At 41.1% G+C, this 72,089-nt stretch overlaps 1 non-coding gene across 1 annotated transcript; it reads left to right on the forward strand.

The window, feature by feature from the left end:
• Positions 1-39,566: 39,566 nt before the first annotated feature.
• LOC116531417 lies at positions 39,567-39,627 on the forward strand. Its single transcript, XR_004260416.1, has one exon. It is a non-coding gene; the product is annotated as a U7 small nuclear RNA (small nuclear RNA).
• The last annotated feature ends 32,462 nt before the right edge of the window (positions 39,628-72,089 follow it).

Genomic DNA, 72,089 nt, shown 5'->3' on the forward strand with positions numbered 1-72,089 from the left:
AGACACGCTTCCTGCCAGCTCCCCTGAGCCAATGACTGCTTTCAGATGCCTGCGTTTCCCTGGCAGATGCTAGAGGAAAGCAGAAAGAGTTGAGGTGTGCTAGAATGGTTATATTATGTGAAACTTGGACACTAAGCAGAGGAGTATGTTCCATAGGAAGGCCCATTCACTGAAACATCAGGCCTCACCTATGTTCAGTGGTTGCTGTCACAGAGCTGGGTAATTATTATTCATGAGGATAGTAAGGCCTCAAAATGAGAGACCAAATGGCCAAACTTAACCAGTGGAAACCCAGAGTCCACAATTACTATAACGACTGAGAAAGGAAGATCAGAGGCATCAAAGGGGGCTTGACCTTGAAGGAGTTGGAGGGATAGATACTAGAGCATAGCATTCCCACAGGTGACACAGGGAAGGGGCCAACAAGGCTGATGCTTAACATCTACAACCAGAAAAGGCAAGAAAGAAGGAACAGGAGGCTGGCAGCAATTGCCCCAGTAAAAAGTCATGATGCTTTGCTCAATTCTAGGAACTGAGCCAATTTTCAGGTCCAAATTCCATTGACTAAAGAGGCAGCCAGGTCCCTAAGAATAAGTAACCTGCAACACTGCAACAATTTTATATCGAGATGACTTATTCCATCCTTCCCCAAAGGGACCCACGACCATTTGCTTCAGTGGCTGTATGCCAGGGAAAGGGAAGGTCTAGACTATTGCACACGAGTTCCAAGTTGACCTTGACACCTGGATCCCTTGTTGAAGTTGGGGGGGGCTCGCTTATAGAAGTCAAGTAATGAATGGAGTCCTAACTGGGTCTGGCACAGAGTGGGCCCACAGAATCTGTGGACTCACCCAGGGATCATTTCTCCATTTCCAAGTATCACTGGAATGAATGTACTTGGCAGTTGGAGTAAACTCTACATTTGTTCCTTGGTCAGTGAGGAAGTGCTATCATACTGGGAAAGGCCAAATGGAAACTCTGAAATTGTCCCCCAGGCAAGAGGGTAAATACAAAATAGGGATTGGTCATCTCTATCATCTCTCTTTTTAATGGCTAGTTTCTTCCCCCAGGAAGTATATGGACTCTGAAGAATGACAACAGATGACTACAAGTTCAACCGCATGGTGGTCAATTGCGGCTGCTGTGTCAGAGATGGATCATAGCTACAGCACATTAATCAGGCTGCAGGTCCAAGGTATGTGGTTGTTCATTTGGTGAATATGCCTCTTCTACCCATATTAGAAAAAAGATCAGGAACAGTTCACATTCATGTGGGACAGACTCCAGTATTCATTTACTGTTTTGCCTCAGGGCTAGGGCTAGCTTAACTCAGCTGCCCTTTGCCATAATCGTCTGAAATAATCTAGATCACCTGAACCCACCGAATATCAAACTCATCCATTGCATCAATGACATCATGTTCATTGGCCAGAAGAAGCAAGAGGTGGCTAGTACTCTGGAGGTCTTGGTAAAACACTCATGCTCCAGAGAGGAAAAGATGAACCCTATGAAGGAGAGTTTAAGGAATCTACTGGTTAGGTTCATGATGGAATATCCCCTCCAAAGCAAGATAAATCTCTGCATCTTATATCTCATACCTCAAAGAAGGAGCATCTGGTTGGCCTCCTTGGGTTCTGAAGGCAACTCATACCACACCGAAGACTGCAGTTCCAGCCCACAAATTGGGCAACATGATTATTCGCAGCTTTGAGTTATGCCTGAAGCGCAAAAGGCTAGAGGTGCAGGCTGTGATGTAGGTCCGTCACCCGTGAAAGGGGGATTCAGAAGGAAGGTCAGTTAGGAAGAGTCTCAAACTGCAGTGCTGCCCTGCACAAGTCTCAGCCAGCCCAATAGGGAGCTCCAGAACAAAGGCTGCCTGTTGGAGAAGTTCCATGATGAACAGAAAGGGCCAGGCCCTGACACCTCCACAGTGCTCATTAGCTGTTAAAGGTCTGCCTAGGAAAATCATAGCCTCAGCTCAACTGCTGTGGTTAAGCAACCAGAGGCACTGCAAACAAGGCTATCACCCTCACAGCTAATCTGCAAGTTCTTTCTTGAAGGGAGATCCTAATAGCTCCATACCCACCCTTTGGAGAGAATTCTCTGCCTGCCAAGGAGCTGGTGTGTGTGTGTGTGTGTGTGTGTGTGTGCGCGCGTGTGTACGTGCACATGCGTGCACATGTGACAAAGGTTTATTTAACTCATCAATGAGGGAATCAGCAAGATGAAGAAGGATAAGAAAAAACTATAGTCAATGAACAAAAAGAATGCTGGAATAAGATAGCAAGTTAGACTGAAACCGGTAAATTAAGAAACAACAAAACTATAATCTGTAGGATTTATATTTTCTACTGGCTAGAAATAAATTGCAACATAATGATCTTCCACAAGTTAACATTAACTTTACAGAGTCTCACCTTAATCAACAGCAAATAATCAGTGTAACTTTCTTCCCCTAAAACTTCCCAACTGGGGGAACATTTGCCCTCTCACGCCCCCAGAGGTATTTGACAATGTCTGGAGACAATTGTGATTATCACAACTAAAGGGATGAAGGTGTGCTACTGGTATCTGGTGGGCAGGGGCGCCAGGGATGCTGCTAAATGCCCCATCATGCCCAGCCACAGCAAAGAATTACCAAGCCCCAAATTTCAATAGTGCAAGACTGAAAATCACATACAGATGATGCTTTTGATGGCTTATCAGTCAATGCCTAGTATAACATTGAAAGGGCATGAGAAGGAGATCTTTAATGATTCCTTCTGCTTTCACTTAAATGTAAAATTGGGATAATGATAGCACCAACTTCATTTAGGGTGAAGGATAATTAAATAAAACAATTGTGGTTGATTGTATTTGTACAAAGATGATGCCCAAATATATATCCCATCCCTCGTACTGTTCTTCTGATGCGAACCTGACATTCCTGTATTGATGAGTGGAGGCCATGTTCCCTCCCCTTGAAGCTGGGGAGACCTCTGCAACTGCCTCCATCAACAGAGCACAGCAGAAGTGACACTTCCTGACCTCTGCGGCTGGGTCATAAAAAGCAATACAGCTTCCCCCTGGCTCTCTTTCTGGGGACACCACCTTGGATGTCTGAGCCAACATGAAACAAGTCTGGCTAGGCTAGAGAAATCCTAGAAAGGGACTGCATAAAGACAGAGAGAGGCTCTCATCCCAGCCTGTCCAGTCTTACCAGCTCAGACACCAGACATGGGAGCAAATGAAGCTTTACAATAACCCCAACTACTGTCTGATTGCAATCTCACGTGAAAGAAATCTCCAGCCACAACCATCCAATAGAGCTGCTCCTGAATTCCTGGCCCACAGACACCGTGGGAGATAATAAATGATTTTGTTGTCTTAAGCTCCTATATTTTAAGATGATTTGTTCCACAGCAATAGACACTAAAACAACAATAAAAACATAGTCCTTAGCACACTGCTAAGGAAAGTGAGTTAACTGGCCAATCTTTTGGGGTAGTTTTAGTATTTTTAAGTAGTATTAAGGTAGTAATTTTACTGTTTCCATGCGCTAGAGGGCACACGGTCCGTTTTCAGCCCTCATACATGAAAGTTAGTTTCCTCATTAAACCACCAGGTGGAGCCAGCCCCTAATTTTTCACTGTCCCTTTCAGGGGTGAACTTGACAAAATGGAAAAATGGCTTCAGAATCAAAATGCTAGCATATTTAGGGAGATGTGTTAGAGAATGCTCAGTAAACAAATTCTAAAACACAAGAAAGCTTATTTTGATGAATAACTCATCCCTAGGCAGGGTGTGCGCACAAAAAACAAGAAAATCCTTTTTTTCCCTTTTTTAAATGCAACAGAGAAGGTTATGTTTTCTTTAAGCCCTAAAAAGGAGAAGAGATATGTAAGCCTGTGATTTCTAAACAGTACTGTACTTAATTTTTGCCATTATCTAGAAACATAGCTAATGCAAATCTCTGCAGTTTGCTTCTGACAGTAAGACAATATTTCTAAATACCAATTTATAGGGCTCAGATGACATCTGTACCACCATTTTAGCTGAAACATTTTTGAGTTTCCATGTTTCCTAGTCCTTTGTTTTGTATACGCAGAATTTAATGGTTTAGTGGCAGTGAAAATGGGCTGTGATTCCGATTGCAAGAAATCTGGGAACCAAATCCCTTAAAATGAATCGGGTGAACCAAATACATTATATCTCCCTCTTTTCTGAGAAATTGAGAGCAGACTTTGCCCATCATCATTCACTGTAACCTGAGCAGGCTGGCAACCCATGCTTATTATGGTGATCTGCCAGTGCCTATGTAACTCCTGAAGCCTGATGTCTCTACCCTGAGATGGCTCAAGGATGGTTGGGGCAATAGAGCAGTGGTCTTGGGAATAAAGATGGTTTTGTGATCCGCTTATATGATTAGAGGGTTCTACTATAAGATCAAGGCTTTGTAGCCTGGTAGGGGAAAAATCCAATGGTGGAAAGGATGGAGGCATCCCCTGAGGCTGTCCTACAACTTTGACTCCACCCAAACCCTAGCTGACCTATTATCTTGCTGATTGACCACAAGAGCTGAGGGAGAAGTAAGGTTTGATCAGCTCAAACTCTATCTATCTTAAGCTGGGATTAAAACCAAACAAAGACAAACACAATTGTATGGTAAGTCGGTAGAATCATGTTCCTACGGAATGCTTTGTCTGTCAAGGATGAGGCTGATTCCCACGCTTAACTTATGGTCCTGTCTTACCACTTTGTGCTCACAGAATGTCTATGTGACATATTTTTCTCTGATACACTAGTACTGGCAAAGGCTGTCTTCTTTGGCTTAACCACCAATTGTGGACCATGAGAGCCTCAGAACATCTCCAATCTCTCCCAGCTGGTTTTGGAAATTCCCAGGGAGAATTGTCCACATGCTCTCAAGAAGTTTCCCTGGATTCCTAAAACAGTCCTGTGGGTTCACAATAGCAATGGTGACAAGCTTGCTGCAACTCTTTAGAGGGTACTTGCCTGGGTCCTCCTGACAAATACTGACAGCAGAATTTCCAGGTCACTACTAAGCACTTCCCACAAATGGCCATGACTTCATTCCATGCCCTCGGTAGCCTGTCAATGCAGTGGCTGGACCATGCTGAGGTAGAGGAGGCAGCCTGTGGCCCTATGACTATTATCCTCCATTGCTAGGCTGTCTTCTCGGGGCTCATCTCCTTAGGGTCCCTTATTAAGTCTATGAGGGGGCTGGTCAGGCATACAGCAGTATAAGCAGCGATTCATCCCACCTAACCGCTCCAAAAATGATGAAAAGCCATGTTCTGTGGCCCAGATCTGTACACTCTACCTGGGGATGACTTCTTCTTTATAAGTCATTCACTCCTCAGGCAAACACACCATGGGAAGCCCACCCTAGCTGGCTCACCCCATGCCAGTTCCCAAACCAACCTTGGATCACTTAAGCAACTTTAAACCCAAACCTACAAACCTGGTGTGTAGCTCACAAGTTGATGCCTATGCAATGACCCTGTTTCCTGGGTGCTATGTTACATCCTGAAATGCCTCTACTAAAAATGTGACTGGACACATCTGAATTTGCAGTAGGGACATGGCATTTTGGCATCTTGGTTTTATAGGTGAAAGACTCTGAATAAGTACCTTTTTTTGGTAATAATTTGAAGTGGATTAAGGCAAGATTTAGAATCTTGAAGCAGGGTAGTATTTTTTTCAAATGGGCGTGTTTCCAAAAGATGGCATCACTGAGTGGAGTTTTCCAGCATGGCAGCCCTTCTCGGGTGGAGGCAGCTTGCTGAGATCAGGAGGGATGTTCAGAGCAGAAACATGGCTCCAAGCTTCCGCTCCTTTATAGAACAAATTAGCATAGTTCACACCCTCCCCCTCTACATGCCAATGTTAGAATGATCTCATAGGCAGGGCAACTCCATCCCTTTCTGTACCTCTAAACTTCCATTCAACTCCTTCAGCTATGCCCTTTTCCTGTACTTTTGCCAAACATGCCCTTGCACAATTATTGCATCTCACGGGTGGTAATGAACTGGATCAGAAATTGACTGCCTGGATACAGAGTTTACTTAAGGATACTGCAGTCATCTTTTCCTTGCCTGGCCCCTTTTCTCACATTCTTCCTCTCTTTTCTTTAAAACGGTAACCAAACTTGGCTTCACTGTGGTTTGGTAAAGCAGAGCATGTGTCTATCACTTTTACATGCAACCTGCCCAAATGGCCCTTTCAAACTCGAATGGTGTGAGAAGCTCTGCTCTGGTAGGGAAGTATACATTTGGCGTCTCTCCCCTGCTGCTTACAAGTTCAAATGCGCTGATGGCAGCAGGAGGAGGAAAAGCTAAACATGGTGGTGATTACTAGAGGAATCTGTCCTCTGTAGTGGTAATTAAGAGGAGACACCAGGGAGGGTTGCTAGACCATATGGGACTGCTGACCAAGTACTAAAGCGGCTACGTCAAACATAGCACCAGTGGTTTCCTTTACAGCCAGGAAATCAGCGTGTTTCATGTGCTATCCCAACAGGGGCCATCTCCACATCTTTAAAGAACAATGTGCCAGTGGAAGAAGTAGAACGAAGGATTGCACCCTCCCCAGCACCCCTGAATCTCTCGGCCTCCTGGTGACAGATGCATTTTAATCGTCACCATCTGGAGAAAATGTTCTTTTCCTGGTTGCCTAGCCTGGAGATCTAGCAGTTGGAATTCCAGACAGGAATTCTACCATGTGGGATGGAGTATTTGGAGATGACGTGGTTGCAGTATTTCTCAGGTTATTCTGAAGAGGCCATTTTCACGCTTCCTATACTTTGTGTGACCCTGTTTCCAGTTTTACTTCACAGTGTTTTGAGACATGTCTAGGAGGCACCAATCCTACACCCACATAGTCTCTCCCTGTACTGCCTTTCCCTCCCTAAACCTGGAGCCATGGTTCCCCATGCCAGTAGGCTCAGCCCGCACTAGTTCCCAAACCAACCTTAGATTGCGTAAGCAACTTTAAACCCAAACCACCTACAAATCTAGTGTGAAACTCACAGTTTGATGACTGTGCAGTGACCCCAGTTCCTGGCTGCCATGTTATGTCCCTAAATACCTTTTCTACAGATTTGACTGCGATGGGATATCTCCAAGGTATCCATTGAGATCCTGCATCTGTAATAATAGTTACTCTCCCCGGGACATTTCTGATATGAGCAACCCTTTAATCCTGACAACAGGGACTTTCACTATCTTTGTCTTAAAGATGAGGATGCAGGGGCCTGAGAGAGGGTATGTAACCTCCCCAAGTCAGTGTCAAGCTGGGACTGGAAGATGAGTATTCTAAAAATTATACACTGTGGGCTGTGATTCAGCCTCAGGGACTATGCTTGGGACCACTGTCTGGTCCTCCAGTTTGAGGCTTGCTCTGAGCTTCCGCCTTTACCTGAGCCTCCAACCAGGTTCCTCCTTGGAAACTGAATTAGCTTAGTGACCAGGACCGTGTACCCCAGGTTGATCTTACCTGGCTTCTTATTATTCACCAGAATTTCTTACTGCAATTTTCCCCCTCTCTTGGGACACAAGACTGCTTAGTATAGGCTTTTAATGTGTGGCTCCTTGTCTGTGAGAGTTGGCAGCAAAGTACGCCACGGGCATGAGGAAAGTTATATGGTAGCAGCCTTGCTATTGGGGTCAACATGGTGCGGGCAGGCAGCCCGTCCTCTGCAGTCCTGGGGGACGGCAATGCGTGCCCTTAATGGCTCTCAGCACACACATGCGTGCACACGCCACACACACAACCCTATACGCATCACATAACACACTCCACATACACTACACACATATTTATCATACACATCACACACACGTCACTCCCCACACACAACCCTACACATATCACACACACAGCCTATATATGCACCACACTCACACATACATACCACACACACATCACCTGCACACATACAACCCTATACACATCACATACACACATCACATACACAAACCACATATACATCACACCCACACATACATACCACACACACATCACCCACATACACACAACCCTATACCCATCACATACACACATTCCATGTATACCACACACACCACACACACATTACCCCCCACACACAACTCCCTACACAACACCTACACACACACATACATATCACATATACACCACACACAACCTTACACACACCACACACACTCCATACACACACAACCCTATACACATTGCATACACACACACACTGCATCGCATATACACCATACTCACACATACCACACATCATCTGCACACACACCACCCTATATACATCACACACACATACATATACTCATCACATATATACCACATACAACCACATACACACTACATACAAGCCATACACACACAACCCTAACACACATCACACACATATACACACCACATACACACCACAAACATATATACACCATACACACAGAACCCTACACACATCACACAAATATACATATACACGTCACACAAACAGCCGTACACACATCACACACATATGCATATGTACACATATCATGTATACCCCACACACAACCACATACACAGAACACACATGATACACACCATACAAACACATACACATACATGACCCTACATACATCACACACAAATGCACATATCCATATACACCACACACACCATACATATACATATCACACACACATGACCCTATACATATCACACTCACAAATATACATACACACACCACATATGTACCACACAAACCACATACATAGCGCACAGCATATGCACCATACAAACACATATATACACATACCACATACATACCATATACACTACACACATATACACACATGCTATGCACACACACACACACACACACTTTCTTCTTAGATTCCCAAGTGTTACACTGCACCCTCACCTCTCCTGACAGGCACAGAGGACTGATTGTATCAAGGCCTTGCTGAAATGAAAAAACCTGCTTCCTTTGGTGACTGTGACAACAGCATCATCAGCATCTAACCAAAGCAAGTGCTGCAGTAGATGTTCCTGAGTTTTCCTCTCTAGATATAATCTCTTTTGCTTCTGAAGCAATCTCCAAGCTCCCGTCCAGTGGGCATCCACACTTGTACAATGTTTAGTCCATACGTACTGAACGCCAAAGCCAACAGAAAACCCTAAGCACGGGTCTACTCAGAGATGATCTACACTGATAGCAAGCGACTTGACCCATCCAAACCACTGAGATCCAAGACAAAGTCTTCTCTAGTACCTAGTATCTTTGGGATGATGCGTTCATTCACTAACAACTCTTTGCTGATTGCTGCATTAGGTCACTGAGGGAGACATGCATCTATGATTCATATGACCTCAACCCTCCAGGACCTACTTTCCAGTTTGCTGGGTGCCAGAGCAGATGCAGTAGGCAGCCTTCTCAGACCACCTCAGCATCCATCCTCTGTTCACAAGAAGGGCTTCCTGCTGTATCTCCAATTCTCTGCTGGAGGGATTTTCCTTACTGGGCAAATGTGCCTGGCCTGAATGCAGGACCAAATGGAAATGCCCAAGAATGATTTTTCCCTGGAAGCGCTCGAATAAATAATGGGCAAGGCATTGGTGAATAAATATTTTAGCCTCCCTGGCCTTGGTTGGGATAACTGTGTTCAACATTGTCCTCCAGTGGGATTGAGGTCTAGTCCTCCGCATCAGTAACTGAACTGATAAAGCATCCCTAATTGATTTTCTTCCCCTCCCACTTTTGCTAACCCCCTCCATTATTGATGATTCCTGGAATCACCTCTCAGCTAAACTGCTCAGATCTGAATCCTTGTCTCAGAATCAGCTTCCAGAGGAAACCCTACTAATAAAAGACCTAAAATATGTGTATAGATAGTTATAATTCTAGAAGAAATATGGTAGATGACATTAGAGTGCTTCGTTTAAAATCCTGTAAGAGTTCCCAGGAAGAGTAAATTACTTTGAGTTGGGAAATTAGAAAGAACTTCATGAATGGCAGTCCTTGAACGGGGAATAGGATTTGGGTGTTCAGTGATGGAGCAAAAGACACTCTAAGTGGGGCTGGGTAAGTGGAGGGATGACGGCAGGAAGTGAGTATGGTAGTGAGTATGGTTTGAAAACAATTCAGTCTTATGGAAGCATTATATAAAGGAAAACAGCAGCAGAGGGGCCAGGTAAGGATAGATTTCAAATCCTAATGCCAAGGTCAGGAAGGTTTATGAAGTTATCTATCACAGCCCTGTCCAATAGAAAGTGTCAGAATGATGGAAATGTTCTAACTGTGAGCCGTTCAATATGGCAACCACCAGATACAGGTGGCTATTAAGCATTTGAAATATGGCTAGTGCCACTAAGAAACTGAAGTTTTAATTGAATTTAATTTTAACGAATTTAAGTAGTCACATGGCCAAGGGCTACCATTTTGGACAGTGACTTTCCAGGCAATGCAGTATGACAGGATCAGAAATATGCTTCAGGATAAGTAATCTGAGAACTGACTCTAGGAGATGGTATGGGAGGTGATCTGATGGTAGAGACCACTGATGAGGCAGAATCAATATCTGGATCAGTGCCGTTTCTTATTAAAGTAAAAAATGAAAAATTGTTTTCAAATAAGAAAACCACATAAATAAAACAGAGAAAAGTGGAGCTAACCTGGTTAAAATGAAGAGGAATCTTCCTGGAAATGCCAAAAGTTGCTCAGAACTCAGTTCATTAACAACTAGGCCAAGTCAAAGGTGGTGAAGAGTTCTACCAAGGCAGTAAAAATGAAGAGGAGGGACGAAGCTGGGAGACATGATAGAAGTGAGGTCAATCTTAGCATCTAATTAGGTATAAGAAGTAAGCCCTGAACATCTACACATTTATTCTCTTATTCACCTAAGCCCAAACCCTGGTGTTATCTGAAACTCTTCCCTAGAAGGAAATTCTTTCTCAGTCATCACAAATATACTAGGTGCACAAAAATAAAGCTTATTGAACTAAATTAACAGGCACACTGTGATGTAGATAGGAAGCATGAGAAAAATCGAGTCTCACATCCAGGTTCATTGATGAAAGGCTTTCCCTAAGGTTTGCTGCCCACCCCCAGGATAACGCAGTCATGAGAGTCAAGGTGGAAGCCTTTACAAGTAGTGTTGTCAATTAAACACAGCAGCACGTTGGAGGAGAGAAAGACAAATAGATATTAAAGTTGGGAGTTAATTTCAGTTAGAGTTGAGAGAAAGAAGGTAGGCTCTCAGACGTCAGACTGCCAGGATTTCAGGGATATGGTAAAGAAATGAAGTATTAAAAAAGTGAAGGTGCAAAAATGAAGGCAGTGGGTTTAAACTAATCTTTAGCTTTTTGGTAAATGGAAGAAAAGGATGGAATACCCTGGGAATACTCAGAGAAGTGCCTGCTGACTTGCATTTTTTGTGTCTGTGAATTTTTTTTTTTTTTTCTTTTTTCTTTTTTGAGACTGAGTTTTACTCTGGAATGCAATGGTGTGATCTGGGCTCACTGCCTCCAGTTCAAGTGATTCTCCTGCCTCAAACTCCCGAGTAGCTAGGATTACAGTCGCCCACCACCATGCCTGGCTAATTTTTGTGTTTTTAGTAGAGACGGGGTTTCACCACGTCGTCCAGGCTGGTCTCGAACTCCTGACCTCATGATCTGCCCAGGTCGGCCTCCCAAAGTGCTAGGATTATAGGAGTGAGCCACCGCACCCAGCCAGGGCAAGGCTCTTTAAAAAGAGTCTCCAATGGCCATAGGTACAATGGTCCCATTTTTGAAAAAGTATAGAAATTTTAGATTTACTCACAGACTCTCTGGAACACTGCCCTCTGCCCTACAGAATAGCATTAAAAAACAAACAAACAAACAAAACAGAGTCTTGCTCTGTCACCCAGGCCGGAGTGCAGTGATATGATCATAGCTCACTGCAGCCTTGAACTCCTGGGAGACTACAGGCCCACACGTCACCATGAGCAATCCTCCTGCCTCAGCCTCCCACAATTGTGAGATTATGGGGATCAGCCGCCACGCTGGGCCTGGAATGACTTTATTTTAAAGAGACCAAGGTTATAGATAGATAGCTGAAAAGTACCGCTTCAGTCCTTTGCCAATTTTTCTAGAAGTAGCAAGCTTAATCTTCCCCGTTAGTATTGGAAAGATAAATTAATGAAAAATGAGTACTTGAAAAAGAAAAAAACCTAATAACTCTAGAACTAAAAGCAACCTTGGAGATTATTATCTGAAGCGTATCCCTCCCAAAATTTATATGGGGAAGTCCTAACCCCAGTTCCTCAGAATGTGACTGTATTTGGAGACAAGGTCTTTAAGGAAGGAATTAAGGTAAAATAAGTTCATGCGGGTGGGCCAAAATCCAACTTGACTGATGGCCTTATAAGCAGAGGAGATGAGGACACAGACACAGCAAAGGGAAGACCGCGTGAGGACTCAGGGGAAGACATCATCTGCAAGCCAAGGAGAAAGGCCTCAGGAGGCCTTGAGGGAGGAAATAAGTTTCTGTTACTTAAGCTGTGCAGCGTACAGTACTGTGTTACAGCAGCCTGAGCAGACAGAAACCATGCAGCCCAACCCTTGCCCTTCACTCTTGAAGAACCTGAGCTCAGAATCACACCACCTGTATCAGCACTAAGTGGGAGCCTCAAGGGTCTTCAATCACAGCCCAGAGGCCTCCCGCCTACCCTACCCCTGACTTTGATGGACGTGGTTTTCCGGAAGGGAGAGACGATGATAGAGCAAAGACACAGGGATGGGATCTAGTTAATCATGAGACAGGAATGGCTGGGAAAATGACTCCCAGATTCCGCAGCTTCATATAAAAGCCTGTGACTCTTGGGCTACCTTCTTCTTAATGACTTTTGGTTGTTTTGCATTCTTATGCTCAATCCTAGCTTTGTTCCTAACTGGGGAAATTGACTGGTTGCAGACATTCCAAAGTGACTTCAGCATGAATTTTAACTGCGTGAAGCCAAGTTGGACTCACGGGCCTAAACTTAGACCAAGAAGGTCTTATTCTTTCCTTTGGTGTTTATATCTCTGATCTGTTGATTCTCTTCCAGCACCTCCTTTTGTGAGAGACATCCAGGGCAGCTGGGAAATTTATGAGGGTGTATGCATTTAAGTGTTTATAATTACATTTTATTTTAGATTTAGTTTCTGTAATTTTTTTTTGGAGCAAATGTTTTTTTAGTTTATTTTTTTGTTTTTTTTTTTTTCACTAGGTCCTCAGAATGTCAAACTGATTTTCTCTCTCAATTCCCTGTTAGCTTCAGATGACAAGCTTTTAAAAGCACAGCTCTGTTGGTTTTAGGGGACCTTAAGCCTCATTGTCTTGGGGCCTTCCTGTCCCCTGCTATACTGTCGTTGTTGTTGTTGTATCCTAGGGTGTCCTCAGTCTCTGGTTTCCACTCCCCTGGGTGGTTGTCTTCCATGTATTTTACTTAGCAATAAGGCCAAGCCTTTGAGTTTGAATGAAGCGTGGCTCACTGAGCTTAGGGTGTTGGGAAGTATCTCTGGGTCATCCTGTTGTCCAAAAGGAAGGAGGAAATGGCCAGACACTATTTGGGCCTCTGCCAAAAAAGCCCATCATTTCCCCCATGATGCTATGCATGAAATTCAAGCTTCTCCTCTTCGTTTCCATGGATTCATGTAATTGACACAAGGCCAGGCATTGTGCTGTGAGCTTGGTAGCTTGTGACCTAGATTCTGCCTATCACAGATACCAACATATGTGACGGAGACCACTGATCCAGTCTGCACAAATTATCTGTGGTTATTCTGCTCGTGAACACTATAGATCAGAACTCTGGTGGTTATGAATTGTGGTTCATATTCACTCTTAGTAAATAGAGAATCATAAGGATCAGTAACACAAAGGTAGTGCTCACTTAAAAACAAGATCCAAAACAAAACATTCTAACCAAAGCTTTTACATTGGAACCATAAAATAGTTTCACTGCCAGGAAGGATACATTATAGAACAAAATACTGCCTTTAATTGGTGGGTTCTTTTTTCTTTTTCTTTTTAAACACAACTTTAGAGCATATTTTAATTTAAGTTATGGCCTCTGAAAAATTTTCTCAGTTTTAAAATTATCAGCAAGTGATACATGAGTTAAATAATAATACAAACTTTTCAAATTAGCTATTAATAATAATAACTGACTGCACTTTTTTTCCAGCTAGAAATAGGTACTCTTCATTACTGAATTTCTTTTGTACCACTATACCAAGACGTAAAAACAGTCCCCCTCCACCTAATTTCTTATTAATCTCTGGGTTTCTGCCCCATAAAGTAAAGTAATCAATTAAACAAAGAAACTGCCTTCCTCAGGTTTTATTAATCACAGGCCTTGAGGGAAAGACAGGCAGAGTTCCTGTTGGTTCTATCTGCAATCACTCAAGCCACTTTTGGAGAACTTTATTCAATGCATGGGTCAACTTTTTGGAACACTGGAGAGCATTCAGGAAAACAGAACACAAAGTTTGGAAATGAAGATCAAAAAGCAAGCATTAGGAGAACTGGAAATGTTTAGTCTAGAGAAAAGGAGAATGAGTAGAGACATATTTTTCCTTACTGTCATAAACAGGACAGAAGTAATTCTTCTTTTTCACAAAAGGGTAAGGAAATAAGAACAAGTGAATATAAGCATAAGCAAGGAATTCAACTTTAACTAATATATTATTTTCTTTAAAAAAATAATGGAATGCTTAGGAACTTGGGAAATTATGCTGGAATAGCTTCAGAATGCTATTCTGCAGGTCAATCTACAGATGAAGAATGTAGTGATATCCATCAAGGGGAGTAGAGAATTAATGTCATCCACATAACACAAAGTCAAGAAGACTTTGCATGGATAATTGCGGTAATTACGGTGTTTACTTCTAACAGGGATTTAACATTCATCACACATTGATCAAATGCCTTTTCAGGTTGGACATGGAAGCAATCTGGATCACAAGCACAGTGTGCTCACTACATGGGTACTTTCTAAGTGCTTGCGCACAAGTTAGTCCTCGCCACAGTCACGTGAAGTAGAGGCCATTTTTCCCTACGTTGGCAAATAAGGAAACTGAGGCCAAAAAGAGTTTAATTGTTTGCCCAAGGTCACATGCTGAGGTTACACATAAAACAGTCAGGATTTGAACCTGTGTCCTCTGAGAAGCAAATACCAAGATGGGATGAGACGTTCATGACCTTTATTGGGAGCCACACCCATGGAGGATAAAGGGAGCAGAAACAGGAGGAGGGGGCAGGAGAAGGCTTCAGGCTGAGACTCATTCAGGTGTACAACTTGTGAAAGGAGAGAGGGAAGAAAGGACTGGGTAGGAAGAGCCTCAGATGACTTCACAGATCTGAGGACGTCTTGGCCAGGCCCGTGGATGGGGAGCCTGGTGAATGGAGGGGGCTCCACGGATGGGGAGCCTGGTGAATGGAGGGGGCTCCATGGATGGGGAGCCCGGTGAATGGAGGAATCCAGCATCAAGCAAGAATGGTCTAATTACGAGACTTCATGTTGTTCACTTCTTGGCTGGGGGCAGTCTGGAAGTTTGGGTAGGCATGAATGCTCTGGTGAGGGACAAAGGGGCAAAGCAGCATTTGGGATCTTGGCCTCTGTAGTAGGTTCTTGTGAAGGGAGGTCTGAATGGGGCAACATGGAACCCAAGATTCCTGGCACAAAGCCACCTGGCTTTTAGCCACTCTGGTGGGCTTTTTTGGGGGGCCACATCCTTTAAGGCACGTAGTGGAGGATGTAACCCTGTGGTTATGAAAGGTCTAGGTAGTAAAAGGGGATGCTTCATTACAATGCTCTACGGGGCCCCGTTCACATGGCATACAGTGTCTGTGGTGCCCACCGAGTCCAGCAAGCCATGACTGGTGGTGAAGAGCTCAATCATAATCTCCCGATCCAAACACACTTGTAAGTTTTGTTCTGGGACACCTTCCTTGCATAAACTCTCATAAAACTTCTCAGCCAATATTTAAATATTTATGCAGCACTTACTAAATACCTCAACCCTTCTCTCCAGTGGTTTATCCAGTAGGGAAGATGCCACTCCTGTGAATAACCAGAGACATTTGAGGACAAGAAAATTGCTACCTCGGGTACAGATAGGGTGCTGAGGAAGTTTACGGATTAGAGGGCCTACTTCCTATTGGAAAGATTGGGGAAGATTTTATAAAGGAAAAAAGCAAGGATATAGATTCCTCAAATGCAAACATGGTGCCTGGGAGAAGCAATATTTATTGCAATGGGAGGAAGAAACATAAGCCTGTCACTGATGTAGGAAGCCAAACATTAAATGATGATATCATTATTCTCATAAGAAATCTCTCTTTTAAAAGTTCAGAGCTTAAGGGAGCTAGAGATCTGTTCATCTGTTTTAGTATATGCAGAAACAAAGAGAGTTACTTTATATCTCTATTCATTTTTTAGGGCCATTATAACAGAGTACCACAGAGCGAGTGGCTTAGGGCAACAGAAGCTTGCCAGGCATGGTGGCTCACACCTGTAATGCTAGCATTTTGGGAGGCCGAGGTGGATGGATCCCCTGAGGTCAGGAATTCGAGACCAGCCTGGCCAACATGGCAAAACCCCATCTCTATTAAAAATGCAAAAATTAGCTGGGCGGGGAAGATGGGGAGGGATAACACCGGGAGAAATGCCTGATGTAGGTGACAGGGCGGTGGGGAGGTGGGGATGGAGACAGCAAACCACCATGGCATGTATGTACCTATGCAACAATCCTGCAGGATGCAGGACGTGCACATGTACCTCAGAGCCCAAATACACTACTGTGGTGGGGTTTTGGTCCCTAGAACTCTTTTTAAAATATTCCTGTCCACATCCCAAAGAACTGCCATGTTGTCAAATCCAATTGCCCTCTCTAAGCCCTCCTCTTACCCACCCCTTCAGTATCTCTCAGCACAGCTGACCACCTTCTTTATTGAAACCTCCTGCGTCTTTTCATCTATATTCATCTGGTTTTCCTCAGGCCTCTCTGTCAGTTTCTTATGTCATCTCTGCTGGAGTCTCCTCTTCAGCTTAACCTCTAATATGTTGGAGGACTCCCAGGACATAGTTCCAGGCCAGCTTCTCTATCCACATTGTCTCTGTAATGAAATAATCTGGTCCTAAGGCTTGAGAGGTCATCAATACGCCAGGGACTCCCATACTTTCCTTTTCATCCCTGACCTTTCTCCTGGGCTCCAGATTCAGATGTCCAACTCAGTATCTCCACTAGGTTCTTTAACTGTTGTCTCAAATATGAAATTAAATCTCTCCTACTTTCTAACCTGTTCCTCCCCAAGTCCTTTCAATGTCAGATAACAGAATCAACTACCTACCCAGGAACTCAATACTTGATTTGCTTTTTCTAATCCATCACTGAGTCTGGTGGCTCTGTCTTCAAAGCATATTTCAAATCCATCTATCTCACCCAGCTCCATTTTGGTCACACTGATCTCAACCCACCACCATCACTTCCTTGGATGACCACAATTGTCTCTGCATGTCCGTCTGCTTGTACTTTTCCCTCCACAATCCATTCCCACACAGCAGCCAGAAAGGTGTTTTTAAAATATAAACCAGATCATGTCGTTTCTGTGCTTGAAAGCACCCAGGTATTTCCTTTCCAAAAGCACTTACAATACAATGTACAACTTTCCCCCAATTTACAATACTCTAGTTGCCTTAGACCCTGTGAAACTCCATTTCATCTTGTACCATTCGCTCCCCCTCTCCCTGTATCCCAGCCATTTTTACTGTCTTTTTGCTCTTCCAATATGCTTCCCACCTCGGGGTGCTTGCGTATTCTTTCCCCTTTGTACAAAGTTGGGTCCTTCTCATTTGTCAGATCTTAGTTTAGATGTCACAGCTAGCTCCTTGGAGCTAACTTCTCTGATGACTCTTTCCGAGGAAGTGCCTCCTGTCATCACCATGCCTGGTTCATTCCCATTAAATCTCTTACCATAGGTTGTAATTACAGGCTTATTTTCTCATTTCTTCTTATCCATCCCCCACAAGAATGTGAGCCCCATAATAGCAAGGACTTGCTTGGTCTTGTTCATCGCTGCATCACTGCTACCCATAACACTGTCTGTCCACACTACACGTTCAATAAACATTTATTGAATGGATCAATCAGTTTCTAGATTACTCAAGCCATTTGTTTTGCCCTGATTGCCTGGCAATCTATTGGTTAAAGTATCCCTCTATTAGAGGAAATAACATGTTTCATTTTCACCTTAAACGTGTTCAAAGAGGACGTAGAATTTTAAAAGGTTAGAGGGAGATCTTTGCTTTTAAGTCTGAGCTTTTAAGTAGTATATCCCTTAATAATGACAAATAAAGATTAAGTTATGACACCAGATTTCCAATAGCAAACATCACCAAATATTTTTTTTATTTTTTGTCCCTTTTGTGAATTTTATTCTATCTAAATTTAAAAATGTAGTCATAAATACAGTTTTCAATTGTTGGAATTCTAGAAATGCTACAAAATTCACATTTGTGTTTGTTTCAAATTCGTTCATCCTAAAACTATGTGATGCTAACTCTTCTTATTCTCAAGAATTACAAAATGAAGGTGGTGATACGCAGCGTATTGCTACAATGCTTTGGGATGTGAAATTGTATCTGTAAAACACTGACGTAAGGCTATGAGCTCGTATTATAAATAGACACTAAATCATCTGTGCTTTGTGGAATATTGTATCTTTGTGATTTTTTTTTTTTTGTATATAATTCTAAAGAAAAAATAAAACAAAGTTGCAACTAACAGGTGTGTTGCTTCAAACACACAACTCTTGGCATTCCTGCATTCTGACTCCAGGAAATGCCTGCAAAAGCTGGTAGTCAGCTTAAGATAGCATATTTAGTAATAAAGTAATGTTAGAAATCAATCTCAGGGGAGAAATAAAAGACAACATTTTCTGTAATATCCCCTCTTGCTTCAGTATGAAGTGTTGACATTGTCTTATTTTTTTAAGTAAAAGCAAAGGATCTAAAATAAGTATGTTGTGAAAATCCAAAACAAAATGTGTTGAAAAATGTTAAGATAAATTTTAAGATGGCATGTTTAACACTCAGGAAAATAGAAAAAAAATAAAGTACCTCTAAAACGTCTTGGTAGAAAAAAGTTAAATATAAGACTTTGTTGATCAAGATAAAAGATCCAATGTAAAGTACTCTTTTATTGGAAGAAGAAAGAAAAGAGGAAAGGGCTAAAGAAAGACGGGGTTTGATAAACAGGTGCCACGCCTGAGCTAGTTTAAGTACTTGAACTCAGTCTCTTGTGCTGTGTAATGAGGAAAATCATAATCAGCGTTTATTAGCCATTTTCTCTGAGTTACCATAGTTTGCAGCTCTCTTTAGCCATGAAAGTGTGAGAGCGCCATCAGGATTACAGGGACAGCCAGAGCTCAAGGAGGGGCTAAGGTCAGAGTAGACTGGAGACATTGAGAACCACTTTCTGGGAGGGGCTGGTTTGCGGCTAAATCCTATTGGATTCCTGCGCAATTTGATAGAGAAAGAAGTGGGTGGTGAGGAAGAGGGGGAGGACAGAGACATGTACAAAACAAAAAAGCAGTGAGAAAAACCGTTAGACTTTCCCACATACAGGAAAAAGGGTTTAAAAGGGCACTCCGGCCTTGCGCAGTGGCTCACACCTATAATCCCAGCACTTTGGGAGGCCGAGGGGGGCGGATCATGAGGTCAGGAGTTTGAGACCAGCCTGGCCAACATGGTGAAACCTCATGTCTACTAAAAAAGACAAAATTAGCTGGGGGTGGTGGTGCATGCCTGTAATCCCAGCTACTTGGAAGGCTGAGGCAGGAGAATCGCTTGAACTTCGGAGGCGGAGTTTGCATTGAACCGAGATCGTGCCACTGCACTCCAGCTTGGGCAAAAGAGAGAGCCTCATCTAAACAAAAAAAAAAAAAAAAAAAGGCACTCCGATGCAAACAGGCAACATTTAGTATAGTCATAGAAGTGGAACGGGTGGGTTTCGAACTGTGGCAGGTATGAGCAGGCAGTGAGAAGCTACTGGAAACCTCAAGCAAGGGCGGCATCAAGGGGGTGGTGTTTCAGGAAGGGAAACGTTTGTCAGTGTTAGGCTGATTGCAAGGATATAAGCTTGGAGTCATTCCTTGATGCCACCTCTGCAACTAGGATGTAAAGTGTAGTAAACTGGAGTTCTGCATTCTGATGGTGATCATTTTAATAGAGACAAAAGAGTAATTCCGAGAGGCAGTACACGGTATTTTACTTAATTCTCATAATAGCTTCCTCCAAACAGGTATTATTATTTAGAGATAAGTGAGTCTCAGTGATTTATTAAATAGGTTACTCAAGGTCAAGCAGTGGAAGCAAAGTTAAGAACTGTCAGATTCAATGAGTGGTAGATTAGGATGAATCGAAGTATTTTTATTAGTATGTTTTGTAAAACTGATTTGTATTTTTTATTTTACTTATTTCCCCTAGGACTGGGAGCCTAAAATTGGTTTCTGTACGTATGTATATCAAAGACACATGCTGGGTAAGTAAAGCCAAAAGTGAAAACGGATAGCCAGTTTGTTTTTTTTTTTTAGTTTTCATTTTTCATTTTGGAACTAAGTATTTGGTTTTAACATAAATCAAAGATGAGTTTCTAATAATAAACAACAGTCTAAGAAAGACTGATTAAAAAAAAAAGCACTCAAATGCAAACAGGCAGCATTTAGTATAGTCATAGAAGCGGAACAGGTTGAAGCTATGGTGGGTTTCGAACTGTAGCTGGTATGGGCAGGAAGTAAGAAGCTACTGGAAACCTCAAGCAAGGGTGCATCAAGAGAGCGGTGTTTCAGGAAGGGAAATGTTTGTCAGTGTCAGGTTGGTTGCAAGGATATAAGACAAGTGCTGGGTAAGTAAAGCCAAAAGTGAAAACGGATGGCCAGCTGGTTAAGGCAAGCGCCCTTTACTAAGTTTGCTCCACTACCCTCACCAGCCCAGGGTATTGTAGTGCTGAGTAGGACCCGGGCAGCCCACCTGGGCAATTCAGAAGCAGCGCAGAATCAACTTACAACACCAGGGTGAGGGGGCAAAGCTGAGCTGAGAGTTGAAAATACAGCTCAAGTGTTAGAAATCTAGATTTTTAAAAACTAGGACGCTCTCTTTCTAAAGAAAAACAGAAGCTTGCAGTCTCGTTTCATTGCCCACCAGTGCTTTGGAGCCATGAACTTTCCCCCACTTCAGAAGCATCTCTGGAAAATTCATTTCATGCTTGTCTACTCCAGTAAAATCCTTGACTGAACTGTTACAAAACAGGAGACTTGGCCCAAGGGAATGTGCGAACTCACCGAGAGCCCTGGGCTTCTGACCTTGGGTTTACCTGTCATCTTGGACCATGACCTTCTCCCAGCAGAGAGGACTTTCTGATTGTTCCTGTGTCAAGGGACAGAGAAGTGGACAGAGCACATGTATCACATTCTTTGACACCCTAGAAAATACTCTCTAGCCAGGGAAGGGCTGCCGGTGCCCTGACTGTCACTAGCAACTTAGAGACTTACTTGGTAACTATTAAATCTCTCTGAAAGCTTCACCTTGTGTCTTTTCTCTTATAAAGACAAATCTTCATCCATAACCTCATTGCTGCGAATGCTGCTTTTGAATGTAGTGAACATTGCTGTCTCCTCTTGTGTAGATTTTTACCCAGCCCTCTTTGTATAGGTTCTTGGGCAGCCACCATTCGTTTTTCATCACACTCGTTTCAGAACTTAACTCTTCAAGTCCTCACTCTCTCACTCTCAGAAAATGATTGAATTTCTACCTCCCCCAAGAAAAAGTATGAATTCTCAATAAGAATGTATTGAGCATCTGCTAAGAAGCAGGATTTGTGGTAAGTTCTCAGGATATAGAGAAAAGTAAACACCATCTCTGCCCTGAATGGGTGTATGGCTTGGTAGAGGGAATAGACATGAAGACACGTAATGATATCGAACTTTGTAGGTGAATTCAATGGATAGAAATACAGGGGGTGGAGTAGGGGAGAGGTCGTCATTTCCACTTAGGAGAGCAGCACAACCTTCCTAAGGACCACTTGGGATGAACGTCCTAAATTCCCTTCTCTCTGCTCCCTAAATAATCTTTAGCTGTAGATTTTCCTAACATCTTTCTCCCTATCTTAGAAAAGGTGTCTACAGTTTTCTAAGCTTAACCCTTTGCATAGCTGTTACAGATAAACTTCATGTTCCAATGTAAAAGGGAGGCAAAAATGACCAACGTAGTATAAACAACATAGAAAAAGTTAAGAAAGAAAAATATCTACCATTACACAATCAATTTTTCAATAGCCCTGCCATTATTCATTTTCATCTGTTTTAATCTTTTTTTTCCACTATGCTTTTTCTTTTTTCTCTTTTCTTTTCTTTTCTTTTCTTTTCTTTTCTTTTCTTTTCTTTTCAATGAAGTCTCGCTCTGTTGCCAGTCTGGAGTACAGTGGAGTGATCTCTGCTCACTGCAACCTCCACCTCCCAGGTTCAAGCGATTCTCCTGCCTCAGCCTCCCAAGTAGCTGGGATTACAGGCGTGTGCCTGTATTTTTAGTAGAGATGGGGTTTCATGGTATTGGCCAGGATGGTCTCCATCTCCTGACCTTGTGATCTGCCCACCTCGGCCTCCCAAAGTGCTGGGATTACAGGCATGAGCCACCATGCACCCGGCCACCTCCATGTTTTTAAAAAGCTATAACCAGACTATTTGTGTTCATTGCTCATCTTCTATGCCCGTCTTTGAGACCTCACTCCTTCCAATTCTGTGCCTTGACTGTCTTTACCGCTAGAAAATCCTATTCATACTGGACATCATGGCTCACACCTATAAATCCAAATGTTTTGGGAAGCCAAGGCAGCAGGATTGCTTGAGCCCAGGAATTCGAGACCAGCCTAGACATCATATCAAGAACCCATCTCTACACACACACACACACACACACACACACACACACACACAAAATTAGCCAGATGTGATGTTGTGTACCTGTAGTCTCAGCTACTCTGGAGGCTGGGGTGGGAGAATCACTTGAGCCCACTTGAGTTTGAAGCAGTAGTCCTCTATGATCACACCACCACACTCCAGCCTGGGTGACAGAACACCCTCTCTTTAAAAAAAAAATAAATAAATAAAATAATCCTTCCTAAAACAAAGAAAGAAATCGTTTCCTTCTCCTTGCTAAGCTGTTGCTGTAAATTCCTCAGTGACCCACTAACGAGGCCGAGCCCCTTCACTGTGTTGGTCCCTTCCTTCTCCATGGAGCTCTCTTCCTTTGACTCTCTTAGTGGTCCAGTTTTGAAGTTTTTTGTTTTTGTTTTTCTCTGATAACTGCTTCTATCTCTCTCTTACTTTCATTTCTCCCCCTCTGCCCACCCTTTAAAGATTGGTGCCACGGCCAACTTCTTTTTGCTATCCAAAAACTCTCCTTGGGCCTTCCTCTAGCTTTGCCTATCCACTGAGGACTTCAGATCTGCGTCTCAGCCCAGACTCCTTGCCTGAACGGCAGCTTGTTTGCAGCTCACTGCTGGATGTACTTACCCTGGACACATCCAACTCAACACCCACCAGCTGGACTCTTCTTCATGTTCCTTAGCTTGAGCAAAAACATTACCATGCACCCAGTCAACCGCATTGGAAACATGGACACCATGTTCAAGTTCCTCTTCCTTTCTTAGTCCCATGAATTCTTCCTGCAAAATGTATCTCAAATTCATCATTCATGCTCACAGCCACTTTGTAAAATCAGACCCTGACTATTTCTTATCTGATCGATTAGGTAACCTGCTAATGAAGGCCCTGCTTTCCATTTCTTATTTTATTTTTCATTTATTTTTATTTTTGGATGATTTTTTAATTTTTGTGGATACATAGCTGATGTATATATTTACGGAGTACATGAGACATTTTAGTATAGGCATGCAGTTCACAATAATCACATCACAGAAAATGGGATATCTGTCCCCTCAAGCATTTCTCCTTTGTGTTACAAACAATTCAATTATATACTTTTAGTTATTTTTAAATGTACCAATAAATTATTATTGACTATAGTCCCCTTATTGTGTATCAGATACTAGGTCTGATTTATTCTTTTTATTTTTTTGTACCCATTAATCACCCCTATGCCCCCACCCTCACCGTTCCCAGCCTATGGTAACCATCCTTCTAGTCTCTATTTTCCGTTTCTGTTTACAACACCCCTTCTGTTTTCTTTCTTCCTCTTTCCTTCTTTTTTTCTCTTCCTCCTCCTTCTCTTCCTCTTGTTCATCCTCCTCTTCCTCACCGTCCCCACCATCCCTTTCCCTCCTCTTTTTCTCTTTCTCCTTCTCCTTCTTCTCCTTCTCCTGCTCCTGCTCCTTCTGCTTCTTCATTTTCTGACAGGATCTCACTTTGTCACCCAGGCTAGAGTGCAGCAGTATGATCTTGGCTCACTGCAGCCTCGACCTCCCAGGCTGAAGAGACCCTCCCACCTCAGCCTCCCAAGTAGTTGGGTCTACAGGTGCACATCACACCTGGCTAATTTTTGTGTTTTTATAGAGACAGGGTTTTGCCATGTTTCCCAGGCTGGTCTTAAATTCCTGGGCTCAAGCAATCCACCCACCTAAACCACCCAAAGTGCTGAGACTACAGGCATGAGCCACTGCACCTGGCCTACGACACTTTTCCTTCTGTGCTATTAAAATAGGTATTTCTAGGATGCTAAGAATATTTTAAAATATTGCTTTCTTTATTAAAAGTGGTTGCTGCTTTTCCACTGCCTGCATGAAGATTTGGATTTCTTTTGTGGCACTCAAGCAGTGTGTAATTCACCCCAGTCTACTCTTCCCATCTCATTTCTTTCCCACGCATGCCCCATTCACCCTCTGATGTTGCCACGTATAATTACTTGAGGCTGCCCTGCACATGCCATGAATTCTTCTATGTCCAGGACCTACTGTGGTTTTTCTCTTCACCCAGAAAATCCAAATGCATTTGTTGAAATCGTACTCACATTTCTAAGCCCAGCTTATATGCCACCTTCTTTGTAAAGTCTCCCCAGACCTTGCTTTCTCCTGCTCTTTGGGAAACCAATTATTCTCCACTTTGTGTTCTCAGACCAGAGTGCCTTTCAAACCTGTCTGCATGCCAAAATCGACTGAGAAGTTTTAAACAGATACTGATGTCTGAGCCTTACCTCACACCCTTTATATCAGGATACCTGAGGTTAAGCCCTGCTCATTAGTAACTAAAAACAATTTGTTTGTGGTTAAAAAAAAAAACAAAAAAAAACACATAACATAAAATTGACCATCTTAACCATTTTAAATGCATAGTTCCTGGATATTAAATACATTCATAATGTTGTGCATACATTTCTAGAGCTCTTTTCACCTTGCGAAACTGAAAATCTGCACCTATTAAACAGTAACTCACCATTCCCCTTCCCCCCAGCTCCCAGCAACCACCATTCACTTTCTGTCTCTGTGCTTTTGACTATTTAGATACCTCATATATGCAGAATCATGCAGTGTTTGTCTTTTTGTGACTGCCTTCTCTCACTCAGCATAATGTCCTCAAGGTCTGTGCATGTTATAGCATGGATCAGAATTATCTTCCTTATTAAGGCTAAATAATATTTCATTGTATATATAGACCACATTTCCCATATCCATTCCCCTATCAGTGGATACTTGTGTTGCTACCCCATTTTAATTATTGTGAAAATGCTGCTTTTAAACATGAATGTGCAAATATCTCTTCAAGACCCCATTTTCAATTATTTTATTTTATTTACTTTTTTTTTTTTGAGACAGAGTCTCACTCTGTCACCCAGGCTGGAGTGTGGTGGTGCAATCTCAGCACCACTGCAACCTCCACCTCCTGGGGTCAAGCGATTCTCCTGCCTTAGCCACCCGAGTAGCTGGGATTACAGGCATCCACCACCACGCCTGGCTAATTTTTGTATTATTAGTAGAGACGGGGTTTCACCATATTGGCCAGGCTGGTCTCAAAAGCCTGACCTCACGTAATCTGCCCACCTCAGTCTCCCAAAGTGCTGGGATTACAGGCATGAGCCACCGCGCCCAGTGATTATTTTAGATGTATATCCAGAAATGGTATTGCTGGAGCATCTAGTCAAGTCAATGTTTACTTTTTTAAGGAACCACACACTATTATCCATACTGGCTGCATCATTTTACATTTCCACCAAGAGTGCATGAGGGTTCTGTCTTCTCTACGTTCTCACCAACACTTCTTTTCTTTTCTTTTTTTTTTAAGTTTTAACTTTAGTATGTCCAACACTTATTTTCTAATTTTTAAAAGTAGTCATCCAAATTAGGATGGCCTAATAGGATGGCCTAATAGTAGCCATCCTAATTTCTAATTTTTTTTAATAGTAGCATTAGTAAATTTCCAAATCAGATCTCAGGTGCTTAGAATTGGAAAAGTTCACATCTTGATTCATGGCACATACATCACCACTGCATGGACACATCTTTCTTATAGTCAAATTGTAATAATGTAACAAATAGCCGTGAACTTGCCACCTGCTTTAAGAGCCAGGGCATCATAAGTAGTTTATTATCCATCTGATCCTCAAGTAATGCATTCATTTACCTACACCAGAGGTAAACATGACCAGGAAATTTTATGTCTTTGTTTTGAAAATGCTTTTATTATATCTATATGCAAATGTATGTATGCCTAAAGCATATATTATTTACTTCTGCTTGGTTTTGAACTTCATAACAGATACGTGTTTCTCCAGGCCTTGGCACTCTCCCAAAGCGCCAGGTGATTCTCCTGCACTGCCAGGGACCAGCCACTATTGCGGCGCTTCCTACCTGGCCTCTGTGCTGGCTGCCTCCTTGGGTCACCTCTGTGAATCATCAGACTGGTCTTCCCTTGGCTGGCTTTAGGGATTCTGCCCCATTCAGGCCTAATGCACAGGTTTTCCGGAGGTGGACCGCCAGCCTCTGGTCTCAGATACATTCACCCAGGCTATCTGTTCTCATCTTTTTCTGGGTCTTAAATGATTCAAGTAAGCTCTTTTCCCACCCCGAGCTTTGGATCTGCCAGCCTGTCTCCTGTCTCATCCACTTTTCAGTATGCTCTTTTGTCCCCTCACACCTCCATCATATTGATTTCTAACAATAGCAAAGAAGAGCAGGTGAAGTTGCAAAACCTGGGCATGTGAAAAACCATGTACAGAGAGGAACAAAACAAAAAATGTTCCCTAGTGTCTTTAGCCTCTGTTGACTGGGAAGGCAGAACTGGGGTTTAGAGAGACCTCGACCTACAGGAATGGGGGTCCAGTCACTCTTTAGCACACAAGCCAGCAGCACGTCTCATATGAGGACAACATTGGCTGCGTCTCTAAGTACACAACATTTGTTCCCCTCGTCACTACTTCACTTAATGATCACAAATTGTGTGCTGCAGTGTGGATTAATTCCATTGATTTAAACACGTTGCAGTCTACAGTGAGAGCAAGACTTCTTTTATTCAGGGTTAGCCTGGTCCCAGCACAAAGAATCACGTTCTCAATGAGTTCAGTTGTCTCTGGGGTTTCTGTCCACATCCCAGAAAAGCTGTGCTCTTTAAAACACGAGGCCAGTGTGGTGGCTCATGCCTGTAATCCCGGCACTTTGGGAGGCTGGGGCAGGTGGATCACTTGAGGTCAGGAGTTGGAGACAAGCCTGGCCAATGTGGTGAAACCTTGTCTCTGCCAAAAATACAAAAATTAGCTGGGTGTGGTGGTGTGCGCTTGTAATCCCAGCTACTGGGGAGGCAGAGGCAAGAAAATCACCTGAACCCAGGAGGTGCAGGTTGCAGTGAGCTGAGATCATGCCATTGCACATTGCACTCCAGCCTGGGCGACAAGAGCAAAACTCTCTCAAAAAACAAAAAACAAAAACAACAAACAAAAAAAGTAGATGGTGGCTGAAGTGATCTGCTATTTGCCTCTTGGGGAAATCACATGAGTCCGTGGGAATAGAATTGGGATATCCCTTCCTATGGTTCTTTGGCTATAACATTAAAATTTCCCCTCTCCCAGTCAGGGCTATGTGTCAGGAGCTTTCCTAACAAAGCCAACAGCAAATGGACAGACAGGACGAGTGAGCTGAAATGAAGTATTCTCTATGCCATTGCACTGAGGCCCAGAGGTTGAGTCTGCTGAATAAATTTGAAAGAGCATGGGCAGGGTGCAGTGACACCCTGTCTTTAAAAAAGACAAAAACACAAGATAGTATGACATTTGTAAGTAAAAAAACTCTCAGTATTCACAATGAATTCTTTTATGGTTCAAATGAAAAATATTATAACAGCTTAAAGGTAGTCTCAGAAAATAAAAAACGTTCTCATTTGAGAAGCAAAAGTTCTCTATTACTGGAGTGAATTGGAAATCAGAGAGTTAATAAAACTGTCTTCTTGGAGGCTTCAATGTATTAAATATTTAAACATCATTTGTGAGCGTGCATGGTGCCTCATGCCTGTAATCCTAGCACTTTGGGAGGCTGAGGTGGGTGGATCACCTGAGGTCAGGAGTTCGAGACCAACCTGACCAACATGGTGAAACCCCATCTCTACTAAAAATTAGCATGGCAGTGGGCGTCTATAATCCCAGCTACTTGGAAGTCTGCAGCAGGAGAATCGCTTGAACCCGGGGGGGACAGAGGTTGCAGTGAGCCGAGATGATGCCTCTTCATTCCAGCCTGGGCTAAAGAGCGAAACTCCATCTCAAAAAATAAATAAAAATAAAAAATAAACATCATTTGTAGGAGCTTTTAAACCCCCAAATTCTCTCCTGTGTCACCCAAGCCACGTGCTAACCTGATCCTTAGGGTTTTTAAGCAATAAAGCCTTTCTCTGTTTCATAAGTTGAGTGGCCCCAGTGCTTACCATTTCCCCCTCACACACGTGCTCATTGCAGAAACATGCATAAAGTCTTACGTTCACACCCACCCAGCTGGCCTGTCCATGGCCTGGGTCTAAAAGAAACCCCAGCTTTTAAGGTTGCTGTTTTCTTTTTCCTTCGAATCATTATCTTAATGTTGAATCCAAAGCCCAAACAAACATGATGCCAGGGAGAGGCATAGCAGGGCCATGTGAGGAGATTAGATTTCTTTAAATTACAAAAACAGTGAGAGCAGGAGGCCTTTAAAGTCAACATTTAATAATCTGATTCATGCTCATGTTTTTGCTCCTTGGCTTAGAAAAACAATATTGTCAGAGTTGACTCCAAACCTCCTTAGCAATGCCTGGCACGGTTGAGAGAAGTATGCAAACACCAAGTAGCATCCAATGAAGGGTCCCCTGCCCTTTGGATCTTGGCCAAGCCTGGAAGTTCTGAGACTCTTGAGAATAATATTTATTCCCTTTGCTCATAGAAAAACAAAGAGTAGTGTATTAAATAATACTTTTATTTAATGTTCTTTTTAAAGGTTGTCTTAGTACATTTGCATTGCTATAGTGGGATGCCTGAGGCTGGGTAATTTATAAAGAAAAGAGGTTTATTTGGCTCATGGTTCTGCAGGCTGTGCAGGAAGCATGGCACCAGCATCTGCTCAGCTTCTGGTGAAGTCCTCGGGAAGTTTCCACTTATGGTAGAAGGTGAAGGGGGAGCAAATATTTCACATGACAAAAGAAGAGGAGGCCAAAGAGAGGAGAAGAAGTCACCAGACTCCTCTTAACAACCAGATCTTGCAGAAGCCAATAGTAAGAACTAACTCCATCTTGTGAGAATGGCATCAGACCATCCCGAGGAATCCACCTCATGACCCAAACACCTCCCACCAGGCCCCACCTCCAACACTGGGGATCACATGTCAACATGAGACTTGGAGGGGACAAACATTCAAGCTATATCAAAGATTCACTGTTCTGAACAACAAAAAAAAATGAAGATAAGTGAATAGATCTGCACCAGTGCCCTACCAGCAAAATTGTGTCTCAACTATTTAGTCCCAGGAACAGCAACATCAGCATCACTCAGGAAATTGTTAGAAATGCAGATTGATTCTGGGAGGAACGCGTTTTGTCAAATGGAGATACTGGATCTACAATGAGTTGCTGTCCCAGGGTGCTCAAGCCAAGGAAAGTGACTAGCTCTGAGAAATGGGGTGGATTCTTGTATCAAGAGAAGAGTGGAAGGGAGAGTTCGGTTCTTTTAAAACATTCCGCTCTGCTGAGAATATTTCTTAGCGTTTCACCTGCAGCTGTTTCACAGATATGTAAGCATGGGAAACATGGCTCAGTGGACCAAAGTCTGAGAATTCTCACCTTGAACCACAATTCACTGCTAACCTCTCAACCAGTCACTATCCTATCTCATGCTTAGTTTTGTTTCTAAAATAGGAATAGACTCTAATATTATAAGGTGCAGCATAACTAACAAAATTGTTCTTGAGAACTTAAAGATGCAAATAGTAATTACCTTTTAAAATTTGTGAATAGTATTTTACAGCAGTAACCTAATAGTTCAAGAGTGATTGAAAAGTAGGCAGGGTTGGGCTAAGGGAAAAATACGATCTCATGTAAATATTAACTGGAGACACCCAGTCACTCCAAAGAAGGGATACGCTTGTTCAAGAAAATATATCAGAAAGCACAAACTACCATAATATACAAAAAGAGCCATGCCTTAAAAGTTGTAGGACTTCATCCATTTCCAGGTAAGAGAAGTGTTTCCAGTCAACACTTTCATTCAGAAAAGCACCAACCCTCTATGAGTCGTCACTGGAGGCTGGACATGCATTTTGCCATCTGGAAATCAACAAGAGAGTCCAAGGAGTAAAAACAACCCACACTTCCATTCCTGCTTTTCACACTCAGTCAGATGTCTTTAACTCTCTGTACACTGGAACTTCCAATAATGTGGATACCAAGATATTTCGTGCACAAACGGAAAATAGAATCCATCTTATGACTGTTCCATCGCTTCTTAAACTTGTTTGAACTTTCTATTCTTTTGATATTTAATGGAAACCAATCACTAAACATCATACAGAGGAAACAAATTGAAGAGCTAAGCTTTTTGCTCAAAGAAAAACATTACAAAGAAAAGAGAGGTAATAGAAATAACATGGAAATATTTGTTGTCTATATATGTAGGAAGATGTAAGTATATCCACATAGAGACATATGCTATCCTTCAATCTATATGAAGAAACTTCTTCTCTACCTTCTTTTTAGGAGTAGCAGATCTGGATTTCTGTGCATCTCACATTGGTCCCTTGGTGGCTTACTGTGTACATCTTCAAAGCAAAGCATACTGTGGCAATGGGAAGACATTTTTAATTGTGCAACACTGTCCTAGCAAGTGTGGTTGTTACTGAATCAATTGAGCTCATAAGGTTCATTTTTGAGTTGACTTATGTAACTGGACAAATAATATCTAAGCTTCCATGTATTATTTTATCAAAATACTGTACTTGTAGCATTTTCTACTGATCCCATTGTTACACCATTTTTTAAAAATAAAAAGAAGAGGCAAATCTGTAATTATGTGGCTGCTAAAACCTAACGATGACTTTGGGTGAAGCCTGGGAGATAGCCCTTCCCTTTCTGACTCATGACAAATATTCAAAGGCATAGAATTCTGAAACAAAGGGAAAGGGGATGTAGGTTTAGCCCATTAATAGAGTTCCTATCCTGTCATTTAAAGCTCTTTCTCCACTTGAAGAAAATGCCAGGTTGATTTTACCAGGACCTATCGTTAGGTTTCCAACATCACATGTCTCTTGTATTTGTGAATAGATTTTGGCAGAATGCAAAAGAGAGAGGAGGCAATTGAAAGGTTAAGTTCCTTGTACATGAGAAAAATAAAGTTGTAAGTGTTCATATTTAATGGCAATTATTTAAAAAGTGTTTATGCAGGCTGGGCGCGGTGGCTCATGCCTACAAGTGCAGCACTTTGGGAGGCCAAGGTGGGCGGATCACAAGTTCAGGAGACTGAGAATATCCTGGCCAACATGGTGAAACCTGCTTTTACTAAATATACAAAAATTAGCTGGGCGTGGTGGTGTATGCCTGTAATCCCAGCTACTCGGGAGGCTGAGGCAGGAGAATCATTTGAACCCGGGAGTCAGAGGTTTCCGTAAGCCAAGATCGTGCCACTGCACTCCAGCCTGGTGAAGAGCAAGACTCCGTCTCAAAATAAAAAATAAAAAAGTGTTTATGCAATATATGCCTTTATGAAAACATATTTCTGTTTTCTGAGACCACATTCTTCTCTTGCCCCAGAAGAGTGAAGAGAACTAACATTTACTGAGTACCTGCTACAGGCTAAGCATTTTACAATGCAATTTTCTTAATTTTCCACAACTGAGTTAAGTCGGGATTATTATTATTCTCATTTTCACGTAAGGAAACTGAAGCCAAGAGGATAAAAACTTGGTCAGTGTTATCAAACAGCCACTGGCAGAGTGAGGATTCCAATTTGTTGTGTGCAATTTAAAAACCGGAGGACTTTCTGTTTTACGTTGTTGCACCACTTTTTAACAATATGATTTAGAGTTCTAATACGTCTTCTTTCATTGCTGATTGTCAAAAAAACCCAAACATACAGACTCTCCCATGTACACTTATCCATGGATGTCCACAGTGTCGTGGTCAAGTGTGTGAACTCTGGAGTCAAATTACCTGTATTCAAACACCAGCCCTGACTAACTGCACACACTAGGCAAGGGACTTAACTACCCAGACTCATTTTCCCATTCGTAAAGCATTATGATGATGATAGTGTCTGTAGCTTAAAAATGATGTCTAGAAAATTTAAACACTATGCAAGTGTTAGCCGTGACTGTTCTGTCAATAAGGGTAGAAATTTTGGGTAATACTCATTCAGTGTATCTTGGCAGATACAGTCTGGGCAATGAAAATTTAGTGCAAAGGAGGGCAAGATTTAAATTTACATCAACTTTTTTACCAGTTAGCTTTATTTCTGCTCCCTACCCACAGATTCTCTAACTCCACTCAGCTATATTAATGAGTATCATGGGTCCAAAGGGATCCCTGGATTATAACAATTGCATGCGTCTACAAAACACATGACTTATTGAGGATCATAGAGTGGGTTGGTCATGCAATGGAATATGAGCCTTTTAGTGTTAGAATTAAATACACTGATTTATATGGTGCAATATTATTCAGCCTTAAAAATAATGGAAATTCTGATGCATGCTACAACATGGATGCACCTTGAGGGCAAAATGCTTAGTGAAATAAGTCAGTCACCAAAGAACAAATACGTGTGATTCCACTCACATGAGGTATCTAGAGTGGTCAAATCTGTAGAGACAGAAAGCTGAATGGCAGTTGCCGGGAGCTGCGGAGAGCGGGAAATAGGAATTGTTGAACGGGCATTGAGTTTCTGTTTTGCAAGATGAAAGAGTTCTGGAATTGGTTGTACAACATTGCAAACGTACTTCACAGGACTGAACTATACCGTCAAAAATGGTTAAGATGGTACATTTTATGTTTCGTGTATTTTACTACAATTTAATAATATTGTTTAAATGCTGATTTCAGTCAAGCCAACTATAGCTGTCGTGGTGGCCACCAATTAGTGGGAAGGTATTCTGTTGTTAGTGATCTGTGAGACCTGATGAAATGATCAATGCTTTTCCCTGTCAGTAACCAATCTCAGTGATATGCTGCAGCTGTTGCCTGTGTTCCCCCATACGAAGAAAGAGTCTGGGCCACCCACCTTTGGCCTTTGCTTTTTTCCTAGGGGAGCCACAGTTGGACCTTTGAATTAAGGAGGATGAGTGGAGAAAATGCATGTGTGCGTCCCTGGGATGCTCACCCTGCTGAACCCCTTTACACATGGGAGAATAAGTGGCAGTATTAAAACCTTCCACGTAGGTCAGCCATGTTAAATCTCATGGTTGTCAAATGGAACGTTTTTGTTTCTGATGACATCCTTGGAGCTCTAGGAACTAGCCTGGGGTCTCTGTATTTGAATCCATGTATTTTCATGACATATGAATGTCAGGTCTACAGTTTGGAACTTGGACAGTTTCCTCAAGCAGAAAATGGTTGCGCTTTCTCATTCATTGGGACCTATTTAGATGTCTATGGTGAGTGGTTTCAATATGAACCCTTTAGGTTAGAATTGCTGCCTACCAATTCTTTTCAAGTGTGTTTAAATTACGCTGGTATGTGTGAGTTGCAGATCTTTCATGTTTCCCAGGTGGGAGGGGGAAGAAGAGAGGATGAACATTTCATGTTTCAATTCAAATGAGTCTCTTTCAAGTTCAGTGTATAAATTAACAACTGGTTATCCTTAAAATTTATTGTATAGTGTAAATAGAAATCTATTTATTTCACTAGTTAATTTACTTATTTAGACATTAGCATGAATTTTTTTATTCTTCCTTTTCTGACCACCTACACACTTCCCCTCACACACGTGTGTGTGTGTGTGAGAAAGTGTGTGTGCATAGCACATCCATCATATAGTACAAGAAAATGTAATTTGAAACAACCATTTGGTTCAACTTACACCACTAAAAGAGTAGACACTTTATCCCTGATACCTATGATATCTACTATTACAGGCTTATTTCAAGAACACGATTTTCAAATATGTTGTGGTTGACTCTACAAAAATCAAAATGCAAAATGATAGGTTTTTTTTTTAACCCCAAATGTCTTATGATTCAAATCCTCTTGAACAATGGAGTTCTCTCTGAAGACCAAGTGCCACCTGTTACAGGAAAGGGCACAAAAGACCTCTGACCTGTCTGCTTCTGGGGAGTTTTGGCCACATCTGGGATTTCCATCAGCACCTCACCTCTTTGGCTCATGAAGAGACCAGGGCAGGTGTTGGTTAAAGAGGGGAAGTTGCTTTCAAAAGACTGAGATGAAAGAACTACTGGCTTACTATAAAGACTGATTCTTTTGTACAGTCCTAAGAAATGACCCGTCCTCGGCCTTCCAAGATCTTGCTTCCAGAATATCAACCTGTCAGAATTGGAAAGAAGCAATAACAGGTGAGACCATCCGAGGTGATCAGAGGGTCTTGATGGCAAAAACAAAGTGACTCTGTCCCTTTCCAAGACCCCAGACTCCCAGCTGTGATGAGGCTAAGGGTGCTGAATGCTGGTTCTCAGGCCAGAGAACCTAAGAAACTGAAGAGTGTGAAAAGTGCTCTTGGCAAGAACTATTTTAGTTGTGCTCAAAATACTTTTAATGAGAAAGGGAATCAGGAACTTCAAATAAAGTTTCTCTTTTGCATTCCACCAAGAACAGATGTTTGCTTTATTCAAAGAAAGATTTCACGGGGGTGATTTCATGCATCACTAAGAGCAGTAGTAGGGTTTTTTTAGCTGTTAGAGCTGGGGTTGATTTACATAATCAGGGTATTACCGCTCCTGTGGCTGTCTACATATATGTGTTTGTGTGTGTGTGTGTGTGTGTGTGTGTGTGTGTGTGTGTGTGTGTGTTCATGACGCTGGAATCAAGTAAAAGCTCCACCATCGTTTCCTCATCATTCTTGAGAATATTTACAATATCAGGGCTGCTCTCTTATCCTCCAGTTGTAATAAAGGCAGCACTTTGTACAAAACATCTTATTTAATTTTTATGACAATCCCATGAGATAGGAATTACTGTCCCCACTACATAGATGGGAAGACTGATGCTTAAAGAGGTTGAATACAGATGCTAAGGTAGCACAACCAGGAGGTGGCAGACTTGGGATCTGAGCTGAGGAAGTCCAGGGCTCTCAATCATACTCCCGCAAGATAAGGAGCATCCGTTGTGTAGCTGCACAAAGTCATGAAGAAATCCTGGGTAACATCTGCAAGCCTGTTTGCTAATTTTCCTCTCCTTAACAGGGCTGACCCACAAGCCCAGACAGTGTGGCATCCACTCTCCGCTACCACTTCACCCCGTGTCCCTCTGCTTATGCTAATTTCAGTCCTTTCCAAGATTAACATTTGCCCTGCCTTTTCTCTCTGGCCTCACTGGCCAATCCTCTCAGCAGTGTGCCCTGAATAATAGAATGAGGCGTAAAGTCCTTGCCCATCTTTCCTAGTAGAAAGGTGATCCCTCCATGGACTTCTGGAGCTGTCCCATTTATGTAGCCATAACTAACTGCCTTGTCTCCTCCTTAACCAGAGCTCCATGATATCATATCTCATTGAAAATGACCAAAGGAGGAAGAAACAGTCCCTTTAGATGGTAGCCATCAACTTTTCCTTTCCACCCCCTCCGATATATCTTCATTCTTTCTCTTTCAGCTCTTCAATTTGCTGGATTTTTTTAAAGAGGCTGTGCTGTGTTGCTGTGTTCCAGATAGGTAGGTAGGGAGGGAGGTAGATGGATAGATGAATAGATTAGATAGATAAATAGTAGATATACAGATGAATAGATTAGGTAGATGAATAGATAGTTGGATGATGAATATATTAGATAGAGATAGATAATAGATGAATAGATTAGGTAGAAGATAGATGAATGCATTACATAGCTAGATACATAGATGAATCAATGGATGGATAGCTAGATGTAGATGAATACATGGATGGTCAGGTGAGCAGATACATAAATAGATAGATGCATATTCTTGGCTTGAGTTTCCCCAGAAGCACTCTGAAATAAGAATTCATGCAAGTGGGAAACACTGGTAGGGGAATACAGAAGTGAGAAATAGGGAAGAAAACCAACCAAAGGAGAATAATCAAGAAAGTTAGGCCAAGCACAGTGGCTCAGTCCTGTAATCCCAGCACTTTGGGAGCCCAAGGCTGGTGGATCACCTGAGGTCAGGAGTTTGAGACCAGCCTGTGCAACATGGTGAAACCCCGTCTCTAATAAAAATACAGAAAATTAGCTGGCAAAAAATTGGCAGGCACCTGTAATCCCAGCTACTTGGGAGGCTGAGGCAGGAGAATCACTTGAACCTGGGAGGTGGAGGTTGTAGTGAGCCGAGATCGCAACACTGCACTACAGCCTGGGCAACAAGAGTGAAACTCTGTCTCCAAAGGGCAAATGGAGCTTAATTCTACTGGGGAATTCTGAGAGACAATGTAGAGTTTGCTACTCAAGGTGGATCATTATCATCATCATCATCATCATCATCATCATCATCTGAAGCTCTGCCACAAATCCACTGAATCAGGATGTGAATTTTTAACAGGATCCCCAAATGATAAAGTTTGGAAAGTACTGAGGTAGAATATGCCTCAAAGTTAATCAGATGAAGGGGTGAGAAAACTGCAATAGTCATTACTAGCTTCCCCTTTGATACTGCTTGTGAGCTGTTTCTGAACAATTCTTCCACACGCCTGGCTTAGCCTTTGTATCAGCAGGGCATTCATGCCCCAGTGGCCAGAAAGAAAGTCCCTAGACAGAAAATCAAAGGCATTAGCAGAAAGCAGCCCTCAGCATGTACAGCTATTACAAGTTCAGTTATTAAATAGTTAGATCTGAATATAATATTAAAACTGAGGTTAAATTATAATAACAGCCACAACTCTAATGCTGATTTAATGTTAAAGACACATTAAATAGATTGAAATAAGCAGGATTTCAGTTAGGTGTTTATTCTCAATAAAGCAGTTGATTTACCTAGTTAAAAATACCATTATCACAATTAAGGAGAATTCAAATAAGATTAACATTATTTTTTTACTCAGTCATTATTTCAGGCCCTCTCAAGCAGGCCATGAGTGAGATCATAAAATATGTTCTCATATTTCATTGACTTATTCTAATTCCTAATATTAATACCCAGGAGGGGTGGGCAGGCGCATGACTGAGGTTTTGCATTGCAAAGACAAACTGTGTACTACATTTATTCTGGAGTTCATTCAAGAGCTGAAATTATAATGGAAAAAAAAAAGACTCGACTCCTATTATAATGCTAAACACTGGTAAAGACATTTGGAGAATATCCAGAAAAATCAGTGACTTCTCCCAGACACAATAGGCACAATAAGGTAACTACACAAGAAAAGCAGTTTCCACAAAGACGTTAGTTCTGTAACCTGACACTTTTATTTTAAAGGAGTATTGGAGTACTTTATAGCACACAAAGAGAAAATGTACTTGTTCAAGAAAATTTAAGATGCATTCAAAAAGTTTCTAAATCAGTTTGGAAAAAAAATTAACAAAATAAGAGCTTCTTAGAAACATTGAACTTTTAAAAAAGTCCCCCAAGAAGATTTTCATGTTAAACAATAGGAGTATAGAGAAGCATAAATCCAACATTTTTAGACATGACAGGCTATATTAATTGATGAGCGTAAATTATACCTTCACACTTGAACTTCATGAAATATAATTGAAAAGAAAAATTAGTTATATATCCTTTCATACATTTTTGCTTGACAATACCAAATGAATTCTAAGATATTTTGAATATTAAAGAATATAATTATTGTTCATTTATTAACCAAATACCAAAATAAAAAATCTTTTGCTCAGAAAATGAAAAGTTAATGGATACAGTATATTCTTAACATACATAATTAATAAAATTGTACTGAATATAGTCTTTTGATCTCGTCTTTCCCTTTATCTCTCCTCTGTCTCCTTTCTCCCTACCCTTTTGCTTCAGAAGCAAAATAAATTTTCTATCTATTAAGTCTCTCCTGAGTCCACTGAGCATAGCATTTTTAGTGCATTTCATCACACTGCAAATTATCTGCCTCATTAAGAATAAAGTCAAGTTGCCATTCAGCATTTGCTGAAGTCATCTCTCCATTTTCTTCTCTGGCGAGAGCACTGAGAAAAACATTTGAGCATAGTTGATAGACTCATGAATATTACAATAAAAATCTCTGCTAAATTTGACAATTTACTATTTCCTCTATAAGTTTAGTTTAAAAAAATAGTTTGGGCCAGGTGTGGTGGCTCATGACTGTAATCCCAGCACTTTTGGAGGCCAAGGCAGGTAGATCACCTGAGGTCAAGCGTTTGAGACCAGCCTGGCTAAAAATACAAAATTAGCCCAGCGCAGTGGCACATACCTGTAATCTCAGCTACTTGGGAGACTGAGGCAGGAGAATCACTTGAACCTGGCACATGCCTGTAATCCCAGCTACTTAGGAGACTGAGGCAGGAGAATCACTTGAACCTGGGAGGCAGAGATTGTGCCATTGCACTCCAGCCTGGACGACAAAAGCAAAACTCCATCTCAAAAAATAAAATAAAATAAACTATAAAAAATAGTTTGGAACATCAACTTCGTTGGAGGGAAGAGTGCTGCGATTTTTTCCTCAAAGAAGAAAAACGATTTTCTTTTCACCTGAGGTCTGTACAGGAGAGACAACTTGCAGAGGGTTGGAGGCAAGAGTGCCGGCGGCAGGCTAGGGCCACCTAACCTGCTGCAATTGACTCACTTCCGAGGCTACGGTTAGCAAGTATGCAGAATGTCGTGAACCTTGGGGATGAAAATAAATCTGAAAATATTGAAGATCTAATTTGTATCAAAAATTGAACAGATTCTAGACCAAAGCTGTCTCATAGAAATGTAATGTGAGCCACTAAACCAAGCCGCTTTTTTTAAATGTAGTAGCTCCATTTGAAAACTAAAAAGAAGCACTACAACTCTTAGAATTTCTCTAACAGGCTTTTTAGTTTTCACTGGAGAAACCCCACAGGAAAATCAAAGTAAAAGTAAACAGTTAAAATTAATTATAAAAGCATATTATTTAACCCACTATGTAAAAAATGTTATATTTTTTAATATTTGGCTTTCTTATGTTTCATTAGTCATTAGTCAAAATCAAGTGAGAATTTTACATGTACAGCACATTTTCAATGACCCTATGCCACCCTACTGGTCACCTAAGGTCTAGACAATCTATTACATGAAACAAATTGCCTTTAAAATCTTTGCAGGATTTTTAATAGCCAGATCTAAAGTACTAGCTGAAATCATGAAGCTGAAACTGCATTTTCATCATCATGAGGTCTGACCTCTTTCATTTATACTTAGAACTCCAGCCACCTAACAGGCTTTCCCTAAGGATTACTTTGTAACCCAATTTAATTTCTCAGGCTCATTCATCTAAACTCATGTTACGACCAGCATCACGTTCCTCACACCATCCCCATGCACTGCACGCAAACACACACACACTCCCCAGCCCTCTGCAGCGTCTCATCCTCTAGACCTTGGGAATTGCTTTAAAAATTGTAAAGCTACTTTAGTTCTGCTTTGCTTTTTAAGTACAAAAAGCCATATCAGTGTGTTCTGCTTTAAAATGTGATATGCCTAAGGTGTAGCAAAACCCTTAGGTCAAAGCCTCCTCTAGGTATGTGTGTGGCTACGGGGAGGACCCCAAGAAGTGAACGGTTCTGTAATTTGAAAAAGCTATACAGTTGGTCCTCCATATTCATGAGTTTCACATCAGTAAATTCAACCAAGCACAGATTAAAATATCTTTAAAAAGGCTGGGCACAGTGGCTCAAGCTTGTAATCCCAGCATCTGGGAGGCTGAGGCGGGAAGGCCATGGGGTCAAGAGATTGAGACCATCCTGGCCAACATGGTGAAACTCTGTCTCTACTAAAAATACAAAAATTCACTGGGCATAGTAGTGTGTGCCTGTAATCCCAGCTACTCGGGAGGCTGAGGCAGGAGAATTGCTTGAACCCAGGGAGTGGAGGTTGTAGTGAGCAGAGATCACTCCACTGCATTCCAGCCTGGCAACAGAGCAAGACTTCGTCTCAAAGATATATATATATATATTTTAAAGGAATGGTTGTGTCTGCACGGAAAATATACAGACTTTTTTCTTATTATTCCCTAAATAATACAGTATAACTATGTACATAGAAATTGCATTGCATTCGATATTATAAGTAATCTAGAGATGATTTGAAATATACGAGAGGATGTGCATAGGTTATATGTAAATACTACACTGTGTTATACAAGGAACTTGAGCATCTGTGGATTTTGTTATCCAGGAGGGTCTTGCAACCAATCCCTCAGGGCTACTGAGGGATGGCTGTATTTGCTAGGGCTGATTTTTAATGTGCTCTGGGCTTCTGGTCAACTTTTGGAATTAGAAAGGAGTCAAAGGGCAGCCTGTCATTTTATATATTGTCATCGGCTGTGGGGAAAAGCCTGAGCACAATAGACTGTAATCAGAGAATTCTCATCTTTATTACAGATCTCAATTGTGTTGTTTCTGGAATTTAATGTCTCTCCTGAGACAAGAATTACCTGTGAGATGACTCAGGGATGCATATTTGTACGTTACACTACCAGGGAGATCTCAGAGAGCACTGACCTGCTCTCAGAGAGAACTCAGAGTGCCAATAATTATCTTGACTAATTATCTTGACTGTCCCTAGGAAAACTCTTACATCCCAGTAATATCCTAGCTTAACTTGGGGAATGTCCTACTGGAAAATATTGTCCTAGGGATTGCACTGATTGTGATGTGGAAATGGGTAGGAAGAGAATTCTTTGACATGACTGATACCAGTGAGTAGAGGATGGGTTTTTCCAAAGGGGAAATGACAATCACATTCCAGTTGTTAGGGAAAGAAAAAAACCTCCTTAGAGGGAGGGAGACCTCAAGGGTCAGGAGGAAAGGCTGGGTATGTGGTGTGTATTTATGAATGATTTAACTCTGTGTGATTTTCTCTTGGACTATTGAAAGTAGTCTTGTGAGGCATGCACTTGATTAATTTCCCCTCCTATATTGTATCCCTTTACAGTTTTTAAATGAAATTCTTGAATGATTAAATAAAAACGGGATCGGCTGCATAATTTGCAGGACTGGTGTGAAATAAAAATATGGTAACTCTTTTTCAAAAATGTTCTTCAGATTTTTCACCCAATGTGGTATATAAATACAGTGGACTGTTAATTGCCTTTAAAAGGGAAGGAAATTCCACACATGCTACAATATGGATGGACCTTGAGGACATTATACTAAGTGAAAAAAGCCAGCCACAAAGGGACAAATACTGTGTAATTTCACTTATATGAGGTACCTAGAGTAGTCAACTTCAAACAGACAAAAAGTAGAATAGGAATTAACAAGGGTCAAGAGAGAGGAAATAGGAGTTGTTTAATGGAGAAAGAATTTCAGTTCTGCAAGTTGAAAAAAGTTCTGGAGATTGGTTTCATAATGTCAATGTACTTAACCCTATTGAATGTAGATGTAAAAATGTGTACAATCATGCTACGGTTTGTCTCCACCAAATTTCAGGTTGAAATTTAATTTCCAGTGTGGTGGTGTTGGGAGATGGGCCAATTGGAGGGTGTTTGGGGAATGGGGGTAGATTCTCCATGATTGGATTACTACCGCCCCTCAGGGGTTAATGAGTTTTCACTCTTATTAGTTCCTATGACAGCTGGTTATTCAAAGGAGCCTGGTAGTTCACCTACTCCTTTCCTCCTCTTTCATCATGTGATCTCTGCCTGTGTCCGTTCCCCTTTGCCTTCCACCGTGATTGGTAGCTTACTGAAGCCCACACCAAAAGCAGATGCTGGTTCCATGCTTTTTGTATAGCCTGCAGAACTGAGAGCCAAATAAACCTATTTCTTTATAAATTAGCCAAGTTCAGGTTTTCCTTTATAGGCAACACAAAGCAAACTAACACAGATGGTAAGTCTTAAATTATGTTTATTTTACCAGAATTAAACATAAAACTTAAACAAATTTAAATTATTAGGAATTACAAGATGGCAATTGCAGAACACTAAAATAAGTTTAGGACTCTTTTAAATGTGAAGTCCTTTGTGACTGCATAGGTTGCAGACCCATGAAGCTGGCCCTGGGTATATGAAACAAAGTAATAAAAGAAAATATGGCCTTTTCAAGATTACTTCCTGTCTGACTCCCAAGTGGTGGTAGCAGCAAGAAGGATTAAAGTACCAGAATTCCAGATGATGATCAGTAGCATGCAGCAGGCTGCTAAAGACAAATGAAAATTTTAGAAGAAATCCACGTAAAAGCTAGATTATTTACAAAAAAACAACAACTAGACTAATAGCAAAATTCTCATTATCTATGCTAGAGTCCAGAAAACAGTAAAATAATGCCCTTAAGCATTAGAAGAAAATAGTTGAGAACCTGGGAATTTTTACCTAGCTAACTTGTTATGAGTTAGGTAGGTAAAAATTCATGAGTAAGGGTAAAATAAAGACCATTTCAAATGAATCACACCTGAGAGTTTATGACTCATGGAGTTTCCATCACTGAAAGAACTACAAAAGGATGTATATCAGCAAGAAGAAAATCAAACCCAGAAGAAAGAAACGGAATGCAAGAAATATGCTGTAGTTTTCCATTCTACCCCATGTTTTGTGATTCTTCATATTTTCTGTTTCTTTTTTCCTGTGATACATTCTGAATATTTTCTTCAGAAGGTCCACACTGTAAGAAATTAACAATATGGGTGAATATGGTATTATTAGTGCTTAAATATCTTTAAAAGATAATTGACTATTTAAATAAAAATAATATCAGTGTAGTATGAGGTTTTAAATGTGTAAGTAAAATATGTGACAATAGTACAAAGAGTGCGAAGGTAGAAGTGTAAGTATACTATTAGAAGATTTTTATAAAGTGATATATGATGTATTTTTTAAGTGATATATGATTTGAAGACATTATATGTTAAGTTAAAGATGTATCATATGAATAAAAAAGAAACCACTAAGAGAACAAAACAAGAAGTTACTGGTAGTAAGCCAATAAGAAACATAAAATGAAGCTTTAAAGATAATCAGCCCAAAATTTTTCTCATTTACTAATTCTCTACTTATTGGGTTGCTAACAATTGTCTGTAATTATTAAGACTAAGTTCAGATAAAGGAATAGCATTTATGGCTTTTAAAAAAAGAAAGAGGCTGGGTGCAGTGGCTCACGCCTGTAATCCCAGCACTTTGGGAGGCCAAGGCAGGCAGATCGCCTGTGGTTAAGAGTTTGAGACCAGCCTAGCCAACATGGTGAAACCCTGTCTCTACTAAAAATACAAAAATTAGCCAGCCGTAGTGGTGGGCACCTGTAATCCAGCTACTCAGGAGGCTGAGGCAGGAGAATCGCTTGAACCCTGGAGGCAGAGGTTGTAGTGAACCAAGGAGCTGAGATCACGCCACTGCATTCCAGCTTGGGCTACAGAGGGAGACTCTGGCTCAAAAATAAAAAAAGGAGGAATTCAGCTTACATCCAAGATGAGTAACACAGAGTGGATTTCTCCTCCTGTCTGAAAAGAAAAGAACAACAAAAAATCAACAATTTTTAAGATACTAGATATAAGAAAATAGAGTACAATGACCCTGACTGATGAGAAACATACAAGGCAAGCCCTATAATTGCCCCAGTGTGCTGCTTTGAGAGAGTTTTTAGGCTGTGTCACTGGGAGATAAAACTTAAGGGGAGCCTGCCGGACTCCATGAATTGAGGAGATGGAGCTGAGAGTCTCAGGAGAAGACTGAGCTCAGGAGAATGAGGACAGAATGCTGGAGAGAAGTGAGCTGCAAAGAGAGACAGGTTCCCCATCAATAGTCAGATGAATCCTATCTGTTTAAAAGTGAAGAAGTGGCTTGGAAATGCAAGTGACCCAAACCCAACTTCAAGAGATGAAAACTAAAATGTCTGTAATAAAAAATACAATTCCTAAGACCTATACAGCATGTTGAACATTGTAGAAGAAAAGTTTAGTGAACTTAAAGGCGTGGAAATAGAAACTAAAATAAAAGAAAAAAGAATTTAAAACAATAAAAAGAACATCAGTTGGCTGTGGGACAACTTCAGGTGAGTTAACATATATGAAATTGGAGTCTCCAAAGAAAAGGAATGAGAAGAGAGACCCGAAAAATATATTTAATAAAACAATAGACAAAAATAGGATAAAAACTAAATTTACAAATGATCAATAAATGCCAGTCACAAGACATATGATAAAACTACCTCACAATGTGTCATAATAAATTTCTCAAAACCAATGGTAAGTAGAAAACTTGAAAATCAGCCACAGACAAATAAGTATTACCTACAAAAGAACAAAAATAAGGACAGCAGCAGACTTCTCATCAGACACAAGGCATGTGTGATGACAATAAAATTATATCTTTAGACTCTGAAAGAAAAAAAATCTGCTAACTAGAAACTGATACAAATCAAAAATATCTTTGAAGAAATCTATGCCCAGCAAAAACGTAGGTGGTAAAATAATCACTTTTTCAGACATACAAGTGTTGGAAGAATGCATCAGAGATTGTCAAATTGAGTAGAAGAGCAAAACTTAACCCTTTGCTGCCTACCAGAAACACATTTTAAATACAAAGATATGAATATATAAAACAGATAGAAAAAGATTTACTATACTAACATTATTAAAATAAAACTAGAGGGTCTATATTAATAACAGATAAAGTAGCTGTCGGAGCAAAAAGTATTATCAAAGATAAAGAAGGTACATTTATAATGATATCTGTGTCAGTTCCTAAAGAGGACATAACAAAACTTTATATAGCTAATAATAGAGCCTAAAACTTGATGCAGCTAATAACAGAAGCTAAAAACACATGAAACAAAAACTGATAAAACCGCAAGGAAAAATAGACAAGTTCTCAATTATACAATTATACCTAGAGATTTTAATACTTCTCTTTCAGTAATTGATGCAATGAGTAGACAGAAAATTAGTGAAGACATAAAAGACATGAATATCACTATCAACCAACTTGACCTAATTGACATTTAAAAAACTTTTCAGGCCGGGCATGGTGGCTCATGCCTGTAATCCCAGCACTTCGGGAGACTGAGGCACGTGAATCATGACATCGGGAATTCAAGATCGGCTTGACCAATATGCTGAAACCTTATCTCTACTAAAAATACAAAAATTAGCTGGGCATGGTGGCACGCACCTGTGACCCCAGTTACTCAGGAGGCTGAGGCAGGAAAATTGCTTGAATCCATGAAGTGGAGGTTGCAGTGAGCCAAGATTGCACCATAGCCTGGGTGACAGAGTGAGACTCCATCTCAAAAAAAAGAAAAAAAAAAAAAGAACTCTTCACCCAGCAGAATGCACATATTTTAAAAAGTGTAAACTATTTACTAAGATTGATCATATTTCAGGAGACAAAATAAGCTTTAATAAATCGAAAGCAATCCAGGCCATATAAGGTAAATTCTCTGACCCCAATAAAATTAAACCAGAAATAATTAACAACAATCTTGGAAAATCCACAAATATTTGGGAATTAATAACACACTTTTAGATAACCCACAAGACAAAGAAGAAACCAAGGGGGGAATTGAAACTACATTTGAAAGAATGAAAATGAAAACACAACAGATGAAAATTTGTGGGCAGCTACTGAAGCAATACTTCAGGGGAAATTTATACCACTCCACACCTGACTTAGAAAAGAAGAGGGGCCTCAAATCCATAACCTCAGCTCTCACCTTATTGAGCCAGAGCAAGAAGAACAAATGAAACTCAAAAGTAAGCAGATGAAAGGAAATAATGAAAATCATGTGATAGAATTAATGAAATAAAAACCAAAACAATAAAGATCGACAATATGATTTTCATCTGTATTCCCACCCAAATCTCATGTCAAATTTTAATCCCCTAGTGTTGGAGGTGGGGCCTGGTGGGAAGTAATTGGTCATGGGAGTGGATTTCTCATGAATGGTTTAGCACCATCCCCTTGGTGCTGTTCTTATGATAGAGAGTTCTTGCAAGACCTGATTGTTTAAAAGTGCGTAGCACCTTTGCTCTCTCTTGATTGTTCTATGGCCATGTGATGTGCCTGTTCCCCCTTCACCTTCTGCCATGATTTTAAGTTGACTGAGGCCTTCCCAGAAGCTGAGCAGATGCCAACATCATGCTTCCTATACAGCCTACAGAACTGTGAGCCAATTAAACCTCTTTATAAATTACCTAGTCTTAGGTATTTATTTATAGATCTGAGAACAGACTAATACAATCAGTAAAACCCAAATTTAGTTCTTAGGTTAATAAAACTGAAAGAAGTCTAGCCAAACTGATCAGGAAAAAAGAAGAAGCAAATGGACAATATTGTCAACACAGAGGTGACATAGCTACATATTCTGTGGATATTGTCTTAGTCTGTTTTCACACTGCTGATAAAGACATGCTTGAGACTGGATAACTTATAAAGAAAAAGAAGTTTAATGGACTCAGTTCCATATGCTGTGGAGGCCTCATAATCGTGGCAGAAAGTGACAAGCACAGCTTACATGGTGGCAGGCAAAAAGAGAATGCAAGCCAAGGGAAAGGGGTTTCCCATATAAAACCATCAGATCTTGTGAGACTAATTCACTACCACGAGAACAGTTTGGGGGAAACCACCCCTATGATTCTATTATCTCCCACTGGGTCCCTCCCACAACCCATGGGAATTGTGGGAACTACAATTCAGGATGAGATTTGGTTGGGGACCCAGCCAAACCTTATCATTCCACTTCTGGCTCCTCCCAAATCTCATATCCTCACATTTCAAAAACCAATCATGCCTTCCCAACCACCCCCCAGAGTCTTAACTCATTTCAGCATTAACTCAAAAGTCCACAGTCCAAAGTCTCATCTGAGACCAGGCAAGTCCCTTCCACCTATGAACCTGTAAAATCAAAAGCAAGTTAGTTACTTCCTAGATACTATGGGGGTACGTACAGGCATTGGGTAAATACAGCTATGCCAAATGGGAGATATTGGCCAAAACAAAGGGACTGAAGGCCCCATGCAAGTCCAAAATCAAGCAGAGTAGTGAAATCTTAAAGTATCAAAATGATCTCCTTTTACTCCATGCCTCAAATCCAGGTCACACTGATCCAAGAGGTGGGTTCCCGTAGTCTGCATGGTCTTCCCATGCAGCTCCACCCCTGTGGCTTTGCAGGGTACAGCCTCCCTCCCAGCTGCTTTCATGAGCTAGCATTGAGTGTCTGGGGCTTTTCTAGGGGCATGGTGCAAGCCGTTGGTGGGTCTACCATTCTGGAGGCTGGAGGATGGTGGCCCTCTTTTCACAGCTCCACTGGGTAGTACCCTAGTGCGGGCTCTGTGTGGGGACTCACACCCAACATTTCTCTTCCACAGTGCCCTAGCCAGGTTCTCCATGAGGGCTCCACCCCTACAGCACACCTCTGCCTAGACTTCCAGGTGTTTCCATACATTGTCTGAAATCTAGGCAGAGGTTCCCAAAAGTCAATTCTTGACTTCCCTGTGCCTGCAAGCTCATCATCACGTGTAAGCTGCCAAGGCTTTGGGCTTCCACCTTCTAAAGTTATGGCCCAAGTTGTCCCTTGGCCCTTTTTAGCCCTGGCTAGAGCAGCTAGGATGCAGGGCACCAAGTCAAGTCAAGAATAAAACAACAAATGAAAACAATAACACACCATGACCTGGTGAGGTTTATCTCAGGAGTGCAAGAGTGGCTTAACATTTTAAACACAATTAATGTAATTCACCGTAACAAACAAACAAAAAATCATGATCATCTTTGTAGATGCAGAAAAAGCCTCTGACAAATTCAAACTCCATTCCTGTTAAAATGTTTTAGCAATCTAGGAATATAAGTGGCTCTCCTCAACCTGATAAACGGCATCAACAACAAAAAACCTGGCAACTAACATCAAATTTAATGATGAAGGACTGAATGTTTTCCCCCAACATGAAGGAAAAGACAAGGATGCTTGCTGCAATCATTTCTATTCAACGTTGTATTGAAGAATCTAGCCAGTGTAATAGATCAAGAGGAAGAAATAAAAGGCATCAAGATTGAAAAGAAGAAAAACTTTTATTTTGCAGGCAATATAATTGTCTATATTAAAAAGTCAGTGTAATCTATAAAAAACCTACTAGAACTAATAGGTTAACAAATTTTAGAATATAAAATCAATATACAAAATTTAATTGTATTTCTGTAAACTTGCAATACATAGGAAATGGAAAAAATGTTTAAAACTACATCATTTACAATAGTGCAAAAACTATGAAATATTTAGGGCTAAACCTGACAAAGGATCCGCCCTGAAAATGATGCAACTTTGCTGAGAAATTAGAGGGGAAAAATGAAGATACTTTGTTCATGGGTTAGAAGATTCAGTATTGTTAAGACATCACTTTTCCCCAGATTGCTCTATTGAATCAATATGATCTCAATCAAAATCCCAGAGGCATTTTTCTCTTTTTCTTTTTTTCAGAAAATGAAAACTGATTCTAAGATTCATTCAGAAATTCAAGTGACTTAGGGTATCCAAAACAAATGTAGAAAAGAAGAACAAAGTTGAATGCTCCTACTTCATTTTGAAATGTAGGATATTACGAGTGGGGGAAGAGGAAGCATAAAGCCTAAATAGTAAGTTTTCCCAAAGCTTCTTCAAATAAAAGAGTGCAAAACACCTGTTGCGTTGGGATACAGTAAAAGATAAAATAGATTGGTGTGGCCTCACATCAACTGGCAAAGTATCAAACTGACTAAACCCACTAAATATTTGCTGGCTATAATAAAAATCAATTCAGACCGGATGTGGTGGCTCACGCCTATAATTACAGCACTTTGGGAGGGCAAGGTGGGAGGTCACAAGGTCAGGAGATTGAGATCAGCCTGACCAACATGGTGAAACCCCATCTCTACTAAAAATGGTGGCATGCACCTGTAATCCCAGCCACTCGGGAGGCTGAGGCAGAAGAATCACTTGAACCTGGGAGACAGAGTCTGCAGTGAGCTAAGATTGTGCCACTGCACTCTAGCCTGGGCGGCAGAGTGAGACCCCATCTCAGAAAAAAAAAAAAACAAAAATCGATTGGGCAGTGAAGGGCCTTGAATGTTAGAAACAAACTGCTTTCAAACTTGTTAAATACAATTTTATTCACTTATCTTACCCACTTCTGAAAAAACTTGAAGTGGCTAAAAATGCACTGGGAAAACTGCCTAAGATTTATTGCCTTTTACATATGTGCTTTATACCCTTGCGTACTTCCTCAATTCTGCTTTGATTAGAGGGGAGTACTGAGTGACTTCCCTTCTACAATACTAAATAACAGGGAACGAACTCAAGTCTTACATACGTTTTCCACTGTCTAGACTTCTTATTTCAGATCCATCTAAAGCATGAAAGACAATGGGACGTTTTCCAAATCTAGGAGGAGCAACATGTAGCTGTCCTCATAGTCCTTTTTATGTTAGGAAACTTCCCATCATTGTTCCAAGAAGGCAAACACTTGAGAACCACAGTGCAGGAAATGAATGGTTTCATAGAGTAAATGGCCATTTGCCATGCAGACCACAGTGTCATCAAATGTCTCATGAGGATGGCATCTCCTACTCAGCATCTTCTCTTCTTAAGGAAAGTTTGATTCTTTCTAGAGAAAAGATGGTGACTGGGGATTTAAATTTTCTCTTGGAGTGAAGATTTTCTCCATGTTTATGGAAAATAATAGCAGCAATAAATGATACTTAACATGAGACCTTAGGGCAATATTCCAGGTGGGCCACTGCTTTTGATAGGAATCAGAAAAATCTTCTATGTGTGAATCTTATATGCTGAGGAGCGGGAGGAAATTTCATAGTGTCTGAGTCTATGAGCTTTAAGTATACTTCTTTGGGATAACAAAGGGCTTTTCATTTAAAATTTTAAAATAATAATACAGAATACAAAGAAGCAGCTTACACTTTCTTCTTCATGGCCAGGATAAGCATCCTTATCTGTTACGGAGTTTGAATTTTGGAAAATGCAGGGCTGATTGCATTTGAATCCTGTACTCATTTTCATGCTGCCTATAATATCCTTTCAAATATAAATGTTTTCTTTCTGCCTCCAACTGATTATTGTTCAAACTCCATAGTATGTTTCACTAGAACCTTCATGAACTGGTAAACCTTGTTTACCTCTAGCATCATTTCTTTATCCTCCCAAATCACACACATACACATACATGTTGTATTTTTCTCTAAGGTAATTGTGAGGTCTCTGTCTCTAGAGCGGCTATGAACTCTAGCGATGAGGGGTCCAGGGGATTTGATCATGGGTGTTTACAATGTATCTTTCATAGGATACTTCTTTATCCGGGCTCATGGCCTCATGCCTAAGGTGTCCCTCAAACAGGAAACTCATTTAGTCTAGAAGATGCTTATGCTCTTGTCTAACTTGTGTCCAGTTTATTCCTGCCAAGATAGCCACACCCTAGGAGAGCTCTGACCGGGAAAGAAGTTAGGTTCAGGTGTGTTTCTCAGATGAGATACAGAGGAAGCAATTCAACAGCACACAATCTACCAGAAGCAGTGTATTCCTTACAGATCCCAGAGAGAACAGAGCAGCGTGTCTCACGGGGCTAATGGAATGAGGGCAGCTATCCAGAACATACATGCATGATCAGCAAGTGGGGAGCAAGACACAGAGAGAGCTGTGGGCCAAAGCCTTTACTGGAGTGCAGGGCCTTACCCAAGCAGGTTCCCTATGGCGAGTTCTAAGTGGTGGGTTTACAGCAAGCATATATGAGCTCTGTGGAATTGGGCTGTGACTGAGAGGGGGCCACTGCACGTGGAGTGTGGGGGTCAGTGGGGTGAGCCAAACGGGTTGTATTTAGCTATCCTGTGGGCAGGTGGTTACCAGGAAGTGGTTGTTTAAGGCAGGTATCTGTAAGGACCACTTTGAGGAGTTGAAAAGACAGAGAACTAGAAACCATGTCAAGGGTGATAAAGCCCTAGTTTGGGTATGAAAAAGTCCAACTTGTATTCCAAATGGATGCTGAGGCAACTTAAAATTGTAAGAATTCACTACACTATGCTACACTCCCTTCTATGAACCTTATCACACCCTCCCTGACTAGGTACCACCCTCATACCCTATAAGGCAGTCATATGAACATGATTTCAGTTCCACATATGGCCTAGGCTTTCAACAGACCCTTGGCCTTCACCCATGTTGTTTCATTTGTTTAAAATACTATGTTACATGTAATTTTTCTTTGGTTGACTTCCACTGATCCTCAGCTTGGTGGACATTTTCTTTGAAAAAGTCTTGGTTGACTTTGCCAATGAGGACTAAGAGTGGTCTTCATACGTTCCCCTGTCTTCTCCTCCCATAACATGGCCAGGTTTGCAGATTGTGTTTTCTACAAATGCCCACAGCTGCATCTCCTACCCCATGTGCTACTACCTTGCCTCTCCTTCATCGTTAGCTGGGAGCAGAGGGTAAAGGATTCAAATTCTCTTTCCGTGGAGTCTATTCAGCCTTAATAACCAATACAGTGCGATAGAAGTGATGGCCAGTGATTTCCAAGGCAGGACCAGAAAAAGCCATACATCTTTTGCCTGTTTCTATTGAGATGCTTGCTCTGGGGGAAGCCAGTTGCCACGTGAGAAACCCAGTTACCCAAAGACTATCCTGCTGAAGAGGTCACATGGTATAGGTATTCCTGGCAACAGCTCAACAAGGCTCTCAGATAACAGCCAGCAAGAACTCAGCCAAGTGAACAGAGGTGCCTCCAGATAATTTCAGCCCCTGGCCATTGAGTCTTCCTAGCTCAGCCTCAGACATTAGGGAATGCTGTGCCCCATTCAAATTCCTGAGCCGCAGAGCCATGAGCATCATACAAAGGTTGGTGTAAGCTGCTAAATTGGGGGATAATTTGTTACACGGCACTAGTAGCTGAAATATTGTTAGATAAGTGGATGTTTACTCATCAAGGCCATAATACTCCAAACCGAGATTCCTCGGATGCCTAAGCACAGCCAAGAAGAACTCCTAACTTACCTAAAGTCCAATGTCCCAGCCATGCCTTGAGGATCCAGAATTCAGGGTGTCAGATTCAACACAGTGCATTGCACCAAAGAGGAGCTAGTGAGTAATTCAGTGGATGGCTCTCAGCCATACATTGCCTCATGCCCAAGAATGCGTGTGTTACTGGCAAAAGAAAAATGACTTCCTAAGATCCATTCTGGTCAACCGCGTTGGTTGTCCTGAAAATAGCAGCCACCGTGAATTGAGTTGGTTTCGTTAACTCCCCATGATCCAGTATGTACACAAACTCTGTTTGCTAAGGCAACACAGAGTCAGTAATTTCTTCAGTGTTAAGAAAATCAAGGACCAGAATGAAGTGTCTAGGCTCTGGATCGGGCTACTCCAAGGTTGCAAGGAATTCTCATAGGCATTTCATAGCTTCTGGAGAATGCTTGCTTGAAATAAAACCTGGGGCCGGGCACAGTGGCTCACGCCTGTAAATCCTAGCACTTTGGGAGGCCATGGCAAATGGATCATCTGAGGTCAGGAGTTCAAGACCAGCCTGACCGACATAGCAAAATATCATCTCTATTAAAAATGTAAAAATTAGTGAGCCATGGTGGCATGTGCTTGTAATCCCAGCTGCTTGGGAGGCTGAGGTAGGAGAATGGCTTGAACCCAGGAGGTGGAGGTTGCAGTGAGCTGAGATCATGCCACTGTCTCCCGAGTAGCTGGGACTACAGGCATGCACCACCATGCCCAGCTAAATTTTGTATTTTTAGTAGAGATGGGATTTCATCATATTGGTAATGTATATAATATAATATGCATTATATATCTATTATGTATATATTATATCCATAGTTATAATAATTTATAACTTATAAGTTATCTATTATGTATATATTGTAACATATATGAGTTACTGTGCCAATAAGTGGTACTTAGGCTCTTCAGTTTTAATGTACCTCATGCGGCTACTTTCTGTTACATTGTGGAAAAAACATGAAACCTCTCTCTTAAAATCTTACTATTTAGAATAGACATAAGAAGTTGAATTGTACTCTCCACCCGCTCAGCTGAGTGGCAGAACTCTATCTTTAGAATAAAAAATCCAGACTGCTGAGTGGTGATAATTTACGTTCTCCAAAAGAGAAAAGGGGGAAGTTAGAACAAGTATGAAAGAAATGGATGAAAGAAAACAAAACATTAGCTCTTAAAGAAAAGATAGAGGAAATTAGGGAATTGAGAAAGAAGGAAAAGATGGACCAAACACTGTTTGAAACAGAAGAAAAAAATCTGAACAGCAGCCTGACTTACTATAATCTATTGTATCTTTGCTGATATACCCAAAATAGGATTCAGTTTAGTTCCCAGTAAATGACACCAAGCACCAAAAGCAGCTAGTGACTCACAACTCAGAAAATCAGTTGAAAGGGCTTTCCAAATGGATCTGAGTTTATACTTAGTATTAATAGAACTGTTTCCTTTTCCTCTAATATTAGGTCAGAAAACACAATAGCATTCTCTAAGGTCTAAAAAAAAATTTAAAAATATGGCAATTCTATTTTAGCATGAAATTCTCTTTTGATTTTTTTTTTTTCTAGTTAAGTGCAGAGAGCATTACAAAAGCATTCAAAAAGCTATCAAATCTTGATGCTTGAGAAAGAGGAATGAGGTATAATTGTGGCACGATAGTAGAATGAATTATAGAATGAGTCAGAGCAGTAAAAATAGTATTATAGATGGTGCTTTTTGCTTTAATACCTTAGTACTTTTCCAGTCTTCAAGAATTCACTGTCAACACCCCCAATTGTGGTCCACTGTAGCGGTGGTCACATTTTAAATAGCCCCTTCTTTATTGAGTCAGTGTTTCATTGCACGACCAGTGCCTTTCTCACTTGACTTTCAGCTTGTAGACATTCACCACATAAAAATACCAGAAGGAATAAGATGATTGGATGAAGAATGCAGAATAACCACCATATAAGATGTAATGTGCCATAAATGTGGTGTACACATATTACATATTATGGCAAAACCTTAGTAATTGCCTGTCTGGTTTAATTTTCAGCTGAGTAAAGGGAAAAAATTCTGAGGTTGTGCTATCTTTTCCTCTATTATTATTATTATTACAAATATCTCTATTGGTCAGGGAACCACATAAATCCATCACTACAGTTTTTATAGTTTGCAGAGTTTCTGGACTTGGAAGCTAACTTAAGGTAAAACACCCAAGCTCAGCCTTCCAGAATGTTCTTACTTTTTTCATCAGAAATGAATTTGAAGTTAACCTTTAATCCTAAGAAACAAGAGTTTCCTATGAAACTGTGGGGGTAGCTAAACCCTAAGTAGGGAGGGGCATGACCAGCACAAGGACATGGCGTTCTCATTCCCCCTGTTGGCAGATGTGTTAGACATCAATGGCCTTCTTGGATATAAGAGTCTTGCTGGGGCATCCAAACCCAGAAGAGAAGGAGACGTCATGATTTGGGGGTGAGGAGTGAGTGGGGATGGTAAATGTCCAGGTAGAATTCTGGTGTGTACCAATTCCAGCCTCTCATTTTTCTTCCCATACCTCTCTTATCTGCCAACTTAAAGTCTGAGGAGAGCTTGACTTGAGAGGGCAGCTCAACTTTCTCAAGGACGCAACTCAGCCCATAAAAGAGTTGTTGTTCAGATGGATAAATATTCTACAGTCTCTGAGGCTCTACACTGCACTTCATCTCCTCATGAGAGTCTACACTGGGCTTCTAAAATCAGCTGCATTCCATACTCCTCTGTTGCTTCATTGCCTTTACCTCAACGTTTCTAGAAACACTTAGGGCCCCATTGTTACATGAACATCCGTGCTATGCTCAAACCTGCTCCCTAGTCCTGGCCTGGCATTCGTACCCCCTGGTCCTTTCTTACACAATGGTATCCCTTTGCATTGATGACTTAAGCTCTCTGTTCCAAGGACTTCACTGATACACACATTTTATTCAGTAAACACCTTTTTATGCCTACTCTTCTAGATTCTACTCTTGGAGCTCAACACACACTCCTGCCTTCAGTGAGAAACTCATGGTTTAGTGAGAGGGAGTGAAAAGTAAAGACAGGAGAAGAGCAGCTTTGGTAGGAGGTGACACAGGTGCTATGGGGGTGTTTAGAATCCCAGGCTAGGGGTGAGGCAGAGGGGGGCATTGGGAGGCTTCATGCAGGAGAAGACATGTGAGCTGAGCCTTTTTTTTTTTTTTTTTTTTTTTTTTTCTGAAACCAAGTCTTGCTCTTTCACCCAGGCTGGAGTGCAGTGGTGTGATCTCTGTTCACTGCAACCTCTGCCTCCCGGGTTCAAACAATTCTCCTGCCTCAGCCTCCCAAGCAGCTGGGATTACAGGCATGTACCACCATGGCCAGCTAATTTTTGTATTTTTAGTGGAGATGGGGTTTTACCATGTTCACCAGGCTGGTCTCAAATTCCGGACCTCGTGATCTACCCACCTCGGCCTCCCAAAGTGCTGGGATTACAGGCGTAAGCCACCACGCCTGGCCCTGAGCTGAGTCTTGATGCATGTGTAGTAAGATATAGCCAGGCAATTACATGAAAGGGGGAATGGGCAGGAGGGTGGAAAAGGATACTGGGACAGATAGATAGAGAATAGAAGAGTGCGTAAAAAGATGCTGATTCAATACTAGAAATTTTAAGTGCATAAAAGCGAATAAAGAGAAAAGAGAGGAAGGTTTTTAAAAGAGTTGGCTATAAGCCCTTTCCTTTTCAATGGGTCCAAATAGCTTGTCTTAATCAAATTAGGTTTGTGTAACACCGTATCATAGACTGCGTGGCTTAAATAACAGAAATTGTTTTTTTTTTTTACAGATCTGGAGGCTGGGAAGTCTAAGATCAAGGGGCCAGCAGATTCAGTGTCTGGTAAGGGCTTGCTTCTTGGTTGGCAGATGACTGTCTTTTTGCTGCATCTTTACGAGGAGGAGAGAGCAAAGGCTCTGGTCTTTTCTTCTTCCTTTTAAGGATACTGTTCCCATCATTTCCCATCACAGAGGCACCATCCTCATTACTTCATCCAAACCTAATCACCTCCCAAAGGTCCCGCCTCCAAATATTATCACATTGGGGATTAGGGCATAACCATAGAAATTTTGGGAGGACACAAAACTTCAGTCTGTAACACAGCTTTTACTGATAGTAACAGGAGAAATAAATACATGGTGCAGAACCGACTAATTTCTCACCTGGATGCCATGGACTGGATCACAATAAACCACAAAACTGCTATTTCTTTATTTAATCAAACCTGTGATCAGTTGGTAGGGCTCTCGTAATGGTTCATCACACTATAATTAGAGACCTATCTAAGATGGGCAATGGTTTCAATGTGTGCCTCAAAAGTTTATGTGTTGGAAACTTAATTGCCAATGCAACATATTAAGAGGTGGAGCCTTTCAGGGGTTATGGGGCCGTGAGGGCAGAGCCCTCACAAATGGCTTCATGCCATTATCACAGGAACACGTTAGTTCTCACGAGAGTGTTGTTCTGAAAACAAGCTCAGCCCATTCTTGTGGTCGCTTGTGCTCACGTCTGCCTGCTGCTTTTCCACCACACACAGACTCATGAAATCCTTTTTCAAAAGCTGTAGCCATGCTCTTGGACTTCCCAGCCTCCAAAACCATGAGCCAAATCAACATCTTTTTTAAAAAAATAAAAATAAATCACCCAGTCTGTGGCATTCAATTATAGCAATAGAAAACAAACTAAGGCAATGATAGTCTTTTATTATTGAGGCATGCAAAAGAGAGGCTTCTCCAGAAATCTACTGCCTTGTCCAGCTCAGGGCTACAGAAGACTGACACAGCTATTCCCAGCATAGGCATTAACAGTCCCAGCTAGACTTGAAAGAATTGTTGCATATCCCCCCTGCTGTCAGGTGATTCATGAGCTGCTATTGCTCCATCTCTCTGGCCATCTGATGTCATGAGACCCCCCAGAAACTTATGATCTAATGCTAATTAAAAGACAGGAAACCAAGCCCACATTGACTCCTTTACCTCAGAAGAAAACTCTTTTCTCTTTGAATACCTTAAAATGCATATCTGACTTTCACGTAAATGGCAAGGTTCACCAGCTTGTCAAGTAAACCATAAAATGTAAAGATTACTGTGAGGGCTGAAAATTTTAATTGAGTCTGCATGGAAAAAAAAAAGTGTGCTGGAAAGATAGATCTCATTGGTTATATAACCATCAGTGTAGTTTTATAAACAAAATCTCCAGTTCCTTTAAAATAGTATGGTTATTAGGAAGGAAATCGCTGATGGTGTTTATTTTTCTTCCATCAAGAGCCCTGACTGTGTCTTAAGCTGTCAGCATACAAGCATTTGTCGTATTTCAGCACAATCCATGTTGGTGGAAAGAAGGCTCATTAGAAAAAGAAAAAGATGCAGTGTACAAGTAAGAATATATATACCGAAAAAACAAGGTCAATAATGAAGCAATGTGGCTAACCATAACTTGGCTTCTGGGATTGAGATTCTGGACCATTGAGTAATTGTGTTCCTTTTGCTGTAAGGCCCATCTGTCTTGTTTTCAATCCCTTTCCTGGTGGTTTGTGTGGTGAGCTAACTGCTGGGCCAACACCGGGCATCACTGAAGTCTAAACACGCAAACGCCCTCGCAGCTTCCATTCTATCCCCTAGAGGGAGAGGAGAGCTGATATTTCACAGGTCCAGCTCTGGAATTCAGTACTGTCTCTAAACAGGAAGAAGAGTTGTTTACAGCTGCTGTCTAGCTCAGGGGCCAGCCTGTTTCTCTGAGATGTGTTTGGGAAAACCGGAATTCTAAATTTGATGCAGAAAACAATCACTTGATATTTAAAGTAAGGACTAAATGTTTTCCTATTTATTCCACATTCAGCCGTAGATACTTGGAGAGGGGTGGTCATTGACAGTTCTGTTTCAAACTCTGCACGGCATCGTGTTAAAAAAGAAAGTATTCATTTGTTAGTTAATCAGTCCAGTAGATCTCACTGAATCCTTACTATCTCCTAAGAGGTGCAAAGAGCTCTTAGACCCAGTTTTACCCTACAAAGAACCTGCAGCCAGGTTGGGGACTGATTATAGGACAAGAAGCTTGTTCATGGTGTTGCTCTTATCACTGTATCTTCCACATCTAACACGGTGTTTTTAGTACCTTGTAAGTGTTCAGCAAATATTTGTCAAATAAACTAATGAAATTAACACCCACGAGGACAGTAAAGCCTTTCCAGGCTGAGAAGTGACACTCTAGGCTTAGGTGAGGAGACAGGATTTTAGCAATGCTTTCAGAAAGGAGTAGAACTGGACGTAGCCAGGGAAGTGCTGAGCGGAAAGGGGTTACTTCTTCAGGTAAGGGGGTCCAGGTGAGCTCAGCCAGGAGACTGGGGATACCCAGAGCATTTTGGGAGAGAAGGTGGCTAGAGGGCAAGGAGCCGGCTGTGAGACAAAGCCTGAGAAAGGTGGACTGGGGTCTGCCGCGCAGGAGAGTGCGTGCTGGAGGGTGGCATCTGAAATCATTCGGAAGCCACTTCACCATGTAGTTAGGAAAAGAGAACTGTGAGTCAACAGAGAGGTGTAGCCAGGGAGAACTATAGAGAGAGACTGGGCATGGGGACCCGTGTGGGCCCCGTTCCTGCCAGGCTTGGTACTATGATGCCCGGTCTTCACGTCCTGCCTTAATTTTTAACCTTTAGAAAGAGGGAATATTTTTTAAAAACCTGACTTCCTGTGTACGTTTCCAAGTAGGATTGTTATGTTTACAGCCCAATTTTGACATGAAGATATGAATAGGAAGAGGGATAGGTTTCAGAGCCCCAGGAGGCAGCTCTTGCTGAAAAGGGTCTGAGGCGGGAGACACAGCGCCCTGTCTCCCCTCCCCTCGCAGTCGTGCCTCGGTAGGAAGCTTGCAAGGGGCCGGTGAGCACCGGCCTTCACACGGTGGGGCCTCGCAGCACAGAGGGTGTGTATGTGTGATGTGTGTGGTGCGCGTGTGTTGTGGTAGGGTGTGTATGGTGTGTTTGTGCGTGAGGGGGAGTGTGTATGTGTATGTGTGATGTGTGTCAGTGTGTGTGTGTGTATGGTGTTGGGGAGTGTATGTAGTGGGGGTGAAGGGTGTGTGTGTATGTGATGTGAGGGGTGTGTGGTGTGTTTGTATGTGAGAGGGAGTGTGTATGTATATGTATAATGTATGTCAGTGTGTGTGTATGTGTAGTGTTGGGGAGTGTATGTAGTTAGTGTGAAGGGTATGGGTGTATGTGGTGTGTTTGTATGTGTGAAGGAGTTGTATATGCATGTGTGTGATGCGAGTGTGTGTGTATGTGTGGTATTAGGGATGTATATGGGGGTGTGGGGGAGTGTGTGTGATGTGTATGTGTGAGAGAGAGTATATGTGACCCACAGTTTGTGGGGTCAGGGCTCCCACATGACCACTCTCTGTCCAGGAGTCCAGAGGGGGCACACACATGTATGCGTGTGTAGGGGCTTCTGAGCACTGAGAGAGTTTGAGGAAGAGCAGAAGTCATGTGGGGTCTGGACTATGCCAGCTTTCTCCCAAGCAGGCCCTGTGTATGCAGAGAGCTGATCTTCCCTTTGTGTCTTTGTGGACTTTTAGCTAAATTCAATGATTTCAATGATAGTAAAAAACAAAAACAAAAAACACATAAAACCAAGTTAGGAGATCTATAAAAAACAAAAAACCTCATGAAATTAGATTTCTCAATAAAAATAGTTACAGGAAATTGTTCACACTCCAGGAGAAGGAATTTTTCTATAGTTAGCTTTCATATCAATGTTGCAACCTTCTTATTCATCTAAGCTGGAACTACCCACCCCCACCCCACGCCTCCCCAGGCTGTGCGTCCCTGCGCCTTAGCCTTTATGGAGTTCTCTTGCCTCTAAGCAGGCTGTGACCTCCTGGATGGTGGGAACTGATTTGTTTCCATACGGCGTTTCTGACACAGAGCAGTGGCTCAGAGTTTTGGGTCTGAATGGGATCCAGGAAGGACTTTAAGTGCAGTCTCCTTGGGGGTCTCCCTACCAGCTTGAACTGCAGAGGAGGAACTTGTTCGTTATCTCACAGATAAACTGGAGTCAAATGCACGTGCGCGCGCGCGCACACACACACACACACACACACACCTATTACAGAAACTAGCATTGCTTTTGGAGATCACATGGTCAGTTTCAATGTCAAGAAATAGGCATATTTTCTTAATACAGCATAATCTATTCCATGCTAATACAGTGTAATTCTCTTCTACAGAATTGGTGCTTTACATTAATGTACTGAAAGGTGTCAGTGTCACTTGCCCCACATTCTTCCTCACCCCACAATTCTGCTCACCCTCCCAGTGGACCCTAGGCTGTCCTCTCGACCCCAAACCCCTTGATTAAGACACTCAAGATCAGTCAGGAGGACCATCGATGGTGACACGAACCCTGCAGAAGCTTTTGGAGCCTGCTTTTCTGTCTGCTGGGTACATCACTTTCCAGGGGGCATTTCAGATACCTTCTTCCTATTAGAGAAAGAGGGAATACAATAATTTATAACCTTTCTTTGCAAGAGTCACACACACCCTCTATTTTGTTGGGGTCAGTGGTAGTGAGGCAATGAGGAGAGTGGGGTGAAGGGAATTGGTTACAGAAACAAACTTCCAATGATAAAAACAGGATAGCACAAACATGTCACAGAAGTTTAGAAGAAGTAGACTGTAGGTCACTGTGAAATGCCGAGGGAAGCATTCCCCAGGTGCTAAGATGGGAGTCCAAATGACTGAGCAGGATTTGGGTAGATGCGAGAGCCTGGGGACAGGGAAGGGGAGGGAGGACATTCCTAGCATTCCTGAGTGGAGGGTCAGCAAAGGCCAGAGCTAGGAATGGGCACAGTTTGTGGGGTCAGGGCTCCCACATGACCACTCTCTGTCCAGGAGTCCAGAGAGGGGAAGTTAGGACACGAGAGCCTTGTAAAGACACTGTGCGTGCACGTTTGTTTGAATAGAAATCTTTATTTGCACACCCTGCCTCTCTGAAATACTTTTAACTCCCCTTCCTTAATCTGAAAAACATAGCATAAGTAATAACAACATCTCACATGTATAAAAGTACAATTTAAAAGAGACTTTCATGTCTTTGCCAAAATGTGACATTGTATCATTAACCCATTTGAAGCACTACGACATATACCCACTTCTTGAGGTATGAGGAATGCTTATCAGTTTAGTATTGCATTTGTAAAATACCAATTATCTAAAATAATTGCTAAAATATTCCATCTGTACTCTAAGGAGCTGGTAAGATTCCGCACTTAGTACTTACTTGCTATCGGAAGTGTGCTTCCTCCAGAAAGCCTGAGGAGGAGAAGCAAGAACATTTATCTTTCCGAAGCACAGGGACTGAGCGGGGTGAGTGAGCTGTTGCCACTCCAAATCTGCTATTTCAACACCAGGGTGGAAAGGAGCTGGGAATGTGGGGTGCGGGAATGTGGGGTGCAGGAATGCAACCCCAGGTCCCCAGTTTCTCAACCGGTCCAAGTAAGGGAAAAGCACCATTCAGCAAAGCCAATTTAACAATCCCCAGCTAGGAGGGGCTGAACCAATATTTTTCCATTTGTTTGTTGAAAGCTTCATGCTGTGGGGTATCATGAGCACCTCCTCCTTCTCAGAAATTGTCCCCACTGGGCTGTGATATAAAGCAAGTCTGTGACTCTGGTGTGTGGAACAAAGTATTCTTTTTTTTTTTGATGGAGTCTCGCTCTGTCACCCAGGCTGGAGTGCAGTGGCACAATCTCGGCTCCCTGCAACCTCTGCCTCCCAGGTTCAAGCAATTCTTCTGCCTCAGCCTCCCAAGTAGCTGGGACTACAGGCGCACACCACCACCTCTGGCTAATTTTTGTATTTTCAGTAGAGATGAGGTTTCACCACATTGGCCAGGCCGGTCTCGAACTCCCGACCTCGTGATCTGCCTGCCTTGACCTCCCAAAATGTTGAGATTACAAGGGTGAGCCACCACGCCCAGCCAAGAAAAAGGTATTCTTGAAGACTGTTTAGATTTACTGGGAATACCCTGAGCATGTTCCTGCTGCCCTGGAGACTTGGGAAACCAGGACTATGCCCAGGTCAGCCCGTGACTGGTGAAGGAATGTGACTCAATCCTGAGGCTTAAATCTCATGGTTGAAGAAAGGATTCTGAGTTCGAACTTTCCAGGTGAGGAACCACGGAAAAAGTACTGTATTTTTTCAAGTAGCCATCCTTTTTTGAATGCTTACTGTAAGCCAGGTTCTGTGCTTGGTTGAGAGTTTTATATCATCTAATCCTCAATAAGATACATATTATTGCTCCACTTCATATGTGAGAAATCTGAAAACCAGAGAGGATGAGCAACTTACCCAAGATCTCACAGCTAATAAACTACAGCACTGTGATTTTCACATAGGTTCCTCTAACTCTACTTAACTATTCTTGTATGTAAATTCATAATGTCATTCAATGAATAGTTACTGAGTTCCTATCAAGTGCCTGGGGCTGGAAACATACCTGTGAATAAACAGACAAAGCTATGGCTTTCATGGATGGTATATGCTGGTGGATAGAGGCAGAATATTCACAAATATATAACACGTTATGTGGTGATAAGTGTCATCGGAAAAAGTAAACCATGAAACTAGATGGCAAGAACTGGGGAGCAGGCAGTACTATTTACAAGGAAATGATGCATTTGTGATGACAGGACATAAAAATGCTTCCCAACATGTCAAGAACAATTTCTAAACTCCTGCAACCTGTCATAGCCAGCTGTGATGACAATATGATGGCTCCCTAGCTAGCATGAGAGGAGTCCCTGCCAAATAGGTGTGTTTCCGCTTGTTGGAAAATGCAGTCAGAAGGGAAATGATACAGCACAGATGGAGTGAATGATTTGGGGATAATGATTCGATCCTGTGAGCCTCACTTCCCCTTACCTTGATTGGAAATGAATTACCTCCTTTTCTTTCTTCACAAGGAGGTTTTTAACACTGACCCCCACTGTATCCATCTGGAAACCATTTGGAGAGTCCCAGGAGGAAAGGGCTATGTACCTCTGTGATTGCCGATATTGTTTTCATTAAATATGACATGAATGGGAATTATCAGGGAAAACCACTACCAATAAAAGGATGGGTTTCAATAGATGTCACAAATGAGCATTTCTGGAGATTGGCCACAAAAATCTAGTTGATGAACTATCAATGTTTCTAAGTCATATAAATAAGCAGTTTTATAAAGTAATGTGATTTAGAAACTTTGAGAGAAAATGGTCCTATGCTTTAGAAAACAAGTAACTTAATAATGAAACAATGTATTTTGAAAGCATTACTTTCTCCAGAAGTAGCACTGTTTGTTAACACCGCCAAAGCTGACAGGGATTTTTTGTATCCAAACAGATCTACCTAGCTGCCTGAGACACCTGGAATGCCAGACTGTAAACAGTGTATCAAAATCTTAATGAGAACATTCAGTAAAAACAAATATCCTTTGTCCGCGGTAGGGGGAGGGTTTGAAAATGAACTCAACTGAAAATAATTTTATACAAACCCACAAAACTCCATCATATTTTACATTGCTGACTCCCTTCTAACTCCTTCCAGCCTTTTCAAATGTTTTCTGGTAGTAAATAGAGTTTAAACATTTAATTAATGTATTAAGTAATTAATGTAATGATTATTTTAAATCTTACATTCTCATTTCACATCACCTGGGAAAAACTAAAACTTGATTTTACAGAAACCAGTTTTTCAGAATTGATAATATAAATGGTCTTGTTTCCATTGTAAATTTGTACACATAAGACTTCACAATCTTTCCGTAATTCAAAAACAGAAGGTGAGTTCTTCAAATATATTAGCATTATAATTATAATATAGAGGAAGACACAGTTTTGAGGCTATTTAAATGTTGCTCTGTATTTCTTAATTACTTAATGAAATTCTTGGAACAAAAAGGTCCAATAAAAGCCAAAGTGATGGTAGTGATTTAATTTACTATCATTTTATAAACTCTTTAAAATCTGCACAAATATGAAAGTTACTAGCCACATACAGCTATGAAGCATTTGAAGTGTGGCTACTATGAATTGAAACGTGCTGTAAGTATAAAATGTACACCAGATTTCAAATGCTTAGTAAACAAAAAATTAAAAACACCTTACTAATTTTCATATAAATTATATTTTAGAATAATAAAGTGCTGAATATATTGGGTTAAATAAAATCTATTATTAAAGTTAACTTTACCTTTCTTATATTTTTTCTATAGCTAGTAGAAAATTTAAAAGTACATATGTGGCTTGCATTATATTTCTGTTGGACAGTGCTGCTCTAAAGTGTTTTTGATGTAAAGCATATTTTATTTGATACAAGCATGGCTACCTCCTGCTCTCTTTTGGTTTCCATTTGAATAAAATATCTTTTTCTATCCCTTCATTTTCAGCCTACATCTGTCCTTAAAGGCGAAGTTAGTTTCTTGTAGGCAGTGTTCAATTCAGTCTTACTTCTTTGTCCATTCAGCCACTCTCCTATCATTTGATATGAAAATTTAATCTATTTACATTCAAGACAATTATTAATGGGCAAGGAGTTACTGTCACTTCATTGATTATTTTCTGGTTGTTAATGTAATAATCTTTTGTTAGTTTCTTCCTCTCTTGCTGTCTTCCTTTGTGATTAGATTATTTTTCTCTAGTAGTATTTTTGATTTCTTACATTTTATCTTTTGTGTATCTACTATAGGTTTTTGCTTTGTGGTTACCATGAGGCTTACATATAACATCTTTTAGTTATAATAGGCTATTTTAAGCTGATAACAACTTCATTTTGATTTCATACAATAGCACCACACTTTTACTATACCATTCTCCATTTAATGTTTTTCATGTCACAATTTACATCTTTTTCTATTGCATATTACTTAAATTATTGTAGCCATTATTAATAGTTTTGTCTTTTAACTTTATACAAAAGATATGTGCTTTACATACCAGCATTACAGTATCAGAGTATCTAAATTTTACTGTATTTTTTTACCAGTGATTTTAATACTTAAAAATGTTTTTCTGTCACTAGTGTTCTTTGCTTTTAGCCTGTAGAGCTCCTTTTAGCTTTTCTTATAAGACAGTTCTTATGGTGCCAAACTCCCTCAGCTTGTGTTTGTCTGGGAAAGTTTTTATATCACTTTCATTTCTGAAGGATAGCTGTGCTGGGTACAATATTCCTGATTGGCAGCTTTTTTCCCTAAACACTTTGAATATATTATTCTACTCTCTCCTGGCCTATAATATTTCTGGTAAGAAATTTGCTGCTAGCCTTATTGAAATACCCTATGTGATTTTTTTTTCTCTTGCTGCTTTCAGGATCTTCTCTTTGTTTTTGATTTTTGACAGGTGTATTATGTTTTGATGTAGTCTTGTTTAGATAGAATTAAATTGGAGAACTTTGACCTTCCCATACCTGGATATTTACCTTTTTCCTCAGGTTTAGAAAGTTTTCTGCTATAAACTTCTGATTTAAATAAACTTTCTACCCTTTTGTCTTTTCTCCTTCTTGAACTCCTAAAACTTAAATATTTGGTCTTTTGATGCTGTCCCGAAAATCTCCTAAGCTTTCTTCATTCCTTTTCATTACATTTTATTTTATTCCTTTATATACTTTAAAGTAATCTGTCTGTGATTCAGCTTGATCAATTCGGAGTCTTTCTTCTGCTCGATCAATTCTGCTGTTGACTTTCTCTTTTTTGTTTTTTGCATTTTTAATTTCATTCTTTTTACAACTAAAGAATCTCTGATGTTTTTTAAATGATTTTCATCTCTTATTTTGGTCATTTATTGTTTTCCTGATTTTCATTGTTTCTGTTTTCTTGAAGTTTATTAAGCTTCCTTAAAACCATTATTTTGAATTTGTTGTCACCCATTTCATGATCTCCATTTCTTTAAGGCTGGTGACTGGTGCTCTATTTAGTTCTTTAGGTGGTGACATTTCCCTGATTGTTCTTGATCCTGTGGTTGTACATTGGTGTCTGTGTCTTTGGAGAAGTAGGTGCTTATCTCCTACTTATTCTTTGCAGACTGGCTTTGTCTGGGAAATCCCTTCACTAGTCAGTGCCTTCAGAGATTCTAGGAATGACATCTGTTATGGTCCACAGGTAGGCTTGCTTTTGGAATCCTTTAGAAAGCTGTCCTAGTACCTGGATCAGCAGGTAGGTGGGCCTAGTGCCTGGGTCCAGGTTAGGTCTAGAGCATGTAGCCAATGTAATGTGCCTGTTGACTGAGTCTGTGAGGATGTACTTGAAGTCTGGATCTGCAAGGGTGGGCCTGGTGCTTGTGTCTGCCGAGGCCTGACTTGAAACCTGGGTCCCCTGCAGCTGACCTGGCACTGGGGTGGACCTTGAGCCTGAGTATGGAGGGGCCAACCAAGTGCTGGGATGGGCCTGATGCCTGGGACTAATAGCACCTGAGTCCACAGGGTCTGGCCTAGTGCTAGGGTAGGACTGAAGCCTGAGTCCATATGGGCAGACCTGGAGCCTGGACCTGTGGGAGCTGTCTTGGAGCCTGGATCTGCAGGGTATCCTGGAACCTGGGTCTGTTGAGCAGATCTGTGGTTGCAGGGACCAATTTGGAGCCTGGAGCTGGCCTGGTGCTGGGGCAGGTATCGAGTCTCTGACCACAGGAGCTTGTCTGGAGCCTGGAATAGCAGTTATTGGCCTGTACTTGGAGCTACAGGATCTGGCCTGGAGGCTGAGGCTATGGGAACCAGCCAACATTGGAGTTTACTAAATGAGTCTGGACCCTGTGTCTGATGAAGTGTGGAGCTGCATAGGCCAGCCTGGAGGGTGGAGTTGCAGAGACTGCAATGACACTGGGCAGGCCTGGAACCCATGCCCATGGGTGCTGGCCTGGCACTTGAGGCTAAGTGTGTCAATCTGGTGTTGAGGTGGGCTTGAAGCCTGGGGCTGTGTGGACCTATGGGGCTCTGGGCTAACCTGGGACCTCAAGCTGGCCTGGTGTTAAATGGGCCTGAAACCTGGGACTATGGGACTGGGGAGCCCCGGTTATAGGCAAGACCTGGAGACTCAGTCTATGAGGGCTGACCTTGCTCTGGGGGAGACCCAAATCTTGGGGCCAATGGGGTGACTCACACTGGGGCCAGTCTAGAGACTGGGACTGTCAGAGTAAGGCTGGTATTAGAGCAGGGCCAAGGATCAAGTTCACTGAGCAGCCTGGAGCTTGAGGCTGCAAGACCTGGCTGGTACGGAGGCAGGAAGGGAGACTCAGTCCTCAGGTAGCAGCTGCCCAGCACTGGGTTTTACTGGCATAGGCCTGTTGTTGGTATTCAAGACAAAGTCCAGTGCTCACTCCCCTCTCCTTTCTTCAAGCAGAGGGTGTTTCTCTCTATGCTGTGTTGCCTGATGTTAGGGATAGAAGATGCAGGCAATGTAAAACTGTCCTTCCTACTCTCATCAACGACTCTTCTTATTTCTGTCCTACACACAGAATAGGGGCTATCTCTCACCTGGTTTCCTTAGCTTTTGTGAAGGTTTTTTTGTTTGTTGGTTTTGTTTTGTTTTGTTTTTGAAAGGGAGTCTTGCTGTGTCGCCCAGGCTGGAGTGCATTGGCACAATCTTGGCTCACTGCAACCTCCGCCTCCTTGGTTCAAGTGATTCTCCTGCCTCAGCCTCCCGAGTACCTGGGATTACAGGTGCTGGCCACCACGCCATCTAATTTTTGGGGGGGTATTTTAATAGAGAGGGTTTTACCATGTAGGTCAAGCTGGTGTCAAACTCCTGACCTCAAATGATCCACCCACCTCAGCCTCCCAAAGTACAGGGATTACAGGCGTGAGCCACCGTGCCCAGCCTTGTGAAGGTATTTTTGTGCATGGATAGTTGTTCAGGTTGATGTTTCTATTTGGGGACAAGTATTGGAAAGCCTTATTCCACCACCATCTTGCTGACATCCCAACAAAGAAAGGGTTTAATTCAGTTGGCCTCAAGGAACTTTTAAAGGAATTTGTATATTTACATGACTCCTCTAAGGAGGCATCAAGATTATATTAGTAAGTACATGCCTTATATACCCTTCCCTGCTTCAAACAAGAACAATGACAGGAAGATATGAATAAATAAGTAAAATGATATAAGCAGATGTAAAGCAAGACAAAATTTATATGCACCAGGCACCTGGACTGGAAGACAAGGCAGTCAGTAGTACACACACAGAGCTCGGGGCCTGCTTCTGGGGCAGGAAGCTAGCAAAGGCATCTGGGAATTTGGCTCATCTGAGGTAATGGTAATTAAAATTACTCTATATAAAATGGCAACAGGAATCAAGCCAGAGACTGGGGTGGAAATCCCCCTAATTTAAACAAGTAAACAGAAAAGTCTAGGGGAGGTTCTGCTCCTTGTTTCCTGGGAATATTGCCTCCGTGGTAGGACATAAAAAGGTCTCGTCTCCAGGATCTGAAACTGACTGCTGGCTCTATGATCAGATTGGCCATAAGCCTTAGTCTTTGATATCATAATCTTTGAGGTCATAATCCTTAAATTGTATGAACTTCTAATCTACAACATAAGACACGTTTTGGTAAAGGAGCCCCAGGGAGCTAGGTGGAGGCCATCACAAAAACTAGAGAGGAAAGAATGGGAGAGAATAAAAGCAAAAACTAAAAAGGCTTAACTCTTTCCCAACATGAGCCTAGAAACCATGATACCAAAACAAAGAAATGCTACGCAAAGTCAATAAAAATCACCAAGAAGAAGATACCTTTGATGAAAGTACAAGAATAGTCTGACAAAGGCTTTAAAATAGGCTAGGGTGATAAAGGAGATGAACTAAAGAATAATAGCCCCTGAAAATAGGACATAAAATTGGCAAACAAAAATAAGAATAAATTAAACAAAACAGGTAGATCTAAAAAGAGTTTAAAAATTTAGACATAAAAGAACAAGTTGATTGGGAAAAATCTTAGTAGAGAGATTGTACAGAAAGTACAAGGGCTTTAGAAGAGAGTACTGAGGGTTTCATTGGAATGTGTCACAGAGACAAAGAAAAAATTATAAAATAAAGGACTTAGAAAACAAATGAAAGTTCTAACTCATACATGTCCAGTAGAATTTTCCAAAAATGTAGAAAAGCACTATTTGAAGAGATATTTACCGATGTTTTTCCAGAGCTGAAGAAAGACAGGAGTCTTCAGAGCAAAGTCCAAGCACCCAGAGGTATAGATAGAGGTTGCTCACAGAACCTCTTCTGTGTACAGCTGGACACATTTCAGGAGCTTACTTGTAATTGTACAAGATAATATATATAGTGAAACTACAAATCATTGAGAATAAATGGAAAACCTTCAAAGCTACTAGAGATAAAAAGACAGGTTACTTATAAAGGACTTTAAAGTTGCACTGACAGCAACTATACTAGGAGTCAAGAAAAGAATTCTATCCTCAAATGCTTAGTAAAATTAACTCAGACTAAAGTTTTATACCCAGACAAACTATTATTTTAAAAATGAAAAGAAATAAAGGCAACTTTAGACTCTTAAAGAAAGATCAATTGGGAGGCTGAGGTGGGTGGATAACCTGAGGTCAAGAGTTCAAGACCAGCCTAGCCAACATGGCGAAACCTCATCTCTACTAAAAATACAAAAACAATTAGCTGGTCATGGTGGCACATGCCTGTAGTTCCAGCTACTTGGGGTGGCTAAGGCAGGAGAATCACTTGAACCCAGGAGGTGGAGGTTGCAGTGAGCCAAGATTGTGCCACTGCTCTCCAGCCTGGGTGACAGAGGGAGATTCCATTTCAAAAAAAAAAAGAAAAAAGAAAAAAGAAAAATCAAGAGAGTTTACCATGAATTGATGCTCATGAGCACAAATATTAAAGGATGTATTTAAGTAAAAAGAAAAGTGGATACAGAGGGAAGACATAGAATACAAGAAAGAGTAATAAACATAATATTAACAAATTATGTTGGTTTATTAATTTAATGTTGACAATTTAAAAAGCTATTTTAGCAATTTTGGGGGGAAAGGTTTAAAATCTCTAGGAGGTAGTTGTTTAATAGATAGTTAAATAGGTTTGTAACATTCGGAAATTTTCTCAGTAAATTTAGATGTTAGGAATAAATTCTCAATAAATTTAGATGTTATCATAGTCCAAGATTAGAGATGATAATTGAAATACTAAAAATAATAGAATTAATATAATAGAAATGCTTCCAAACCAACAGAATAGGGGGACATATTCATGGAGGGTATTATAAAAAAAATAGAACTTTATCCAAAAGAAAGCATGAAAATATATTTTTTAAATCCAATAAAAATGGATAGTAAAAGGAAAATACGGTAGTAGAAATAAATGCAAATATTTTAGTGATGATAATGAAAATAAATTAAACTCCTCTGACAAATGACAGAAAGGAACAGATTAGAGCTTTGTAAGCCAGCTATCTGATGTTTATAAGAAACACTCAACAAAATCCACAGCACAATCACACAGAAAGATTTAAAGTAATGGGAAAAGTGGAAACTTGCAATTAATAACTGCTAAATTAAATAAGTAGAAGGCCATTAGCCTGAGGCTGTGTTGGTACTTTGAATTCCTGCATAACAAACTGCAACCTAACTTAGTGCATAAACAAATTAATATAGGAGCACAACAGATAGCTGAGTTTAAGCCAATCACAGGCAGCCAACTCATTATGCCATGCCCAAACAGGAAAGTGCCACATCACACCATGTTCAAATAAAGCAGTTTACCTGTAACCAATCAGGTGATTTATCTGCTTTGCTTCTGTGTTCAGCCTGTGAAAGCGTGCTGCTTGCACTGTGAGGCAAAGCTCTCTGAACCCCTTCTGGCTCGAATGCTTCCTGATTCATGAATCTTTCCTTGCTCAAATAAACGCTGCCAAATTTAATTAGTCTAAAGTTTTATTTTGACATAAGCAAAGAAATTTTGTGTAACAATATCAGTATTAGACAAAATAGAATTCCAGACATAACACGTTATTAAGGGTAAAGACAAGTACATATAATAACAAAAATTGAAATTCACTAAGAGATAATAAACACAAACATATATCTGGAAAACTTTTGACATGCCTTCTTAAGTAACCCATGAGGACAAAAAGGGAAATCACAGTAGATGTTGCAATATATTCAAATAGCATATGTATTTTAAGGCTATGATTTTAGAGACATAGACATTTAGGACAAAATTTTGAAATATTTACAACAGAATAAAAGTACTACTTATAAAAATGTTAGATGTAAGTGCTTCTTAGTGGTAATTATATAACTTTAAGTAAATTAATTTAAAAAGTAAACATAATTAAGTTTAAGAAATCCAAAGAAG

The sequence above is a fragment of the Sapajus apella genome, unplaced genomic scaffold (assembly GCF_009761245.1).
Source record: "Sapajus apella isolate SASKATOON/1434 unplaced genomic scaffold, GSC_monkey_1.0 scaffold70, whole genome shotgun sequence".
NCBI classification, from domain to species: domain Eukaryota; kingdom Metazoa; phylum Chordata; class Mammalia; order Primates; family Cebidae; genus Sapajus; species Sapajus apella.